The 72,089-nt window shown below is 46.3% G+C and overlaps 1 protein-coding gene and 2 pseudogenes across 3 annotated transcripts; 1 reads left to right on the forward strand and 2 right to left on the reverse strand.

Annotated features, from left to right (window-relative positions):
- Nucleotides 1-3,598: 3,598 nt before the first annotated feature.
- Nucleotides 3,599-38,143, reverse strand: PSMD8 (proteasome 26S subunit, non-ATPase 8). 3 transcript variants are annotated; one of them, XM_063937888.1, is made up of 8 exons: nucleotides 38,085-38,143; nucleotides 37,456-37,605; nucleotides 10,553-10,625; nucleotides 9,804-9,906; nucleotides 8,205-8,370; nucleotides 8,001-8,101; nucleotides 5,746-5,857; nucleotides 3,599-4,854 (listed from the first exon to the last, which is right to left on the reverse strand). In XM_063937888.1, the coding sequence occupies exons 2-8, from the start codon at nucleotides 37,603-37,605 to the stop codon at nucleotides 4,717-4,719; spliced, it is 843 nt and encodes a 280-aa protein (XP_063793958.1). In that variant the 5' UTR covers nucleotides 38,085-38,143; the 3' UTR covers nucleotides 3,599-4,716. The 3 variants fall into 3 exon arrangements, with proteins under 3 accessions (XP_063793958.1, XP_063793956.1, XP_063793957.1); XM_063937886.1 differs by having other exon boundaries at nucleotides 37,456-37,706; nucleotides 38,085-38,109; XM_063937887.1 differs by lacking the exon at nucleotides 38,085-38,143 and adding an exon at nucleotides 37,740-37,766.
- On the reverse strand, nucleotides 16,239-16,357 carry LOC134952899 (5S ribosomal RNA; annotated as a pseudogene).
- Nucleotides 17,235-17,353, forward strand: LOC134951804 (5S ribosomal RNA; annotated as a pseudogene).
- Nucleotides 38,144-72,089: the final 33,946 nt, after the last annotated feature.

Genomic DNA, 72,089 nt, shown 5'->3' on the forward strand with positions numbered 1-72,089 from the left:
CTTGCACTGACCGCTCTTAGCGATTCCATCTTGAACTTGAACCTTCTCAGGTATATGTTCAGGGATTTTTAATTCAATATGGGTCTGACCGAACCGTCTGGTTTCGAGATTACAACATGGTCTAATAATAACACCGTCTTGTTGAAGGAGGGGACCCTTGACCACCACCTGTTAAAGATACAATTTGTGAATTGCAGATAACACTGGCTCCCTCACTTGGGGGGAAGCCCGCAGGGCCGTCGGTGAGGGGGCATCTTCTCACAGTCCAGCTTGTATCCCTGAGACACAATATCTATTGCCCAGGGAGTGAACCCACTTGTGGCTGAACTTACGAAGGCGTGTCCCCACCGGGCCTAGCTCCGCCTGTGGAGCCCCAGCGACATTGGTGGATTTTTGTAGGGGCCGGGGAGGACTTCTTTTCCTGGGAACTAGCTGCCCGCCTCTGACAAGAAAGGACGCCCCTCAGACTTTCTTGTTTCTTTATACGAAAGGCTGCATTTAATAATGTCGTGCTTTCTTAGGCTGTGCAGGAATATAAGGCAAACTAGCAGAATTACCAGCTATAGCTGTGGAGACCAGGCCCGAGAACCCTTCTCCACACAATCCTCAGCCTTCCATATGCCTCTTAAGTCAGCATCATCTGTCCAATGCATATTCTACAGGACATGTCAAGCAGAGATCGACATAGCTTTGACTCTAGGACCCAGTATACTCATGTCTCTTTGGGCATGCTTTATAACTATATATCTATCACTTAAGACAGCATCTTTAATATATTTATATTGCATACTAGGGTCTCATCTCTGCTGATAAGGTACCTGTCCACGCTGCCACAGCGCTATAAACCCATGCCGACACAATCGCCGGTCTGGGTAGTATACTAGAATGTGCACGCTATCTGCAGGATCCCTGAGAATAGCAAGTGCTACCATCTGTGCAAACAGGACACCCCAGGGGAAGATTCTCAACATATCCTGGTCCTAGTGGGGAAAGGATACAGCCTGAGAATTCTCTTGTGGGAAGCTGCAGTCTCTTGTCTGGAGATTCCCGCTCTTTTTCCTCATGAGAGGAGGGAAATTTACCTCAGCATTCTTCCCCTTAAACATGTGTACTCTCGTGTCAGGGACAGATGAGTCATCAGTGATATGCAAATCATCTATTATTTCAATAATCATATATTGAATACCTTATAGCCATCTTGGCTGTAACTTTGCATTATCGTAGTCGACAGTGGAGTTAAACTCCATGTCGAGACCAGTGTTTGTTATTATGGATAGTGAGCATTGAGAGACTCTGAAGGTCTCTGTGACATAGGGACAGACATGGGTAGATTTCCTGTCTGTTCTCTAATCTTTTGTGCAATAAATTCACCTTAGCACTTACACATATCCAAACAGGTGTTGGCGATAGAGACACCCTCTCACGCACATATCCGCTCTATCACCTCCTTAGAGGAGCCTTTTACCTCAGACATGTCGACACACGCGTACCGACACACCACACACACAGGGGATGCTCTATTTGAGGACAGTTCCCCCACAAGGCCCTTTGGAGAGACAGAGAGAGAGTATGCCAGCACACACCCCAGCGCTATATAACCCAGGGATTACACTACAACTCAGTGTTTACCCAGTAGCTGCTGTATATACAAATTTTTGCGCCTAAATTTATGTGCCCCCCCCCCCCCCCCCCCACCCTCTCTTTTCACTTCACCCTTTGTGTACCAGGATACTGCCGGGGAGAGCCTGGGGAGCTTCCTTCCAGCGGAGTGTATATATTGCCAAAAGGTATACTTATTGCTGCCCAGGCCCCCCCCCCCCCCCCCCCCCAGCACCCTACAGTGACCGGAGTGTGTGGTGTGCTGTGGGAGCAATGGCGCACAGCTGCAGTGCGCTACCTTAATGAAGACCGGAGTCTTCTGCCGCCGATTTTACCTCCTTCTGTCTTCTGGCTCTGCAAGTGGGACGGCGGCGCGGCTCCGGGAACGGACAATCGAGGTCAGGCCCCGTGTTCGAACCCTCTGGAGCTAATGGTGTCCAGTAGCCTAAGAAGCACAAGCTAGCTGCACGCAGGTAGGTTTGCTTCTCTCCCCTCAGTCCCACGTAGCAGTGAGTCTGTTGCCAGCAGATCTCACTGAAAATAAAAAACCTAACAAATACTTTCTTTCTAGCAAGCTCAGGAGAGCCCACTAGGTGCATCCAGCTCTGGCCGGGCACAGATTCTAACTTAGGTCTGGAGGAGGGGCATAGAGGAAGGAGCCAGTGCACACCAGATAGTACCTAATCTTTCTTTTGGAGTGCCCAGTCTCCTGCGGAGCCCGTCTGTTCCCCATGGTCCTTACGGAGTTCCCAGCATCCACTAGGACGTCAGAGAAAATATATTTCACAGACTTCCATTGCTCTCTCTTGGCTGCCCAGGAGAACAGAAACTTCTAAGAATCCTGCTCGAATCCAAGAGTTAGGGCCCTAGTATAGCGATTGGTGCCGGCCTGAATCAAGTTTTTATTTCTTGGACTTACAGGTACAGTAGATGGAGGATTTCTGTTTAGCACTTGCCACCAATATTGACTAGAAAGCTTTTACGTAATCCACATACAATAAGTGTACACCTGAGGGAATGGGGCTGCACTACAGTGGTTAGAAAGCGAGGCCGCAATAAGGTGCCATTGTGGTTAACGATGGGGAACGCTGTGGCCATTTACATAGAGCTCATGGGACTTCCCTGTGTCCCCCATGGGTTTCCTCCAGGTGTCCCATATTCCTCCCTTGTTCAAAAACTTGTGGTAGGTGTTGAGGAAATTAGATTGTAAGCTACTTGGGAGAGTCATCAAATGTTGACCGAAATTTTCTGTTACAATTTGTAAATGGTTGTGCAAAGGATGATTGTGAAGTCAGGAGGATACAAATTGCCATTGTGATGTGAAGGAAGGGTCACATTACCAACAGTATTCACGTTCACTGTGTCTGCTTCACACACAGGTTGTCCTAGGACAGGCATGGATAACCCCACTAGAACAGACCAGCGTTCTGTGGTCACAGGAAGCACTCCTACTCTATCACAGCGCTCTCAACATCCCCAAAGACAGCAGCAAGCAACAGTGCGTGTCCAATATCTGAGCTAGCAAACATTACATTACCCTCCATACCCACCTGTCTCTCCTGCAAAGCTTACAATCTGCCAGTGATCCCGTAATACTTGTTTGTTGCAAACTAAACAGGCCAAGTGTACGCAGATAATAAAGTAGTAGGATTATTAAGTATCCCTGTGGATGACTATTGGGGGGGGGGCTTGGGAGTTTAGGGTTAGGCACCTCCGGGGGGTGGTTAGGCACAAAGGGTGGAGGTTAGGGCTAGGCAGCGGGCAGGGAGAGGGTAGAACACCCTTAACTCTCCCCGGTCGGTGTTTCTATGTTCGGTATCCCAGCATTGGTATTTGGAGCGCTGGGATATCATACTGATCCCTCTCCCAATATTACTATAATGTAACCTTCCCACCCAACAACTCCTGTAGCTTCCCTGCTGGGGGCAAGCTGCTTCCATAGTATACAACTCATATACGCCCTACTAATAAAGTACACATTACAGTAATACATCAGATCTTCACAAAAGATCAAGTTTTATTGTCTTGTTATGTTTTAAATACAATGTTTAAACTCAGTCTTTGATTAGGTTCCGCAAAGGACACATGGGGCAGATTTATTAAGCATGGAGAAGTGATAGAGCAGTGATAAGTGCAAAGTGATAACGCACCAGCCAATCAGCTAACAGTAAATTTACATATTGGCTGGTGCGTTATCACCTTACACTTATCACTTCTCCAGGCGTAATACATCTGCCCTATGGTAACAAGGCTGTATACTTTGTGCTACGCAGAGCCATCACAGGTAACCGCTCCCCAGTTTGGTAAATTGAGCACCCCACACGGCTCCTGTATGATTTAGGCCAGACCACTAGTAAAATAAAGAAAGTGAATGGAAACGTCAGTCGCCTGGCATCTGAACCGCCGCGCTGTCCCAGAATAGGTGGCCCCTGGTTACACCAAGAATAAAGGCCAGGCAGATCACACCTGTGAATGTCATGTCCAGCGCTCAGCCACATGAAATACACACACAACTGAGCGCAATGTCAGAGAGTCACTTTGTGCTTCTGTTAGGCCGATATACATATATGGCATATACTACCGTCATTTACCAACCAATAAATCTGTCATCCAAGCAGTAAGACACTGCAGCAACACACCGGCAGTGGACTTGCGCAATGTATTATGCCCGACAGACGTTAAATTGATTGTGGGCTAGTAGGTGGAAGGATTAAAAGCCGTATCACAATTCTTAATCCAAGCGTACAAAGTATCTGCGTGACACTATCCTAATCTGCACGAGCAACGCTCCGCCAGTGGGAGAGAAAAACAAAAAGGATTTATTGCAACATTATCAGTGTGTGTGGTGCAACACAATGTATGCATCTCATTATAATGACTGAATAATTCCTCCTCTGTGCAGAATAAGGCTTCTTCTGTATTATGGAAGGAGGGGAGGGAATAACGGGTCTCCATCCAACTGGCCTGAGGAGAGGACACCAAGCCATTAATGTATAGTCTTACAAAAAGATCCCTTGCCCTGATCTATGGTGTATAAAAAGAAGAGTGAGACCGGCGAGTGAGCAGGCCAGAACAGAGAACACAAGCGGAGAGGGGGCCAGGGTGACCTCCCGTGGTTTATACAATCATCTCCAGCTGGCGGGCATATTCGATCACTTGTTTGGCTAGTTCTGTGGAAGGAATTGTGGCCTCCTCCGGATTCTGCTGTTGGCTGCTGAAACTGTAGTAGCTATTTGGGCCCAGCACCCAACCGCGCTGCAGAGACAACAAAGAGGGAGACACTTTTTAGCAAACTGTTCATGGCTATCTTCCCAAGCCTGCGGCCCAGAACACGTAGGTTACACTGTACCCATTACATACACACAGTGGGGGCAACCTATAGGCGGCTAATTATCACTGATGGTAATGTAGGCTATTAATTCACTAAGAGGTAATGACAGTCTCAGGACACAAGCCACAAAACCACCATCTCCTGTTTGTATGTGACCTCATACAAATGGCCTTTTCTTATTTACTGTGGTCGTCCAATGCCCGTGACTACGTTGGAAAACCCATTAACAGACACTGGAAGGAACCCAATTTACCTCCTGTCTACAGAACTACAATACCCATTGTCTTACATCGTGCCACATCAGCAGATACACTTCATGTCAATACATCTAGAGCACAGGTTCTCAAACTCGGTCCTCAGGACCCCACATGGTTCACGTTTTGCAGGTCACCTGTAGATTTTTAAAATGTGACAGTTGGTGATACACAGAGCAGCTGCCGGGTGACATGGAAAACGTGAACCGTGTGGGGTCCTGAGGACTGAGTTTGAGAACCACTGATCTAGAGTCATCTGGAGTCCAGAATGCCGTAAAATGACATTAAGATCAAGGCTTAAAACAATCATACACATTCTGCTTAAACGTTTTGAAGGGAAAGGAAGGAAATTGGACTTGCATTCTTACATTCTGCTTAAAGTAATATTAATAAGCTACTTTTAAAGATTATGGTTGCAGATGACGACGTCCGGGTCCAGTGAGCTGGGACAGCAACCTATGGATTTGGTTCCCCGATCGGAACTCACAGACCTTTCTCCAGACTCTGAAATTAATACAGTTTGAATTTTACCGCCAAGCGAGTTAGAAGAGACATACGCACCTTCTTTGCATAATCAGTCATTTTTTTCGGAGTATTAAAGAATAATATCCTTGTGGCCTCGTTGAATAAGATCTTTTCATAGGCCTTCTCAATGCAGCCTGCAATCTCATCCCTGTAACAAGAACACAGTTATTTCAGTTAGCGCCACCGGTCCGCATATAAATGTGCCTGTGCAAACACATAGGGGGCAGTACCGTTCTGAGTAATGTGGGCGATGTGCCATGGGAACACTTGTAACAGTAAAAGCACATTATGACTGCAACACAGATCATTTTACCTCACACCCCTGCAGTAAGAGAAGCCATGTTACCAGAATGCTCTGGTTGCCCAGAGAATGTTACCAGAATTCTATGAATTGCCCCATTATAGCGTCCAACAAAAATAAAGAAGAAGCCATTTTCTGATAAATACTCTCTCATGCACAAAATGGCACCTACTCAGAAGACAATGCTTACCCTGCTCTGCCCACAATGAAAGAAAGCGGTAGATGGGGGAGCAGAGCGAGATTGTCAGCGATTTGCTACCTGTGAGCTTCTGAAGACTGACCGTAAACAGTGGTAGGGACAGCGACACATGTAATACCACAGTATTAATAGGTAACATGAAGAATATATAACTTTTTATGACAGTATTGCAACATTTTTGAAAGCACAGCATTACAAGTCACATGGATTCGGATTAAAGTAACATTTTGAAGATCCTACGTATTGGCCAGGCTAGAATGACCCTCTAACATTTCAGGGTGGGTGCAGACATGTTAGAAGTCATTTGGTAAAAGCCATTTGATAATTGGGAGTGTAGTTATCCATCTAATTCTCATCCCCTGACTCCAGTACCGCTATCTGACAGTATCAGGATTTCCCTGTATGAGAACATGTAGAATAATTACTGAACAACTGGGATTATATTTATTGATGTGTATTTTTAAAGGAAAAATAAAAAAGGTCTGCATATAATGGTTATACTATGCTTGGCCGGCTTTCGGGATCCCGTCCGCCAGAATGCCGGCAGCAGGGCGAGCGCAAAAGAGCCCCTTGCGGACTCGCCACGCTCCAGGCACGGTGGCGTGCTACGCTATTTATTCTCCCTCCAGGGGTGTCGTGGAAACCCCAAGAGGAAAAATAGTTGTCGGTAAATTTGATTTTGTGCACCAGCTACATTACTGCAGCAATCCCATAAAAAATAGGAAGTAGAACCCCCCCCCCCCCCCCCCCCCAAAAAAAAAAAAACCTTGAAATTAAAAATTTCTCCTTACTTTGTTACGTCAGGCTGCTGTAAATTAATTATAATTCTGCAGTTTATGTAGTGTCATGCGACTACCATAGCAACCACAGTCACATAGCCGTGATGTATAGTGCCGAGAGGCTATGGACTACTTCCTCTGAGCTCTGTCTATTGTAAAATCAGACATCATCTCCGTTCACAAGGAATGCTTAGAGCCTATTAATTTATTTTAATGACTGGCAGCTGTACTCGTCTTCCCTCCAGAGAGATTTTGGAAAGGAGATACATTTGATCAAGGACAGCTAAGAAACCAGATCATACTACCAACAGTTTAAATCTGTAAACATCTACAAAATAATATAGGAAAGGGATTATATGGGTGTGGAGTCTACATGTTTATCATTTGTACTGTTCTAGATGTGTACACATATTAGAGTGGCTGAGGCAAGTCCCTATTATAGACATGAGTGTTCTTCACTGCTTGCAATGTTTTCCTCCATACCCAGCCTACAAAACGTATTCAGGTGTAATGTTAAAAACCCATCTTTGTTAAAAGCTAGCTTCCTACTCTGAAACTGGATGTCAATCATTTCACTGCTGTTTAGACATTATAAAGAGAGCGCACTGCAAGCGCATCAGATAATAAATTCATACATTGGTTACACAATGCTTCATCTCCCAGCGTCAGTCTCCATACTACTCTTCTCATAGACAAAGAAACTTTCTGTGCTTAACGTCTGGGTAAGACCAACGTGTATAGGAGTAGTTACTGAGCATGTCTGTCAGCCAGCTGCCACCAACCACCCATTACCACCTTAGCCCAGCAGGTGGCAATGTTCGCTACTGCTACCCACTCTATCGCAGAGAGTATGCTCCCTTGGCTTATCCCTATACAGTAACGATGCTTGGGGGAAGCTCTCCTACCCAGCATACCAGAAACATCTGTAAAAAGCAGGGTTCATTTTGGCAGGTTCTACAAGTCCCACAGGACAGGGAGATGAACCACAGAAAGAACCGAATAGCTGACTGACCTTATTGTGTCCAGCAGGATGTCGATGAAGAATGTGTAACTCTCCGCTGGTATATTCCCTTTGGCCAGAAATACTTTGTTATAACTTCCCTCCATCAAGTACTAAAGGACAGAAACAAGCAGGTTATCAGCGTGATGTTGGTGTATAGACTTATTCAGTCTTCTAGTCAGGACTGCTCCTGCCCAGTGCCTGGAGGATAGATACCTGTTCTAGAGAAACCGGGTGTTTTATGTATACATTTGCCTGGATCTCTTTGGCCGGCAGCCGTTCCAGCTCCGTGTGAAACTCGGCCACTCTGTTCTGTGACAAGAGGAAGAGGAGGTTGAGGCCGAGCAGCTGGTGCTTGTAAGCAGATTCCGGGAGCTCTTCCCTGAAATGACAGCGAGAACAGTCACTACTTAAAATCTGGTCATTATGCCCAAGGCACGGCCATGACAGACTGCGCCTCGCCCAAGGCACGGCCATGACAGACTGCGCCTCGCCCAAGGCACGGCCATGACAGACTGCGCCTCGCCCAAGGCACGGCCATGACAGACTGCGCCTCGCCCAAGGCACGGCCATGACAGACAAGTGTGACCACAGTGGGGACCCTTAGCAATTTGGCCAATGTAGCAGGGTCTCACTCCTCTTTGATGGTTACAGTCCATTTATACAACTTTTTTTTTTTCCAACGCAAGAGTGATGTTAGATTGGAAGTACGGACGGTGTAGTAGTTGACATTACTGCCTCACAGCACTAAGGTCATGGGTTCAATTCCCACCATGTGGAGTTTGTATATTCTCCCCGTACTTGCGTGGGTTTCCTCCGGGTACTCTGATTTCCTCCCACAATCCAAAAATATACTGGTAAGTTAATTAGCCCCCCAACAAAATTAACCCTAGTGAATGTGTCTGTGTGTACATGTGATAGGGAATATATATTGTAAGCTCCACTGGGGCAATGACTGATGTGAATTGCCAAATATTCTCTGTAAAGCGCTGCGGAATATGTGCGCTATATAAATAACTAATAAAAAAAAATTCATTTTAGCATCATCTCATTTCTTTTCTGTGTGTATAGGTTGGTTTTCTTTTCACTGATTTTCTATCGTAGTTACATTTACAATCTGCACAGACCTGCGTTTGTGGGTCTCCGATGGTCAGACTAGTCTATTGGTTGCAGCATACACAGCAGAATAGACCACTTTCCAAAGGTACAAAGTTCTGGCAATACAATCATAGAAATTCAAGTGTGCTGAGGCCGCTGCATCACTGCTGGGGGGATCCATGGAGTTCACAACAGATCTCTTCTTCTAAAGCCAGGGGAACACAGTGGGGTACCAAGCCTGCCAACTGTAGAACTTCTGGCTGCGGTTGCATCACATGCAACGTCACCAGTTAAGTGATTAAGGTATAGCAATCTCATTTGTGTTTGCTCCCACCTTTTCGGCTACAGATATGTGGATACTGCGTGGTGAATTAGTCCGTGAGGTTCCAAGAGAACCTCGCAACATATAGATTTGCTGCTTAGTCATATTCTACTAGTGTTCATTCTAGCACCCTGCACCTTTCAAATCCTGAGCAGTTACTCTTTCCTGCCTGGGGTGTCGCTCTCTGCTCTGGTGCTTCTCAGCGCACACAGGTCTGTATCACAGCACTGAGTAACAGATCAGAGTATGCTGAGAAGCATCACAGCAAAGAGCAACACCCCAGGCAAGAAAGAGGTACTGCACGGATTTTGAAAGGTGCAGGGTGCTAGAATGAACACTAGAGTCTACCCTCCCACCCAAACTTGTTCTTACTGCAAAACTAAATGTAAACTTACTTATAGTCAAAATAGTAGCACTTTAGCTGGGCCATATATCTTTCAAATGACGGGATGTCTTTCTTCAGAATGCTCCATTGTGCGCCAATTTCTAAGATATCCCCTGAAAACAAAATAAAGAATGATCAATACAATAACACATTATAATGCCGAGTATGCATTGGCTGATATATTGCGTGCCTGCCGGCGTGTGTGTACCCCTAGTATATCTGAACGGCGTTGGCTGTGTAGCACAGCCAATGGATGATACTTCTGCAGATATATCAGGCCATGTGTCTGTGTACGGGCGGTCGGCCGACTTGCTCGTACACTTGCTGCGGGGGCTGACGTCATAACTGCCCACCCAGCTGCATGACAGGGACAGACATATTGAGTGACAAATCGGCAAGTGTGTATACTTACCTGGATTGGCCCCTCGGTCTGCACGACAGCGGGGTGGGGAAATTTAAATGCACGCCCAGCTGCATGACAGCAACTAAGATATCGAGCGGCCGATCAGTAAGTGTCCATACTAAGCTGGACTGGCCTCTCTGTCAGCACGGCAGTGGGTCCCCCGACATATTTGTCAGGTGTATACCCAGCCTTAAATGCATACACTAGCGGATACATCGCAGGTGTCAGGGAGCTACAGCACCTTCTGAGTTACTATGGACTACTCTTTTCCAGATAATGCAGAGCTAAATATCTTTATTTCCTAGTCACTCTTCTCTTGGAAACTCAGGCTTACAATCGGTAGAAGTTCTACTTACTAGCCAGGATGAGCTGTTGCTTGGTCAGTTTGACGCTGGAGGTGGGTAAAAAGTTCTGCTCCAGAAGAGCCAGCTGTAAAAGAAACAAAAATTAATCAGACATTTGATGTTTAGTAAAATGTGCCCAACTATAGACCGCAATAGCCGCTCAATATCTGCCTTGGCTGCCATTTGTGCCTAGTTGCAGCCTAGAATGCTTACACACAAGTATTACTATTCATCAGATTTGTAGATGTGGCCTCATGGGATTCTCATTATAGCATACACAGTATAAATCAGTTGAATAGACAGAAACTTAGACTATGGGGCGGATGTAATGTCGCCCGAGTTCAGCAACCGTGCGGGATACTGGAAGAACTGACGTTTTTTTTAAAGGGGCAATCACTTGCCCCAATGCTGCTAATGTGCCTATCTGAATAATTATTACATTGAAAATAGATTAGAATTTATTTATATAGTGCCACTTATACCCCTTTTCCACCTGAGTACCGGGACCGATCCGGTATGTTTAACCCGGCTACAACCTGTGTCGGCCCCGCCGTTTCCACTGCACTTCGACACGAGTTATTCCCAAGTCGAATTGGTTTCCACTTAACCCGGGTAAGCTTTGTAAAAGCTATTGATGTCACTTGTTACTCGGTTCTGAAACACGGGTTATGACCGTTTCCACTGCACAGTTACCAGGGTCACTCAACCAGTGTTGAGCCGTTTCCACTTACTAAAAACCCGCATTGATGCGCGCCCCCATGCAAAAACACGGGTCAATTTAGCTAGTGGAAAAGGGGTATAATTTACCCAGTACTATACAGAGGGGTGGTCTTCAGGTTGCTGGCGGCCGGGCTCCCGACTACCACCATACCGGCGCCGGAATCCCGACCACCGGCATACAGACAGCTTTTCTCCATCTTGGGGGTCCACGACCCCCCTGGAGGGAGAATAGATAGCGTGGCGCACGTAGCGCGCCACCGTGCTCGCAGCGTGGCGAGCCCGCAAGGGGCTCATTTGCGGTCGGGATTCTGGTGCCGGTATGCTGGCTGCCAGAAGCCCGGCATCACATACTACACCTGTACAGAGAATATAGGGCATTCATTTAGTCCCTGCCCCATTGGAACTTACAGTCTAAAGTCACACACATACCCACTAGTGTTAATTGGATCAGAAGACAAATAACTGATCAGTATGTTTTTGGAGTGTGGGAGGGGTTTAATTGCTGCACCATGGGGGTCATTCAGGTGCGGCTGCTCCTGCAACCATCGAAGCAAAGTACCAATTTTCATAGAGTGACGGCAGATAAGAACCACTTGGCCCATCTAGTCTGCCCCTTTTCGGTACTTTGCGCATGTGCAGGACCTGTTCTCCACGAATGGGTCCTGCTGCATAGAACGCAGACCGGCATCAGACTGTCTTTGATTGACAGTGATGTCGTTTTTCCGGGGGCAGGGAGTGGACGGAGTTTCTGAAAATGGAGGCGTGTCGCTGCCTCTTCGCGGGTGGGATGAGGCCAGGGATCTCCGTCTGAGAATTCCTGGTCTCTGTGATGGGCGGATTGGTGCCGTAAGCCACCCGATGGTGGGTGGTTTGATCCGATGCCACTTCCTCTCGGATCACTAGTGTAGCAGGAGGAGTCTGCATGTATTAGACGCCTCCTGCTGCATCTAGATACAGCGCTATCACTGCTGCCTCCTTAGAGCTAAACCAACCGCACCTGAATGACCCCCTATGTGTCACCATGAATTGCAACGTGGCCACATAACATTAAACTGCACTTATGGCCTAACACTGGAGGCAGATATTATGTTGGCCAATTGTTACTGAACTGAGGGCCTTATTCAAGTTTGTTGACAAACCAAAAAAGTTAACAAATGGGCAAAGCCATGTGCACTGCAGGTGGGGCAGATGTAACATGTGCAGAGAAAGTTAGATTTGGGTGGGGTGTGTTCAAACTGAAATCTAAATTGCAGTGTAGAAATTAAGCAGCCAGTATTTACCATGTAAATAGTATCCATATAGTTTTTATGGATACAGAGAGGAAGGAGATACAATATGCTTCCCTGAAGCCTTCTCTGCTTGACTTATCACATAGCTTGGCTACATTGACACAGAGTTCCTGCTGTGAAGGGGGGCTGTTGGAATTACCTTTTCACACAGGATTTATACATAACCACACCAAGGGCATTTGCAGAGATTGGGCCTAATTCAGAGTTGATCGCAGCAGCTTCTACACTTTCATCCTGGCTCCTAGATTTTTTAAACATTTGTCAAGCCCTGCCCTAGTCTGGCATTCAAGTGTGTTTCAAGTGCTGAAATCTCTTTATATGTGAATAGCAAGCAATGCTAACATCTGAGCTATCATTCATCTCCCCAATGCACATTGAGTGCCATGGGGATCATATGGAATATGTTTTATATTTTCCAAATGTTTACAGTGAGATTTATAAAGGGCAGAAATTGGTACTGGAACAGTAAAATGTTAAAAAGCAACCACACAGTCTATAGTGTTCATTGTAGCACCCTACACCTTTCAAAACCCGTGCAAGTTCCTCCTTGCTGTGTAGGGAGTCGCTCACTGCTGTGGTGCTTCTAGCAGAGTCTGGTCTGCTTCTCAGGGCTGATATGCAGACTGTGCCAGAAGCACCAAAGCAGAGAGCAACACCCCATACAGGAAAGGGGAACTGCACGGTTTTGAAAGGTGCAGGGTGCTAGAAAGACCACTACTCTAGCCTTTTTAAGGGTAATACGAGCACATTCGCCGAAACCACGATTGCAGAGCGCCAAAACAAGTTACTTTAATAGACCAGTAAGAGAGACTTACAGCCTACATGATAACAGTAACGCAGAAATCTCAGTTACATACATCTGCAAACGACAAGAGCTCTCTGCTCTGGTGGGCCTACGCTACACAATAATCAATAAACTGATTGAGCAGCTACCATTTTGTGCACTGTATAATGCCATATAGATAACGGAAAGTTTTCCATCCTCATTTTACATAATGTATTTCCCTATAAAAGGCAGCTTGCGAGCAGCGCCCTCTTACCTCTTTGTTGGGCTGTAATCGTTTTATTTATTTTTTTTGCTCCAAATTGTAAAAGCGCACTGGAATATGGTGGCGATACGAAATATCTTGGTACAGTTTATCTGAGCTGCAGACCAGGTGGAAGAGTGTAAGCTCTGAAGACCAGCAAACTTAAGTGCACCCACTAAGCCAACTAATGGTTCCATTACTACAGATGTGATTTGCACAGACTTCTGCACAAACTGATTTATGATGACATGTGCTGACAGAGATGAAGACAAAAGAGAACATAATTACATGGGTTTTTATCTTTCCAGCACAGATTACCTGGCACCGGTTATCCTCACCTGTGGTATAACTGCATATACTGCCTGCTGCTCCTGCACTATATCTGTTCTCTGATCATACCTGCATGGGCACCTGTTTGCTGCCTGACAACCAATATCCTGGCATGAAACCGACCAATCTACACCCAGTTGGAGTGTCTTATAGGGTAATGCCAGGTGAGAGGATTGGTGCAACACAAAGAATACAATATACAGCTATTTTATATACAAGGGATGAAATTCTCATAATATCGTACGAGGACTTAAGGAACAAATAAGTAATGTCTACAATAAAACAAACAATGTAAAAGGTGGCTAAAATCTTATGTATGTTCACAAGTGCATATAAGAAAACTTGTAAAATTGATTGTGCACCTGATTACCACAATATACTGTGCTCTCAAATACTCAGTACTGGCATTAACAAAACACACCAATAACAAAAATAATATGCTGAAAATAGCATACCCTATTTTGAGCATCTTAGTCTTGGTGTTTTTTATACTTTTGTATTTATATGAAATGTTATTTTGGAGTACTTGAGACTACAACATGTGGTAATGTTAAGGTGCATACACCGATGCAGGCTAACAGCCGATACTGACTACATTGTGCCCGGATGCATGTACTCCGTACAGGCCCCGCCTGCACACACTATTTTCTTGCAATGCTGATCCCGCAGGACCGGGCACCGGCATCGCAAGTGCATACACACGGTGCAATATGCACTATGTTTCCATGCGATATGGAATATATAGTCCATATTGCACCGGGTGTATGCAGCTTTACAGTGAAGTTACAATTTTTCTTATGTTATATATACACTGCTCAAAAAAATAAAGGGACCACTAAAATAACACATCCTAGATCTGAATGAATGAAATATTCTAATTAAATACTTTGTTCTTTACATAGTTGAATGTGCGGACAACAAAATCACACAAAAATCATCAATGGAAATCAAATTTATTAACCCATGGAGGTCTGGATTTGGAGTCACACTCAAAATTAAAGTGGAAAAAAACATTACAGGCTGATGCAACTTTGATGTAATGTCCTTAAAACAAGTCAAAATGAGGCTCAGTAGTGTGTGTGGTCTCCATGTGCCTGTATGACCTCCCTACAACGCCTGGGCATGCTCCTGATGAGGTGGCGGATGGTGTCCTGAGGGATCTCCTCCCAGACCAGGACTAAAGCATCCGCCAACTCCTGGACAGTCTGTGGTGCAACGTGGCGTTGGTGGATGGAGCGAGACATGATGTCCCAGATGTGCTCAATTGGATTCAGGTCTGGGGAACGGGTGGGCCAGTCCATAGCATCAATGCCTTCGCCTTGCAGGAACTGCCGACACATTAAAGCCACATGAGGTCTAGCATTGTCTTGCATTAGGAGGAACCCAGGGCCAACCGCACCAGCATATGGTCTCACAAGGGGTCTGAGGATCTCATCTCGGTACCTAATGGCAGTCAGGCTACCTCTGGCGAGCACATGGAGGGCTGTGCGGCCCCCCAAAGAAATGCCACCCCACACCATTACTGACCCACTGCCAAACCGGTCATGCTGGAGGATGTTGCAGGCAGCAGAACGTTCTCCTTGGCGTCTCCATACTCGGTCACGTCTGTCACATGTGCTCAGTGAGAACCTGCTTTCATCTGTGAAGAGTGTTTTACACGCAAAGGGTTTGTCCTGCACCGACCTGTTTGGATATGTACGAGATAGTGATACTTATACCAGAAACCGGACAATAATATTAAATATATTAATTATTCCATCTGTCCATGTGGCGGTGCGCCCAGAGTCAAAGAGAGAGCAAATGTAACAAAAGAAAAAAGCATGACTCTTGTTGGGGCGCACTCTTGTAGTATCTTAGTGTCTAATGATTAGTGATGTGTCTAAAAGATAATCTATTCTTTATTTCAAACTCTAAAGATAAATGAAAACTCAGCACAAAACAAAAAAAAGGTCAATAGTGAAATTAAATATAAATAACTGCTGACATTTCAACAGAAAAAAAAAAAAAAAAAAGACATTCCCTGAAAAAATGGAATGTTCAGATCTTAATTTATGCTTGGATAATTGCATATTGGAAGATAGCTACATACCATGCTGCTTCAGTCTGCCCAAAGATCTGTACAAACTGTGTTTGTATTAATAGGACCCTAAATAGGGTTGACTTCAAGACAGGGAACCACCCCAGACTGAAATCCACCCTTTTAGTTGGAGTTTGTCTTGAAGAGATTGTGTTGGATGGTCAGGTATGAAATCTAGAGACTAAAAAAGAAGAAGTGAGAATAAGTGGAAGTGGTGATCCTGCGGTTAGTGTTGTTCCACAGGGAATGCGGTCTTCCTACTGCACTGGATATTCCCTAGCGGTCGCCCGTCTAGGTACTGACCTAGCCCACCTCCGTTTAGCTTCCAAGATCGGACGAGATTGGGAGTGAGCGTAGGGGTATGGTCGTAGGAGGACTTGTCCTGTGTCACTAATGAGAGTGCACCGAAACAGAAGAGGAATTTTCTTCTGAGAGGAGGGTGGGGGGGAGAAGGATGGGATAGAACTTGGGAGCGTGAATCTGCTGTCCTCGTTAGACGGGAGAACCGTGTCTCCTAGGAGACACGTACCCCAGAATCGTGGATGAGAGTTCACGGAAGAAAGAAAAGAAAAAAAGCAAAGAGGAGAGGGAAAATAAAGAGAATAAGATCGGATGTGAGGCTCACTGCAGTGAATGTAGGAATGATTATACAAGGCCCAATGTTGCCGTGCTGTGGAAATGGCAAGAATGATCTAGCAGGGGAAATTAAATATTAGGAAACCCCTGGAGCCTTTTTGTTTGGTGTGCCTGCAGTGGACCTGATGCAGGGCCACACACCTCAGATGGTCCTGGCTGTGGGCTATATTAATTATACAGCGGGATGCCAATGGTAATAGTAGATATAGTATTCAATTTTAAATATAATAAATCATGAACTGAAGCATCTAACGAACCTAATTGGCTATGCTGATTTCAGTCTCTAGAAGCACATAATTGAAATAAACTGTATAGCATACACAAAAGTCAACAAGATTGAAGTAGGATGAACACATAAGAAAAAAACATCACATCGATCTTATGCTCTTTATTTTCCCTCTCCTCTTTGCTTTTTTTCTTTTCTTTGTTCCGTGAACTCTCATCCACGATTCTGGGGTACGTGTCTCCTAGGAGACACGGTTCTCCCGTCTAACGAGGACAGCAGATTCATGCTCCCAAGTTCTATCCCATCCTTCTCCCCCCCCCACCCTCCTCTCAGAAGAAAATTCCTCTTCTGTTTCGGTGCACTCTCATTAGTGACACAGGGCAAGTCCTCCTACGACCATACCCCTACGCTCACGCCCAATCTCGTCCGATCTTGGAAGCTAAACGGAGGTGGGCTAGGTCAGTACCTAGACGGGCGACCGCTAGGGAATACCCAGTGCAGTAGGAAGACCGCATTCCCTGTGGAACAACACTAACAGCAGGATCACCACTTCCACTTATTCTCACTTCTTCTTTTAGTCTCTAGATTTCATACCTGACCATCCAACACAATCTCTTCAAGACAAACTCCAACTAAAAGGGTGGATATCAGTCTGGGGTGGTTCCCTCTCTTGAAGTCAACCCTATTTAGGGTCCTATTAATACAAACACAGTTTGTACAGATCTTTGGGCAGACGGAAGCAGCATGGTATGTAGCTATCTTCCAATATGCAATTATCCAAGCATAAATTAAGATCTGAACATTCCATTTTTTCAGGGAATGTCTCTTTTCTGTTGAAATGTCAGCAGTTATTTATATTTAATTTCACTGTTGACCTTTTTTTTTTGTTTTGTGCTGAGTTTTCATTTATCTTAAGAGTTGAAATAAAGAATAGATTATCTTTTAGACACATCACTAATCATTATACACTAAGATACTACAAGAGTGCGCCCCAACAAGAGTCATGCTTTTTTCTTTTGGGTTACATTTCATCTGTGAAGGGCACAGGGCGCCAGTGGCGAATTTGCCAATCTTGGTCTTCTCTGGCAAATGCCAAACGTCCTGCATGGTGTTGGGCTGTAAGCACAACCCCCACCTGTGGACGTCGGGCCCTCATACCACCCTCATGGAGTCTGTTTCTGATCGTTTGAGTAGACACATGCAGTTTTGTGGCTTGCTGGAGGTCATTTTGCAGGGCTCTGGCAGTGCTCCTCCTGTTCCTCCTTGCACAAAGGCGGGGGTAGCGGTCCTGCTGCTGGGTTGTTGCCCTCCTACGGCCTCCTCCACGTCTCCTGATGTACTGGCCTGTCTCCTGGTAGCGCCTCCATGCTCTGGACACTACGCTGACAGACACAGCAAACCTTCTTGCCACAGCTCGCATTGATGTGCCATCCTGGATGAGCTGCACTACCTGAGCCACTTGTGTGGGTTGTAGACTCCGTCTCATGCTACCACTAGAGTGAAAGCACTGCCAGCTTTCAAAAGTGACCAAAACATCAGCCAGAAAGCATAGGAGCTGAGAAGTGGTCTGTGGTCACCACCTGCAGAACAACTCCTTTATTGGGGGTGTCTTGCTAATTGCCTATAATTCCCACCTGTTGTCTACTCCATTTGCACAACAGCATGTGAAATTGATTGTCAGTGTTGCTTCCTAAGTGGACAATTTGATTTCACAGAAGTGTGATTGACTTGGAATTACATTGTAACATAGTATCTAAGGTTGAAAAAAGACAATTGTCCATCGAGTTCAACCTATTTGTGGTCTCCTATGCACGATTATTTTGTATAAAATTTTGACTGAAGTTGATGACTGCCGTTACATTTTACCCCTCTTTTTTATAAAAACCATAGTGCGTGACTATGCCCCGTAACCCTGGATATCATTATCCATTAGGAATTTATCATCTAACCCATTCTTAAAGGTGTTGACTGAGTCGGCCATTACAACTCCCTCAGGCAGGGAATTCCAAACACGTATCGTCCTTACCGTAAAAAAGCCTTTACGCCGTATTGTGCGGAATCTCCTCTCCTCTAACCTGAGCGAGTGTCCACGAGTTCTCTGTGTTGATCTAACCAAAACCGGTCCTGCGCAAGATCTGTATATTGTCCCCTTATATATTTGTAAATGTTGATCATGTCCCCTCTTAATCTCCTCTTTTCCAGTGTAAACATGCCTAGTCTTGCAAGCCTTTCCTCGTATTCCTGCGTCTCCATACCCTTAATTAGTTTGGTCGCCCGCCTCTGAACTGTTTCTAGCTCCAGGGTATCCCTTTTGTAGTAAGGTGCCCAGAATTGTACACAGTATTCAAGGTGTGGCCTCACAAGTGATTTATATAACGGGAGTATAATACTCTCGTCCCTAGCATCAATTCCCTGTTTTATGCATGCTAATATCTTATTAGCCTTCTTTGCTGCAGTCCTACTTTGGGTACTACTGCTTAGTTTGCCATCTATGAGGACACCTAAGTCCTTTTCCAGTACAAAATCCCCTAATTTTACCCCATTTACTAGGTAGGTGTTATTTTTGTTCTTGTTACCACAGTGCATTACCTTACACTTGTCTGTATTGAAGCGCATTCTCTATTTCGCTGCCCAAGCTTCTAATTTAACTAAGTCGTTCTGAAGAGACTCCGCATCCCCCTCTGCATTTATAACTTTACACAATTTGGTATCATCTGCAAAAATTGACACCATGCTCTCTAGACCTTCTGTTAGGTCGTTAATGAAAATATTGAACAATAGCGGTCCTAATACTGAGCCTCGCGGCACACCACTTAGCACTTCAGTCCAATTTGAAAAAGATCCATTAACCACAATGCGCTGCTCCCTATTATCAAACCAGTTTTTGACCCAAGTGCATATTGTGCTTCCTAGCCCTGTTTCTTGTAGCTTGTAGATAAGTCTCATGTGTGGTACAGTGTTGAATCTTCAAGGGGAACAAGAATACTAACTGAACAATTTGGATGCTTCATCAAGAACTATTTAAACTAACAAAGGGGGGCAGTGAACCAAACAGGAATAAAGAAATCTGCTCCCCCAACACAGAGGTATTGTTTCTGCAGGCAAAGGGAATAGGAAGCATATCCACAGCAACAGAAGATAATTCAGATCAAAACCAAATAAAAATAGGCAGAGAGAAGAACATAGCTAGGAACAGAAAAAGCACAAACAAAACTCTAAAAGCTATGTGTGCAAATGCTAGGAGCTTAGGAAATAAAATCCCAGAACTAACTGCAATAATGACAAGGGATGATCTAGACATTGTGGCAATTACAGAGTTATGGTACAATGAAAATCATGACTGGGACATAGCTATACCGGGATATACTTTATTTAGGAAGGACAGAATTGGAAAAATCGGAGGAGGGGTAGCAATGTATGTAAAAAATGCCATAAATACTACATTAATACAAAGTATTGAAGAAAAAACTGAGGCCCTTTTAGGTGACCATAGAAACAGGGGAAAAGTTGATTATTCGTATTGGCGTGATATACAGGCCACCAGGTCAGGAAGAGGAACTTGACAAGAACCTATTGCAGGACATAACTAAAATGGCATTAAAAGGAGAGGTAATAATCATGGGAGACTTTAATCTTCCTGATGTAAACTGGGACGTGTCTGTTGCTAGTTCCACTAGAAGTAGGAACATTTTAAATTCCCTTCAGGGAGCATCCCTCCACCAATTGGTGAGGGAGCCCACTCGGATAGACGCAATATTAGACTTAATACTTACAAATGGAGACAGATTATCGGACGTAAAAGTGGGTGAAAACCTGGGATCCAGTGATCATCAAGCAGTATGGTTCAGCATTAAGACAGAGACTGACTCGTCCAATACAAAAACAAAAAGGTGTTGGATTTTAGGAAGGCTGATTTTGTAGGGATGGGAAAATGTGTAAGCGATTCTTTGGCAGAGTGGAGGAACTTGGAAACAGTGCAGGAGAGGTGGGAAACATTAAAATGTGCAATATTGAAGGCAACAGACCTTTGTATCAAAACGGTTAGGAAAAACACAAGGAAAAGGAAGCCAGTGTGGTTTGCAAAAGAAGTAGCAAATACTGTGAGAGCAAAAAAGATGGCTTTTAGGAAATATAAGCAGACACAAAATAATGAAGACAAAAAGATATATCTTGTTAGACAGAAGGAGACAAAGAAGGTAATCAGATGTGCAAAGGCACAAGCTGAGGAGAAAATGGCCCAATCAGTGGGTAAAGGAGGCAAAACTTTTTTTTAGGTATATAAGCGAAAGGAGAAAAACAAAAGGCGGAATTATAAAACTAAAGACGGACACTGGGAGTCTTGTTGAAGCAGACAATTTAATAGCAGATCATCTTAATGATTATTTTTGCTCAGTATTTACTACTGAAAGAGAGGGGAAGGGGCCACAGTTAAGTTGCAGGGATATTCAGGAAAATGAAACAAGTACATTTACAGAGGAGAAGGTCCTAACAGAACTCTCAAAGCTGAAAGTGGACAAATCTATTGGGCCAGATGGGATACATCCAAGGATACTAAAAGAACTTAAAGAGGTGCTGGTAGCACCATTGACAGAATTATTCAACCAGTCATTAGCTACAGGAGTAATTCCAGGGGACTGGAAAAGAGCAAACGTAGTCCCACTGCACAAAAGTGGAAGCAAGGAAGAGGCAAACAACTACAGACCAGTGAGTCTTACATCAGTAGTAGGGAAATTGATGGAAACACTCTTAAAAGAAAGAGTTGTAGATTATCTCAAATCCGGCAATTTACTGGATCCCAAACAGCATGGATTCACTGGGGGGAGATCATGTCAAACAAATCTTATTCATTTTTTTGATTGTGTGACTAAAGTGATGGATAAAAGGTGGAGCCATGGATATAGCTTATCTAGACTTTAGTAAGGCTTTTGACACAGTTCCACATCGCAGACTGCTAAATAAACTTGAAAGTTTGGGATTGGATATTAGGATTATTGAATGGATAAGATCTTGGTTGAAGGATAGAAAACAGAGAGTTGTGGTAAATGGAGTGCATTCACAGGAGGGAAATGTTACCAGTGGAGTACCCCAGGGATCTGTACTTGGACCAGTGCTTTTCAATATCTTTATTGGTGACATTGCAAATGGCATTAAAGGGAAAGTATGCCTTTTTGCAGATGACACAAATGTATGCAACAGGGTAGACACACCAGGTGGGGTAAAACAAATGATTGAGGATCTAGGTAGACTAGAGGAATGGTCAAGAGTCTGGCAATTACAGTTTAATGCCAAAAAATGCAAAATCATGCACTTGGGTCTCAAAAATCCTAAAGCTAAATACAGTATTAAATGGCACTATACTGGAAACTACTGAGGAGGAAAGGGATCTAGGAGTCACTATTTCAGACGACTTAAAGGCAGGTAAGCAATGTAACAAGGCAATGAGGAAGGCTAGTCAGATGCTTGGCTGCATTGGGAGAGGAATCAGCAGCAGAAAGAAAGAAGTAATAATGCCACTGTATAGGTCATTGGTACGGCCTCATCTAGAATACTGTATTCAGTTCTGGAGGCCATATCTTCAAAAGGATATTAATACATTAGAAACTGTACAAAGGAGGGCAACTAAAATGGTGCATGGCCTACATCACAAAACATACCCAGAAAGACTGAGAAATCTCAATATGTATAGTTTGGAGCAGAGAAGGGAAAGAGGGGACATGATAAAACCCTTGATATATTTGAAAGTTTCTAACAAAGTCCAGGAGGGAAACATTCTCCAAATGAAGAGAAGCAATAGGACACGAGGACATGCACTGAGACTGGAGGGGGGGAGGTTCAGGGGAAATTTGCGGAAAAATTATTTCACAGAAAGGGTAGTGGACAAGTGGAATAGCCTCCCATCAGAGGTGGTAAAGGCTAAGACAGTAGAGCAATTTAAACATGCATGGGATAGACATAAGGATATCCTTACAAAGAAATAAGGATCAAATAGGGTTAGAGATAAAAATAATATTTAAAAAAAAAAAAAAAAAAAAAAAGGGGCAGACTAGATGGGCCAAGTGGTTCTTATCTGCCGACAAATTCTATGTTTCTATGATTGCTTTGGCAAAATCTAAAAAGATTACATCCACCTCTTTACCCTGATCTAGGTTTGCGCTTACTGTTTCATATAAGCCAAGTAAGTTTGTTTGACAGGATCTGTCCTTCATAAACCCATGTTGATTCCTTTTAATGACCTTATTGACTTCAAGGAACTTCTGAATATTATCTCTTAGAATACTTTCCCCACTATAGATGTAAGACTAACTGGTCTATAATTACCTGGTTCAGCTTTACTTCCCTTTTTGAATATAGGCACTACTTCCGCTATACGCCAGTCCTTGGGAACCATACCCGATATTACTGAATCCTTAAAGATCAAAAATAGCAGTTTTGCAAGTTCAGAGTGAAGCTCCATTAGAACCCTTGGGTGAATACCATCGGGACCTGGTGACTTATTAATCTTTAAATGTTTTAATCGGTCACAGACTACTTCCTCGCTTAAATAAGTACCTATACGTGGGATATTCTCATTATTGAGATTGTGTTAGTCCCTGAATTGGGTCCTCTCCAGTAAATACTGTTGAAAAAAAAACTAAATTTAGTGTGTCCGCTATGTCATTATCATTTTTGCTTAAGACTCCCAACTTGTCTTTTTTTTTCAAAATATTTTATTGTACATTCACGAAAAATATAAGCATACATTACAGTATACAACAACTGAAGGTGATAACAGCGGATCAACATGGCATGACAGAAAAATAGGCATCAATGGTCAGGCAAAGGAAGAGACGAGTTAAACTATGTCAGTTTCACAATTCCTAAAAAGGGGGGGGGGGGGGGCCTAGGATAAGCAATTCAAGATTGTACCAAGTGGTATGTTTTACAGCCTGTCGAAGGGGGATTTTGATAGTTTCATCGAGCATCTGTACATAAGGGAGCCATATATCAAAGAATTTTTCAATTTTACATTCTTTATCAATAGACCTTTCAAGCCACTCCATATGGAATAGATATGATAACCTTGGTAATAACAAAGCTAGGGACAATTAATCAGTAGCTATCTATTGAGACAGGATAGCCTTTTTGCTTGCAGCTGCTATTTTGGTCAACAGCCTGCGCTGGCCAAAGGGCAGCCCAGGCGTTGAAGATTGACAGTGGACGTCCCAAATAGCCCATTCAGCGGTGGCCACCACATCGACATGCAGTGTATTTTTAACATAGTTTTGTACTAAGTCCCAGAACTTGAGGACAGCTCCATAAACAGCGATATATATCTGCCTCAGGCGCTCCGCATTTAAAACATTTGGAGTCAGGAGCCGTACCCATTTGAAAACATAATTTCGGTGTGATATAGGAGCGATGTAATATTTGATAGTTCATTTCAGCATATGATGCCGACGAGAGAGTTTTGTTGATTTTGTTAAATGCTGTGAGCATGTCAGATGTGGTGATAGTTGGGAAGTCCACTGCCCATTTAGTCAGTCCTGATTGTGTAGTTTCCCAGTCTATGATTCTTTTGAGAAATGTGTAAAGAAAGGCCGTAGAATAGTGAACCCTAGGTGTGGCTTGTAGGACGACATCTAAAATTGTTAGTTTTGTCTTGCACTGTCATTGTGGCTAATGATATGTGAAGATAGCTACGGATCTGAAAATATACAAATAGTGGGATTGGAAGTTGTGGAAACCTCTCGCAAAGAGTAGAACATGGTGCACATCTGGTAGTTGTTTCGGTCAATCAACTGGTACAATAATCTAATGTCTTGGTTTGCCAGAGCACCCAACGTGTTATGTATAGTCGTCCTGCGAAAATCTGGGTTGTGTGATAAGGGGAGAAAGGTGGTGTTATGGCTGGAGACGCCCATCCTAGAACTTGCTCGTCTCCAAGCCGTGCATGTTGACATTAATAGGATGTTACTTTGTATCTGAGGGGGAAAGAGGACGGACGTGTGTGTAGCAAGCTAACGAGTGGGGTGTCAGGACAAAAGGCCTGTTCTAAGCTGGTGTTAGCGAAAACCTCTGTCCCATATATCCAGTCGACTGCGTAACGATAATTTGCAGCCAGCGTATAACTTCTGATGCAGGGTAAGTTGACACCGCCCAACTTTTGCGATTGGCACAACTTAAATAGCGAGATTCTAGGTTTTTTATGTGCCCAGATAAATTCACTAAAGGCCCTGTTAAGAGTTTTCAGGTCTGCCTCAGATATCAGTAAAGGTAACATTTGAATGGGGTATAGTAGTCTCGGGAAGGTGATCATTTTAATCAATTGACATCTGCCTAGATAAGAGAGGGGTAAGTGCTTCCACTTCTGAAAGTCATCTAGGGTACGTGCAATGACTCGTGGGAAGTTGTATCTATATAAGTCAGCTGGGTTAATAGGTACTTTAAGGCCTAGGTATGTGATCGTCTGTTTTGCCCATTGAAAAGGGAATTGGTCATCCCAGTCGTAAGTTGCACCGGGATGGAGAGCTAGAGCTTCAGTTTTTAAATTAATTGATCTTGAACCCAGAAATTGATTCAAAAACCGCCAGCAGAGACAATAGGCTAGGAAACGCATCTTTGGGATTCGAGAAGTATAGCAGTAAGTCATCGGCATAGGCCGTGACTAAGGTCCTGATTACCAATTTTAATCCCGCGCCAGGTGGTATTTAGGCGACAGTGTCTAATGAGCAGATCCAGTGCAAGGTCAAATAAAAGTGGGGATAATGGACATCCCTGTCTCGTGCCTCTATGCAACATAAAGTTATCAGTGTTCAGTCCATTCACTGTGAGGAACGCGGCCGGAGAGGCATAGATGGTGCGGAAAAATTTAACAAAATCAGCCCCAAATCCCTGACAGTGAAGGACTCTTAGCAGATGTGACCACGACACACGGTCAAATGCCTTATCAGCATCGCAACACACCAGCAGGGACATTCCCCCCGGTGACTGGGTCGACGTGGTCAATGCCGCTAACAATTGTCTAATGTTATGTACTGAAGTTCTTCCCTTCACAAAGCCGGTCTGGGACGGGTGTAATATCGTGGGTAGTATGAGTTGTAGCCTATGCGCCGTAAAAGCAGTTAGAATCTTAAAGTCCTGATTTAGGAGGGAAATTGGGCGATATGACAGAACCTGGGTGGGGTCTTTCCCCGGTTTTGGTAGTACTATCACATGGGCCTGATTAAAAGTAGGAGGAGCAACATTTCCCGATAAAATGGAATTAATTAGTGATAGGAGATGAGGTGTAAATTTATAGTACTCTGCACTCAAACCGTCTGGGCCAGGAGATTTGCCGTTAGAATTATTGACGGCGGTTAAGCAATTAGCTAAGTCGGTGACCGGTGCCATGAGGGAAGTTCTGTCGTCTTCAGTCACTGTAGGGGATCTGGCAGAGCGGAGGAAGGCCATGCAACCAATAGGGTCATCCGGTGGGGCAGTGTAAAGTTCCTTATAATAGGTCAAGAAGGAGTCAGCGATGACTGTTGGGTCAAAGGACAGTTGAGGGCCTGCATGCAGGGATAGAATAGTTGGGGTGGGGCGCTGACTACGCTAGAAGCTTGCCTGCTTTATTACCCCACTTATAATATCTATGTTTTTGAAAATCCAGGGCGTATTGTGCCCTTTCCGTGCAGAGAGTATCATAGAGGTGTTTTGTTTCGGTATAAGTTCTACGGTTATCATCTGTTGGGGAAGATAGCAATTGTGCATATGAATTAGTGAGTGCCAGACCCAGGTCCCGATATCGCTGATTAAGGTTCCTACGCTTATTTGCAACATATGCAATTATGTAACCCCTCATCACCGGCTTGGAGGCAGACCAGAAGAGATTTATATCTCCTTCGTGCTGTGCATTGTCTTTAGCATAATGTATGAAATTAGTCTCTAAGTAAGACTTAAATTCAGGAGATGTGTATAGGTAAGAGGGAAATCTCCAATTAAAAGAGGTGGTTTTGGGAGACTGCAGGTCTAATGTGAACCATGTGGGTGCATGGTACTTTGGAGTCGCCTACCCTGGAGAGCAGTGTATCAGAGAGCATCCAGTAGTCAATTCGGCTGGAAGTAGCATGTGGATGTGAGAAGAACGTATATTCTCGGCCGACAGGATGCTGATGTCGCCAGGGGTCAACCAAATTAAGTGAGGTCGATAGAAATTGTAATGCGGCTGGTGTGGAATGTATGCGGCCACTAGATGTATCTGATCTATCCAAAGTCGGGTGAAGTGTAGAATTAAAATCTCCCCCAATTATTAGCCTGCCCTCGGCCCATTCCTGAAGTCGGACATAGATATTCGTGAAGAAAGCGTTATGTTCTGAATTGAATGCATATAAAGTCACAAGGGTATAAAGTTCCCCTTCCAGTTGTAATTTTATAAACAAAAACCGGCCTTCGTCATCAATACGGGTGTCTAATATAGTATATCTAAGGGATTTGCGAAATATAATTATCACACCCCCTTTTTTTTTTTTTTTTAAGTAAACGAGGCCGATTTGTAGTCTTGGAATCAATTGTCCCTCAGGACATTAGGGTCTCCTAATTTGCAGTGCGTCTCCTGTAACATCGCAACATCTGGCCGTAGACGCTTAAGGTACTGCAATATCTTCCTACGCTTAAACGGGGTATTTAAGCCTTCAACGTTCCAAGTAAGGAACTTGGGGCTTGTCTTAGTCTCCGAAGAAACCGCCATTTCAAACAAAGATCAACCGATGCCTGTCCTGTCGGACGTGCAAAACATTAATATAATAAACCATGTGGCTCCCCCCATCCCAGCGAGTAGGGAGGTCCAACTATTGTAAATACTGAGAAATCTATACCATGTGATCAGTAGGAAAGAAGGTTGTATGCAATATATAGTGGTGTGTCCATTTTCTAATGTTATTTTTTTAACCCAAAACAGTGGTCCAAAGGACACTTTGTAAACCATAAACATAATTCTATCTAAATAAACATAAAAGGGAGGGGGAAGAAAGGGGATCAGGATTAAGAAGAGAGGGAGAAGGGGGAGGAGGGGGGGGGGGGGGGGGTTGGGATATCCAGGAACAGTCAGTTCCACAAATATACTGTGCAGCAATAATCATAACAATAAGGCAGTTTGTAATCAGCCTTACATTACCAAACATGAAGCAGTAAGAAGGATGAATAATATTCTGAGTCCATGGGAAAAACATGTTATAAGTCTTTGTCTCTGGAGGCCGGCGAGGACGGACCTCGTAACGATTCCGCAAACGTCTTGGCTGCTGAAGAGGTGTCGAACAAGTACGTTTTCCCATTATATGGAGCACGAAGCTTTGCTGGATAAAGCAGGGCGAAGCGGATTCCCTCTTCAAATAAGATTTTGCAAGCTGGGGAGAATTCCCGCCTTCTCATGGCTACATTATACGAAAAGTCTTGGAACAGAAGCAACTTATCGCCGTGATAGGCGAGGCCTTGAGCTTTGCGGTATGCTTCCATCACCATGACCTTGTCCCGTGCAGTTAAGAAATTTAAATATAACTGGCCGGGGTCTGCGGCAATCTGCCTGTAAGTCAGTGAGCTCGCTCAATCAACATGGATTCGCCTTCCGTCAAACAGAGTTCCGTCGGCAGCCAGGCAGAAACCAAGGACATCAACTCACGAGGTTTAACGGATTCCGCCAAGCCAATCAGCCGAAGGTTATTTCGAGGATTACGATTTTCTAAATCTTCGAGCTTTTCTTGTAATGCAGAGATAATGGATGTTTGACTATCGACGACAAAACGTGTCGCAGTCAGATCATCTTCCAGGTTCGAGACACGTTGTTCGGCCTCGTCCATCCGGGAGCTGTGCTCTTTTAGCTGCATCATGGTGGAATCAATGGCGTCTTTCAGACCAGCGAGTTTCTTATCCAACAGCGGTGAGAGAATGTCAGAGATTTCCTGCGCCCTGGTCACTGCGTCTGCCGTGTATCTAGAGGGGTCCGGCACACTATCCAAGACATTGGCGTTGGGTGAAGGAGGTGGAGAACATGCGTGCGTGGAGGCCGAGGCCCTAGTCTCCTTAGTTTTCGCCGGTGCGGATCCGCGACCCCCTCGCTGAGATTTCGCCACATATTTATCCATGACAATAAAAAGAGGATGCGTCGTGTCACGATGAGAAAGTAGGTGAAATCAGTTATCCTGCCCTGCAGGGAGTATTGTGTCTGTTGAGTTACAAGTGCGTGGGCACAGCTGACGACAAAACGGCACGTCAAGCGCTTATGGGATAATATATATTCTGTGCGCAGCAACTCCAGAAGCTATGCGAGGATCAATAATCTCTCCTCTCTCTCTCCGCAGATAAAAGTGTCGGCACAAATGGGAGGCAGGCAGGGTTGTAGGGGGTGCAGGTAGTCCCTCTTCTCCCGAGGGGAGCAGAGTAAGAGGGCTGCTCTTATGGTTTTTGTGGAGCTTGTGGTCTGTGGGAGGCACCAGGCAGGGACTCAGGCAGCAGGGGATCATGCAGGGTGCAGCCAGGAACGTTAAAGAGCACACCGTAGATAAGTATTGTGTGGTGTGTTTTATGTTGCGCAGCTGAGGGGTCCGGCGCGGACAGAAGCTGTACTTATAGTGCGGGGGGGCCTACAAAGCATTCTCCCCGGACATCCAGCAGCGTCCTCTCTCCGGAGGCTTAGCTCCGTTCCGTTGCCTAGCAGCGTCCGCTGCTACGAGCCGGAGCACAGGGGACGCTGGGAGCCGTCTGCAGTCACCCGCTTCACTTGTCCCGGGCGGCAGGTAGGGTTGGGAAGAAGGGGAGCAGGGCGCCTGGCCACTCTCAAAATGGCGGCTGCGGCAGTAGACGCCACAGCTGGCGTCCGAAACACGGGGTTGGAGGCGGTGAGGAGCCGGGGTGATGGTACCCTCTTGCCCACCTCTATCTCCGCCAGGCCCTGTGATATTTTGAGGGTCTGGAGTGTGGTGTAAATCCCCTTGTTAAGTAACAAGTAAGCAAGGGGACAGAGAGCTCTAGTAAAATGCGGCCAGTCGTAGGTCCGCCCACCGGAAGTCCCCCAACTTGTCTTTTAAAGGGCCTATACTCTCCTTCTTTAATCTCTTGCTATTAATGTATTTAAATAATTTTTTTGGGATTCGCTTTGCTTTCCTTTGCTACTAGTTTTTCAGTTTCTACTTTAGCCGCTCTTATTTCCTTTTTGCATATTTTGTTACATTCCTTATAGTGCTTAAATGACTGCTTCCCCGTCAGATTTGTATTCTTTAAATTCTCGCCTTTTCTTGCCCACAAGTTCCTTTATCTTTTTGTTAAGCCACATCGGTTTATGATTTTATTCCTTTTTTTGTTGATTGTAGGAATAATAAGATTTTACTTACCGGTAAATCTATTTCTCGTAGTCCGTAGAGGATGCTGGGACTCCGTAAGGACCATGGGGAATAGACGGGCTCCGCAAGAGATAGGGCACTTTAAGAAAGCTTTGGACTCTGGGTGTGCACTGGCTCCTCCCTCTATGCCCCTCCTCCAGACCTCAGTTAGGGAAACTGTGCCCAGAGGAGATGGACAGTACGAGGAAGGATTTTTGTAAATCTAAGGGCGAGATCCATACCAGCCACACCAATCACACCGTATAACTTGTGATAAACTTACCCAGTTAACAGTATGAACAACAACATAGCCACGGTTCCACCGAAAAACTATAACATAACCCTTATGTAAGCAATAACTATATACAAGTCTTGCAGAAGAAGAAGACCGCACTTGGGACGGGCGCCCAGCATCCTCTACGAACTACGAGAAATAGATTTACCGGTAAGTAAAATCTTATTTTCTCTAACGTCCTTCAGGATGCTGGGACTCCGTAAGGACCATGGGGATTATATCAAAGCTCCCAAACGGGCGGGAGAGTGCGGATGACTCTGCAGCACCCATTGAGCAAACAGGAGGTCCTCCTCAGCCAGGGTATCAAACTTATAGAACTTTGCAAAGGTATTTGTCCCCGACCAAGTAGCTGCTCGGCACAACTGTAATGCCGAGACCCCTCGGGCAGCCGCCCAAGAAGAGCCCACTTTCCTAGTGGAGTGGGCCTTAACCGATTTCGGTAACAGCAATCCTGCCGTAGAATGCCCCTTCTGAATCGTGTTACAGATCCAGCGAGCAATAGTCTGCTTTGAAGCAGGAGCGCCAACCTTGTTGGCCGCATACAGAACGAACAAAGCTTAAGTCTTCCTGATTCTAGCCGTTCTGGTCACAAATCTTCAAAGCCCTGACTACATCCAGGGACTCGGAATCCTCCAAGTCCCGTGTAGCCACAGGCCTGACAATAGGTTGGTTCACATGAAAAGAGGAGACCACTTTTGGCAGAAAGTGAGGGCGAGTCCTCAACTCTGCCCTATCCACGTGAAAAACCAAGTATGGGCTTTTATGTGATAAAGCCGCCAATTCGGAAACACGTCTTGCCGAAGCTAACGCCAACAACATGACCACTTTCCACGTGAGGTATTTCAACTCCACAGTTTTGAGTGGTTCAAACCAAGGTGACTTGAGGAAACGTAACACCACGTTAAGATCCTAAGGCGCCACCGGAGGCACAAAGGGGAGGCTGAATATGCAGCACTCCCTTCACAAAGGTCTGTACTTCAGGAATAGAGGCCAATTCTCTTTGAAAGAAAATGGATAAGGCCCAAATCTGGACCTTTATGGACCCTAATTTTAGGCCCAAAGTCACTCCTGTTTGAAGGAAGTGAAGTAGACGGCCCAAATGGAACTCCTCCGTAGGAGCAGCTCTGGCCTCACACCAAGAAACATATTTCCGCCATATACGGTGATAATGTTTTAACGTCACGTCTTTCCTAGCCTTGATCAGGGTAGGAATGACTTCCTCCGGAATCCCTTTTTCCGCTAGGATCCGGCGTTCAACCGCCATGCCGTCAAACGCAGCCACGGTAAGTCTTGGAACAGACAGGGCCCCTGCCGCAGCAGGTCCTGCCTTAGAGGAAGAGGCCACGGATCCCCTGCGAGCAACTCTTGCAGCTCCGGATACCAAGTCCTCCGTGGCCAATCCGGAACAATGAGTATTGTTCTGACCCTGCTTCTTCGTATTATTCTCAACACCTTGGGTATGAGAGGAAGAGGAGGAAAGACATAGACCGATCTGAACACCCAAGGTGTCACCAGAGCGTCTACCGCTACCGCCTGAGGGTCCCTTGACCTGGCGCAATACCGCTTTAGCTTTTTGTTGAGACGGGATGCCATCATGTCGATTTGAGGCAGTCCCCAACGATCTGTGATCTGTGCGAAGACTTCTTGATGAAGTCCCCACTCTCCCGGATGCAGGTCGTGCCTGCTGAGGAAGTCCGCCTCCCAGTTGTCCACCCCCAAGATGAACACTGCTGACAGCGCGCTTACATGGCCTTCCGCCCAGTGTAGAATCCTGGTCGCTTCTGCCATGGCCATTCTGCTCCTTGTTCTGCCTTGGCGGTTTATATGAGCCACTGCCGTGACATTGTCTGACTGAATCAGAACCGGTTTTCTCCGAAGCAATTCCTCCGCTTGACGCAGGGCGTTGTATATGGCCCTCAACTCCAGGACGTTGATGGAGACAAGACTCTAGGCTTGACCAGAGACCTTAGAAATTTCTTCCCAGTGTCACTGCTCCCCAGCCTCGGAGGCTTGCGTCCGTGGTCACCAGGACCCAGTCCTGAATACCGAACCTGCGACCTTCTAGTAGGTGAGCACTGTTAAGCCACCACAGGAGAGATACCTTGGTCGTGGGAGACAGGGTGATCCTTTGATGCATTTGTCAATGGGACCCGGACCACTTGTCCAAGAGGTCCCATTGATAAGTCCTCGCATGGAACCTGAAGAAAGGGATGGCCTCGTATGAAGCCACCATCTTCCCCAGGACCCGAGTGCAATGATGCACTGAAACCTTTTTTGGTTTTAATAGGTTCCTGACCATGGCTATGAGTTCCTGAACCTTTTCGATCGGAAGAAAAACCTTTTTCTGGTCTGTGTCTAGAATCAGCCCCAAAAAAGTCAGACGCGTTGTAGGGACTAGCTGGGACTTCGGTATATTGAGTATCCAGCCGTGTATCTGCAACGTCTTCATGGACAGAGACACGCTGTCCAGCAACCTCTCCCGAGATCTCGCCTTTATGAGGAGATCGTCCAAGTATGGGATAATTGTGACCCCCTGCCTGCGCAGGAGCACCATCATTTCCGCCATTACCTTGGTGAAAATTCTCGAGGCCATGGAAAGCCCAAACAGCAACGTCTGAAATTGGTAGTGACAGTCCTGCACTGCAAATCTCAGGAATGCCTGATGCGGGGGGAATATCGGAACATGAAGGTAAGCATCCTTTATGTCCAGGGACACCATCCAATCCCCCCCCCCCTCCAGGCTGGCGATGACCGCCCTGAGTGATTCCATTTTGAACTTGAACCTCTTCAAGTACAGGTTCAGAGATTTTAGGTTTACAATGGGTCTGACCGAACGGTCCGGTTTCGGGACCACAAACAGGGTTGAGTAATATCCCTCTCCTTGCTGGAGATGAGGAACTGTGACAATCACCTGTTGAATATACAATTTTTGGATTGCTGCCAACACTAGCTCCCTCTCTGACGGGGAAGCCGGCAGAGCCGATTTGAAAAATCGGCGAGGAGGCAAGTCTTCGAATTCCAGCCTGTATCCCTGAGAAACAATCTCTAATGCCCAGGGGATCCACCTGCGAGTGAACCCAGACGTGGCTGAAAAACCGAAGACGAGCCCCCACCAGATCTGCCTCCCCTCGGAGAGCCCCAGCGTCATGCGGTGGACTTTGCAGACGCAGGGGAGGACTTCTGCTCTTGGGAAGTAGCCGTGTGCAGCTTTTTTCCCCTGCCTTTCCCTCTGGCAACAAAGGATGATCCACGTACCTTCTTGTTTTTATTGGAACGAAAAGACCGCATTTGATAATGAGGTGCCTTTTTTGTATGCTGCGGGGGGGACATAAGGTAAGAAATTTGGACTTACCAGCCGTAGCGACAAGATCCGAGAGGCCGTCTCCAAACAACTCCACCCCTTTGTAAGGCACGGACTCCATATGCCGCTTTGAATCGGCATCTCCCGTCCACTGTCGGGTCCACAAGAGCCGCCTAGCAGAAATAGACATCGCATTTATTCTGGAGCTTAATAAACAAAATGTCTCTCTGAGCATCCCTCATATACAAGGCAGCATCTCTGATATGCTCTATGGTCATTTGAATGGCGTCCCTATCTAAGGTGTCAATTTCCGTAGATAAGGAATCTGCTCATGCCACAACCGCACTACAAACCCAGGCAGACGCCATAGCCGGTCGAGCAATAGTACCGGAATGATTGTAAATGTGCTTCAAGGTAATTTCCTGCCTGCGATCAGCAGGTTCCTTGAGGGAAGCCGTATCCTGAGAAGGCAGTGCCACCTTTTTGGACAAACGTGTCAGCGCCTTGTCAACTTTTGGCGAAGATTCCCAGCGTATCCTATCAGTTTGTGGAAAAGGATACGCAATGAGAATCCTTTTGGGAACTTGTGGTCTCCTATCCGGAGATTCCCAAGCCTTTTCGCACAAGTCACTTAATTCAAATGAGGATGGAAAAGTGACTTCAGGCTTTTTCCCTTTATACATGTGTACCCTCGTGTCAGGGACAGGGGGTTCCTCAGTAATATGCAAAACCTCTTTAATGGCAATAATCATGTACCGTATACCCTTAGCCACCTTCGGCTGTAATTTTGCATCTTCATAGTCGACACTAGAGTCAGTATCTGTGTCGGTATCGGCCATCGACCTGGGATATGGTGCGCTTCTGAGACCCTAAAGGACCTGGCGCCCCAGGGACAGGCATGGACTGGCTACCTGACTGATCCCTAGCTTCTGCCTTGTCTAATCTTTTATGCAATAGATTGACATTTGCATTCAAGACATTCAGCATATCCACCCATTCCGGTGTCGGCGTTGCAGATGGCGACCTGACATTCAAGCACTCCCCCTCCACATTAAGCGAGCCTTCCTCGTCAAACATGTCGACACACGCGTACCGACACTTCACACACACACACAGGGAACCCCTTTCCTGAAGACAGTATCCCTGTCAAGGCCCTTTGGAGAGACAGAGAGAGTATGCTAGCACACACCCCAGCGCAATAACCCTGGAGACCAACACAAAATGTTTTTCCCCAGCAGCGCTGTATAATATGTAAACCGCCAATTATGTGCCCCCCTCTCTTTTAAGCACCCTTTCACCGTGTGTAAGCAGGGGAGAGTCCGGGGAGCTTCCTCTCAGTAGTGCTGTGGAGAGAAAATGGCGCTGGTGAGTGCTGAGGGAGAAGCCCCGCCCCCTCGGCGGCGGGCTTCTGTCCAGCTCAAACTTAGTAAAATAAGGCGGGAGCTCTTTTATATACACACATGTACAGAGCCCACCCGCACATGTATATAGTCTTTTTGCCATGCAGAGGTTTATATTGCTGCCCAGGGCGCCCACCCCTGCGCCCTTACAGTGACCGAAGTATGTGAGGTGTATGGGAGCAATGACGCACAGCTGCAGTGCGTTACCTCAGTGAAGCTGAAGGCTTCTGCCGCCTTCTGTCTTCTGTACTTCTAGCTCTGTGAGGAGAACGACGGCGCGGCTCCGGGGGTGGACGCCCAGTAAGAACCTGCGTTCACCCCCTCTGGAGCTAATGGTGTCCAGTAGCCGAGGAAGCAGAGCCTATCTTTGACAAGAAGGTCTGCTCCTCTCTCCTCAGTCCCTCGATGCAGGGAGCCTGTTGCCAGCAGTGCTCCCTGTGAAAAAGTAGTAAAAAGGTAGAAAAAAGAAAAAAATCCAAACAAAAATGCTTCTAGGCAGAGAACTCTGGAGAGCTCTCTGCAGTGCACCCATCTTGCTCTGGGCACAGTGTAAAACTGAGGTCTGGAGGAGGGGCATAGAGGGAGGAGCCAGTGCACACCCAGAGTCCAAAGCTTTCTTAAAGTGCCCTATCTCCTGCGGAGCCCGTCTATTCCCCATGGTCTTTACGGAGTCCCAGCATCCTCAAGGATGTTAGAGAAAAAATTTAGTGTATTTTTAACTAGCAGGAATTTTAGAAAACAAACCTTCCCATTCAATATCCCTGTGTTTAAGTGTTACCTTTATTTTTTTGAGCAGTTTATTTGTGTGGGATACTGCACATCCCTCTTTATTAGAGACATCTGCATTGGTTTACCCTTAGACCCTTGATTAAGCGCCCAAGCTGACATTTCCAATATTCCAAATATATGTTTAAAAGCCCTGGCAGCCCCTACGCTGTGCGGTTCACTAGCCCTAGCAGCCCCACTGATAATAAATCCAGCTGTTCAAAAGCCCTAGCAGCCCTAAAGACTCATGGTTCACAGGCCCTGCCAGTCCCTAAGCCCCGCTGATCACCAGCCCTGCCAGTCCCTGAGCCCCGCTGATCACCAGCCAGGCCAGTCCCAAAGCCCCGCTGATCACCAGCCAGGCCAGTCCCAAAGCCCCGCTGATCACCAGCCAGGCCAGTCCCAAAGCCCCGCTGATCACCAGCCAGGCCAGTCCCAAAGCCCCGCTGATCACCAGCCAGGCCAGTCCCAAAGCCCCGCTGATCACCAGCCAGGCCAGTCCCAAAGCCCCGCTGATCACCAGCCAGGCCAGTCCCAAAGCCCCGCTGATCACCAGCCAGGCCCAAAGCCCCGCTGATCACCAGCCAGGCCCAAAGCCCCGCTGATCACCAGCCAGGCCCAAAGCCCCGCTGATCACCAGCCAGGCCCAAAGCCCCGCTGATCACCAGCCAGGCCCAAAGCCCCGCTGATCACCAGCCAGGCCCAAAGCCCCGCTGATCACCAGCCAGGCCCAAAGCCCCGCTGATCACCAGCCATGCCAGTCCCAAAGCCCCGCTGATCACCAGCCATGCCAGTCCCAAAGCCCCGCTGATCACCAGCCATGCCAGTCCCAAAGCCCCGCTAATCACCAGCCATGCCAGTCCCAAAGCCCCGCTGATCACCAGCCATGCCAGTCCCAAAGCCCCGCTGATCACCAGCCATGCCAGTCCCAAAGCCCCGCTGATCACCAGCCATGCCAGTCCCAAAGCCCCGCTGATCACCAGCCATGCCAGTCCCAAAGCCCCGCTGATCACCAGCCATGCCAGTCCCAAAGCCCCGCTGATCACCAGCCCTGCCAGTCCCAAAGCCCCGCTGATCACCAACCCTGCCAGTCCCAAAGCCCCGCTGATCACCAACCCTGCCGGTCCCAAAGCCCCACTGATCACCAACCCTGCCGGTCCCAAAGCCCCACTGATCACCAGCCCTGCCGGTCCCTAACACCAGATCACCAATCTCCCTACGCCCCGCTGATCACCAACCCTGCCAGTTCCTAACACCAGGTCACCAGCCATGTCAGTCCCTAAGCCCCGCTGACCAGTCATGCCAGTCTCTAAAACCTGATCACCAGTCATGCCAGTCCCTAAGGCCCTCTGATCACTTCACCAGCCCTACTAGTCCCTAAGCCTCGCTGATTATCAGCCATACCAGTCCATAAAACCTGATCACCAGCCCTTCCAGTAAGTAAGCCCTGCTGATCACCAGACATGGCATCCCCGGACATGATTTGCGGAGCCCCCTTTGCCCGGATCCCCGCCGCGTACCTTCAGCTTCACCAGCACATCCCCGCACTTGCTCAGGTTCGGGCTCTTCTTGTTCCACTCGGCTTTCAGCAGCTCATACATGGCGGCCACTTGTCTCAGCCCAGCAGCATCCGCCCCGTTCACCGCCATCTCTCCACAATGAATCGGCATCTGCAAGACAACACATGCCGCAAATTGCGTCACCGCGTACAGCTCGTAGGTCTCACGCAACGTCCTGGTGGGGTTACTGACGCCATCTTGGAGAAGGTCACCTGAGGAAAGTTAGCTGTCGTTGATTGTTTTACCTGCCTGAACATAGGGCAATAACAGGGAGTGGAGTGTTGGACACAGTAGCAGCTCTTTGTTTTAGGCCGATCCTGTCGTTATTAGTTCACCAAAACATTTACACCGGCGCTCCTTGCCCTCATTAAACATGGCGGCCATAGCACACATATACATTTCCGACCATAGAAATTATAGGGCAGCTGTCACTCTTCCGGGCCGGTGACCCGCAGCTTCTGTACTGTATATTACTTTGTATTTATTCATTTTAATAGCAGTTTCTTATATAGTGAAGCATATTCCGTTGCTTTTTACAGTTAGAACAACAGTTATGGAACAAAACCAGGCAAATGCAGATAGACACATACCTCCCAACATGACTCTCTCCAGGAGGGACAGAATGCTCTGCTCCTGGACTTTTCTCTTAATTTATTATTGCTGTCACCTGTGCTGAAACACCTTTCTTATCCATTAACCTGATCAGCACAGGTGATGGCAATCATAAATTAAGAGCAGAGCATCCTGTCCCTCCTGGAGAGGGTCATGTTGGGAGGGATGTAGACATAGAGGTAGTAGGGCCCTGCTCGCAAGCTTACAATCTATAGGGAAATAGACAATGGGCATTAATAGTAATACACAAGGATAGATGCTACCTATTGCATAATGGTCCTCCAGATTGCAAGGTTCTTAATGGGTTGTATGATATGATCACCCCGCAATGTTGGAAGACAAAATATGTGATGTTATTATCATACCTCCCAAAATGACCCTCCCCAGGAGGGACAAAATGCTCTGCTCCGTGATTTTCACTTAATGTATGAATGCTGGCACCTGTTTTAAACATTTTAATGGATAAGAAAAGTGTTTCAGCACAGGTGATGGCAATCATAAATTAAGAGGGAAGTCCATCGAGCAGACCATTCTGTCTCTCCTGGAGAGGGTCATGTTGGGAGGTATGTGTTATGTGTACTGTACAGAGAGGATGTAATTAGATAGAAGGTTATGTGGTTGGGTCTGGAATTTGATAGGCTTGTCTGAAGAGGTGAGTTTTCAGGGAACGTTTAAAGGTTTGGAGACCTTTAAACGTGAGTCTTATTGTGCGTGGGAGGGCATTCCACAGAGTGGGGGAAGACCGCATAAAGGGCCTAATTCAGACCTGATCGCTATCAAGCAATTTTTGCACTACTGCGATCAGATAGTCGCCACCTACAGGAGGAGTGTATTTTAGCTGTGCAAGTGTGCGAACGCATGTGTAGCAGAGCTGTATAAACGGATCTTGTGCAGTCTCTGCGCACAGTGTCGGACTGGGGCATGAAGGGCCCACCGGGGGAATGCTGCTGTAGGGGTCCATGCTTAAAGGTGTAGCCAGGTTCCAGTGGGGGTGTGGCCAGCCACCACAGAGGTTTGACTAACCATTACATGTTCTTTGCTCCTTGGTAAATATATAATAAACCAAAGTATTGTGAAGTATAATGTAACCTATGTATAATGCATAAATCCAGTGCACTAGGATAGTCTGGAACTTGATCCCTAGAGTAGGAGGAGGGCCCACAGGCAGTAGGGTGGTTTCCCCTGTGGGCCAGTCCGACCCTGTCTGCGCAGCCCAGGGCTTACTCAGTCTCTGCGATCACTTCAGCCTGTCCGAGACCAGAATTGAATTCAGGAACCCTCCCTGCAAACGCTTGGACACGCCTACGTTTTTCCAACCACTCCCTGAAAATGGTCAGTTGCCACCCACAAATGCCTTCTTCCTATCAATCTCCTTGCGAACGCTGTGCGAATGGATTCTTCGCACAAACCCATCGCTGAGCGGCGATCTGCTTTGTACCCATGTGAGACACCTGCGCAGTTTAGACCTGATCGCTCGCTGTGCGAAAACGCAGCCTAGCGATCAGGTCTGAATTACCCCCCCAAGTCCTATAATTTTGAGTGGGAACAAGTAATACATGTGGATGAGAGCCACAGATCTTGTGCAGAGGTGAGAGGTCGGGTAGGGAGATATTTTGAGATGAGTGAGGAGATGTATGATGGTGCAGTTTGGTTAATACCTCATGCCCTCCAACATGACCCGCCCCACTAGGTACAAAATGCTCTATTTCTGGACTTCCCTCTTAATTTATTATTGCCATCACCTGTGAGGAAACAGCTTTCTTATAATTTAACTAGTTCAACACAGGTGATGGAAATCATAAATTAAGAGGGAAGTCCAGGAATAGAGCATTTTGTACCTAGTGGGGCGGGTCATGTTGGAGGGTCTGATACCTTTGTATGTAATTTAAAGTATTTTATATTTAACACAGTATGCCTGTACATATTCCGTACCTAGAGCCTGACTCCACAGATCCTACATGTAATAGTAATTACATGCATTTCTATGTTATGTACCCAGGTGCCTTCAACCTATTATCACACCAGGCTTATACATACTGTATATATCCCTCACTGCCTCATATAGTCCTGTATACCGCCGGGTACAATGCTTTCTCTTTATACTATGGGCCCGATTCAGACCTGATCGCTGCTGTGCGTTTTTGCACAGCATGCGATTATCGAACTACTGTGCATGCACCGCAAAGCGCACGCGCGTCTGCACCGCAAAGCGCACGCGCGGCACCAAACTACTACAGGATGGTGTGAAAATTTCCATCGCATGGGCGTTCGCAAGGTGATTGACAGGAAGAGGAGGTTTGTGGGTAGTAACTGACCATTTTCTGGGAGTGTCTGGAAAAACACAGGTGTTCCAAAGCGTTTTCAGGGAGGGTGTGTGACGTCAGCTCTGGACCCAAACAGCCTGTTTGTATCACACTGGAGGAGTAAGTACTGAGCTACGCACACACTGCACAGAATGGGAAAAACATTCGATGGTGAGTGTGATGTGAACGGTTTTGCAGCTGTCCGCTGACTGAGGGGAATTTTCGCACAGTGTACACATGTAATCGCACACTTGCTTGGGGCGAATTTTCACTCTCCCTGGGCGGCGACTATCTGATCGCAGGACAGTGTAATTTGCAGCACAGTGATCAGGTCGGAATTAGGCCCATGCCCATTATACTTTCTTATTTTCATTTGTTTTCTCATTCTACATGCGACATAGAGATCCTCCTCCTACAGATCATGTGTCCTCATACACCTGTCCTTTCTGTGCCATGTGGTACTAGCGGCTAGACGTCCTGACACGACTTGGATGCTATGCCACGTGTAGCGAGTCCCATACATCAAGTACTTTTTCCCGAATTCTGCATCTTTTTTGCATCGTAGCTGCATACTCATTTGCTTATAGTGTATTAGGTGTTTCGGACTAGTATTTTTGTTGCCAGGAATTTATACATGGATTATAGATTAGGCATAACGATGCGTGGGATGAGGCATGAAGAGGACCACCCGTAATGGACCTCTGTCTTTTGTCTTTTAACCCAGATTAGCAACTAAATTGCACATAGGAGCTACATGCAATTCCGGTGTCAGTATTCAGGGTACCTGTACTTACCTGTACATTGTACTTTTGTTGCATTAGTGATGTGAATAAGACGCATACTTTGTGAAAAAGTGGCTGTCAGGATGCTTGGCATGGCTAAGTGGCACGCCAGTTGGGTCTACTTGGCGCGGTGTCTGAAAGCGTAATCGTCCTGGTAGTGTGCTTTTGCAGCACCTTATTCCATAGTTACCTACTTTTGAAAAATCATGTGTGTCCTGCTGCACCAAGGGGGTAGCAAGTGAGGAACAGGAAGAGGAGGGACGAATCAGGCTGATTTACACATGCGCAGACCGGCAAAGTGATGGGGCATTTGCAGTTACCAGATCTATACCTTGGGCAGTGGGAGATTTCCCATTGTTTTGGGAGTCTCCCAGACAATCAAGTGTGTAGGCAACTATACCCCTCATCTATGTTTTCCTAATAAAAGTGTTTTTTTAAGGTGTTACAGTAATACCACTTTCATGCCGAAAACCCGGCTCCAACCTGGGACACTGAATACCTGGTTGGAGACGGATTTTAGGTTACTTAACCCTTTCACATCAGGGTCTTTCATTGATCTAGGTCTTCTGTCTAAGGGATCAATCCAATTATATGCAATGAACTCGTACTCACAAGTCATCGCGGCAGCAGCCACACTTTACGGCTGACTGAACTTGCACAAAAGTGCTTGCTGTCCCATAGGGTCACAAGCAATTTTGTGCGGATTCAGGTAGAATTCAGCCAGCGAGAGGTGCGAGTTCGGATGCAACGCACGGCCTTTGCAAACAATAGGATTGACCCCTAACAGTGGATGCTCGGTGATTATGTATCTCCAAGCGCTACTGAGCCCGCCAGTCAGCTTCCTGGTTCATCATTAAAGGCATGTAAAAGGTTTATGCCTTTTGCATTGTGACCTGGGTCATGCCTTCTACCCATACTTGCCTACCCACCCGGAATGGCCGGGAGGCTCCCGAAAAACGGGTGACCCTCCCGGCCCCCCGGAAGAGCAGGCAAGTCTCCCGATATCCGCGGGTCACCCCCTGCCCGCCGCCCACTTAACGAGTAAAGTGGGCGGTCCGGGCAGGCGATGACGCGATTCTTGTTGAATCGCGTCATCGTAACCACGCCCCCTGCTGTATAATGCCGGTAATCGCGGCATTACACAGCGGGGGCGTGGCTTAAATGACGCGTTCCAGAAGCCACGCCCCGTTCCGCCTCTGGCCCACCCCCCTGTCACGTCACCTCACTGCCCGCCCCCCCTGCTGAGCCGACGGGCTGTTCTCTCCCGGAGAGAGCAGCCCAGAAGTCGGCAACTATGCTTCTACCCAATAGTTAGCATACAAGTCTGATGGTGGAAATACTGTGCGTGTGCTGGACCTGTTCTGCGCATGTGCATACGGGTTCTGTATCCTCGCACTCAGTACCTCCTAAGCCTCAGCCTGACTGACAGGCTGGGGATGTTTGGGGGCTTGAAAGAGGCGGTGACCGAGTCCGTTCCACCAAAGCACAAAGCAGCTGGGATATCTGGAGGGCCGTCAGGGAAGAAGTCAGAAGCAAAATGGCAGTGTCCGGCGTCTCATACCTACAAGCGCTGGGACACACGATCGGGCACTTGGGGAGAGACACACAGCGGGAGCTGGACGGAGGATCCCCAGAAACTCAGCTGAAGAATGGAACACAGCAGCAGGTAAGCACCACACACAGCACCACAATTGCTGGAACCTGAGGCAGAGGCACCAGGACTCTATGCAGAGGCAGGGATGACCGGCAGATCTCTAGGACGCACGCAGAATATACAGCACTCCAAGGAGCCCCATAGCAGCAGGAGAGGATTCTGCAGAAATAACAAGCAGTTGGGGGGGGGGGAAACAACCACTTACAGGATATTTCTCTAACGTCCTAGTGGATGCTGGGGACTCCGTAAGGACCATGGGGAATAGCGGGCTCCGCAGGAGACTGGGCACTCTAAAGAAAGATTTAGTACTATCTGGTGTGCACTGGCTCCTCCCTCTATGCCCCTCCTCCAGACCTCAGTTAGAATCTGTGCCCGGCCAGAGCTGGGTGCTCCTAGTGGGCTCTCCTGAGCTTGCTAGAAAAGAAAGTATTTTGTCAGGTTTTTTATTTTCAGAGAGCTTCTGCTGGCAACAGACTCTCTGCTACGAGGGACTGAGGGGAGAGAAGCAAACCTACTCACGGCAGCTAGGTAGCACTTCTTAGGCTACTGGACACCATTAGCTCCAGAGGGATCGAACACAGGTACCTAACCTTGATCGTCCGTTCCCGGAGCCGCGCCGCCGCCCCCCTCGCAGAGCCAGAAGTACAGAAGCAGCAGAAGCAAGAAGACATCGAAATCGGCGGCTGAAGACTCCTGTCTTCACTTAAGGTAGCGCACAGCACTGCAGCTGTGCGCCATTGCTCCCACAGCACACCACACACTCCGGTCACTGTAGGGTGCAGGGCGCAGGGGGGGGGCGCCCTGGGCAGCAATTAAGTACCTTTTTGGCAAAAAGAGGCATATATACAGTCTGGGACTGTATATATGCCCGAGCCCCCGCCATTTTTTACACATTAAAGCGGGACAGAAGCCCGCCGCTGAGGGGGCGGGGCCTTCTTCCTCAGCACACCAGCGCCATTTTCTCTATACAGCTCCGCTGGAAGGACGCTCCCCAGGCTCTCCCCTGCAGTATACAGGTGCATTAAAGGGTAAAAAAGAGAGGGGGGGCACATAAATTTAGGCGCAGTATATATATATTAACAGCAGCTACAGGGTAAACACTAAGGTACAGTGTAATCCCTGGGTTATATAGCACTGGGGTGTGTGCTGGCATACTCTCTCTCTGTCTCCCCAAAAGCCTTTGTGGGGTCCTGTCCTCAGTCAGAGCATTCCCTGTGTGTGTGCGGTGTGTCGGTACGAAACCTGTGTCGACATGTTTGATGAGGAAGGATACGTGGAGGTAGAACAAGTGCAGCTGAGTGTGGTGTCGCCGCCGACGGTGCCGACACCTGATTGGATGGATATGTGGAAGGTGTTAAATGATAATGTAAACTCCTTGCATAACAGATTGGATAAAACTGTAACCGGGGGACAGTCAGGGTCTCAACCCATGCCTGATCCTACAGCGCAGAGGCCGTCAGGGTCTCAAAAGCGCACACTATCCCAGATAGTTGACAGATGTCGACACGGAATCTGACTCCAGTGTCGATGACGATGAGGCAAAGTTGCAGCCTAAAATGACTAAAGCCATCCGCTACATGATTGTAGCAATGAAGGATGTATTACACATTTCTGAGGAAAATCCTGTCCCTGACAAGAGGATTTATATGTATGGGGAGAAAAAGCATGAAGTGACTTTTCCCCCTTCACATGAATTAAATGAATTATGTGAAAAAGCGTGGGATTCCCCTGACAGGAAGGTGATAGTTTCCAAAAGATTACTTATGGCGTATCCTTTCCCGCCAACGGACAGGTTACGCTGGGAATCCTCCCCTAGGGTAGACAAGGCGTTGACACGCTTGTCCAAGAAGGTGGCCCTGCCGTCTCCGGATACGGCCGCCCTAAAGGATCCTGCGAATAGAAAGCAGGAAGCTATCCTGAAGTCGGTTTATACACATTCTGGCACACTGCTGAGGCCAGCAATTGCTTCGGCCTGGATGTGTAGTGCGGTAGCTGCATGGACGGATTCTCTGTCTGAGGAGTTAGATACCCTGGACAGGGACACTGTTCTACTGACCCTGGCACATATCAAGGACGCGGTCCTATATATGCGGGATGCCCAGAGGGACATTTGCCTGCTGGGCTCTAGAGTTAACGCAATGTCCATTTCTGCCAGAAGGGTCTTATGGACTCGGCAATGGACAGGGGATACCGACTCTAAAAAACACATGGAGGTTTTACCTTATAAGGGTGAGGAATTGTTTGGGGATGGTCTCTCGGACCTAGTTTCCACAGCTACGGCTGGGAAGTCAAATTTCTTGCCTTATGTCCCTCCAAAACCTAAGAAAGCACCGTATTACCAAATGCAGTCCTTTCGTTCTCAGAGGAGCAAGAAGGTCAGAGGTGCTTCCTTTCTTGCCAGAGGCAGGGGTAGAGGAAAAAAGCTGCACCATGCAGTTAGTTCCCAGGAACAAAAGTCTTCCCCGGCTTCCACTAAATCCACCGCATGACGCTGGGGCTCCACAGGCGGAGCCAGGAGCCGTGGGGGCGCGTCTCCGACTTTTCAGCCACCAGTGGGTTCGCTCACAGGTGGATCCTTGGGCTATACAAATTGTGTCTCAGGGATACAGGCTGGAATTCGAGGTGATGCCCCCTCACCGTTACCTAAAATCGGCCTTACCAACTTCCCCCATGGAAAGGGAGATAGTGTTGGAGGCAATTCACAAACTTTTTCTCCAGCAGGTGGTGGTAGAGGTCCCCCCCCTTCAAAGGGGAAGGGGGCTACTATTCCACTATGTTTGTGGTACCGGACGGTTCGGTCAGACCCATTTTAAATTTAAAATCCCTGAACATTTATCTGAAGAAATTCAAGTTCAAAATGGAATCGCTCAGAGCGGTCATTGCAAGCCTGGAGGAAGGGGATTTTATGGTGTCTCTGGACATCAAGGATGCTTACTTGCACGTCCCCATTTATCCGCCTCATCAGGAGTACCTTAGGTTTGTGGTACGGGACTGTCATTACCAATTCCAGACGTTGCCGTTTGGCCTGTCCACGGCACAGAGAGTTTTTACCAAAGTGATGGCGGAAATGATGGTGCTCCTTCGGAAGCAAGGGGTTACAATTATCCCATACTTGGACGATCTCCTCATAAAGGCGAGGTCCAGGGAGCAGTTGCTGATCAGCGTAACACACTCTCTGGAAGTGTTGCGTCAGCACGGCTGGATTCTGAACATTCCAAAGTCGCAGCTGATTCCTGCGACGCGTCTGCCCTTCCTGGGCATGATTCTGGACACAGACCAGAAGAAGGTGTTTCTCCCGGAGGAGAAGGCTCAGGAGCTCGTGACTCTGGTCAGAGACCTCCTAAAGCCAAAACAGGTGTCGGTGCATCGCTGCACGCGAGTCCTGGGAAAGATGGTGGCGTCATACGACGCCATTCCCTTCGGCAGGTTCCATGTGAGGATCCTTCAGTGGGATCTGCTGGACAAGTGGTCCGAATCGCATCTTCAGATGCATCGGATGATCACCCTGTCCCCCAAGGCCAGGGTGTCTCTTCTGTGGTGGCTACAAGGTGCTCGCCTCCTCGTGGGCCGCAGATTCGGCATACAGGACTGGGTCCTGGTGACCACGGATGCAAGCCTCCGAGGGTGGGTGGCAGTCACTCAAGGAAGAAACTTCCAAGGGTTGTGGTCAAGTCAGGAGACTTGTCTGCACATCAATATCCTGGAACTAAGGGCCATATACAACGCCCTGAGTCAAGCGGAGCCTCTGCTTCGAAACCAACCAGTGCTGATTCAGTCAGACAACATCACGGCAGTGGCCCATGTAAACCGCCAGGGCGGCACAAGAAGCAGGGTGGCAATGGCACTGCCACAGGTGGACATGATGGCGTCCCGTCTCAACTAAAAGCTAAAAAGATATTGCGCCAGGTCAAGGGACCCTCAGGCGATAGCTGTGGACGCACTAGTAACACCGTGGGTATTCCAGTCGGTCTACGTGTTTCCTCCTCTTCCTCTCATACCAAAGGTGCTGAGAATTGTAAGAAAAAGAGGAGTGAGAACAATACTCATTGTTCCGGATTGGCCAAGAAGGACTTGGTACCCGGAATTGCAAGAAATGCTCACAGAGGACCCATGGCCTCTGCCTCTCAGACAGGACCTGTTACAACAAGGGCCCTGTCTGTTCCAAGACTTACCGCGGCTGCGTTTGACGGCATGGCGGTTGAACACCGGATCCTAGCAGAAAAGGGCATTCCGGAAGCAGTTATTCCTACGCTGATAAAGGCTAGGAAGGACGTTACAGCAAAACATTATCACCGTATATGGCGAAAATATGTTGCTTGGTGTGAGGCCAGGAAGGCCCCTACAGAGGAATTCCAGCTGGGTCGATTCCTGCACTTCCTACAGTCAGGTGTGACTATGGGCCTAAAATTAGGGTCCATAAAGGTCCAGATTTCGGCCCTATCCATTTTCTTTCAAAAAGAACTGGCTTCACTGCCTGAGGTTCAGACGTTTGTTAAGGGAGTGCTGCATATTCAGCCTCCTTTTGTGCCACCAGTGGCACCTTGGGATCTTAACGTGATCTTGGCTTTCCTGAAATCCCACTGGTTTGAGCCACTTAAGACGGTGGAGCTAAAGTATCTCACGTGGAAAGTGGTCATGCTGTTGGCCCTAGCCTCAGCTAGGCGTGTGTCAGAATTGGCGGCTTTGTCATGTAAAAGCCCCTATCTGGTTTTCCATATGGACAGGGCAGAATTGCGAACTCGTCCGCAGTTTCTGCCAAAGGTGGTGTCCTCTTTTCATCTGAACCAACCCATTGTGGTGCCTGCGGCTACTCGTGACTTGGAGGATTCCAAGTTGCTTGATGTAGTCAGGGCTTTGAAGATCTATGTTGCCAGGACGGCTGTTTATCCTGTATGCATCCAACAAGCTGGGTGCTCCTGCTTCAAAGCAAACCATTGCTTGCTGGATCTGTAACACGATTCAGCAGGCTCATTCTGCGGCTGGATTGCCGCATCCCAAATCAGTAAAAGCCCATTCCACAAGGAAGGGGGGCTCTTCTTGGGCGACTGCCCGAGGGGTCTCGGCATTACAGCTTTGCCGAGCTGCTACTTGGTCGGGTTCAAACACATTTGCAAAGTTCTACAAGTTTGATATCCTGGCTGAGGAGGACTTGGTGTTTGCCCATTCGGTGCTGCAGAGTCATCCGCACTCTCCCGCCCGTTTGGGAGCTTTGGTATAATCCTTATGGTCCTTACGGAGTCCCCAGTATCCACTAGGACGTTAGAGAAAATAAGAATTTACTTACCGGTAATTCTATTTCTCGTAGTCCGTAGTGGATGCTGGGCGCCCGTCCCAAGTGCGGACTTTCTGCAATACGTGTATATAGTTATTGCTTAATAAAGGGTTATGTTATGTTGGCATCCATTGGTTGATGCTCTGTTGGTTATTCATACTGTTAACTGGGTAAGTTAATCACAAGTTATACGGTGTGATTGGTGTGGCTGGTATGAGTCTTACCCGGGATTCCAAAATCCTTTCCTTGTAATGTCAGCTCTTCCGGGCACAGTTTCCTTAACTGAGGTCTGGAGGAGGGGCATAGAGGGAGGAGCCAGTGCACACCAGATAGTACTAAATCTTTCTTTAGAGTGCCCAGTCTCCTGCGGAGCCCGCTATTCCCCATGGTCCTTACGGAGTCCCCAGCATCCACTACGGACTACGAGAAATAGAATTACCGGTAAGTAAATTCTTATTTTTCCAGGATATCAGTGGGAGAACCAGATAAATGCTGCCTGTCCCCTGTCAAAGTCAGAAAAATGTCTCAATGCACGTTGCCATATTTGCACCGCACACTGGTCCGCGCTGCGCGTGCATGCGCTCTCCCGTGGATTCGCATACCCGCAATAACGTGCACTCGCAGGCGCGGTATGCGTATTTACGGTAGAGTTTATGTAGTCGTAGCGTGCGACTCATTCGTTACAAATGTTCACAATTAATGTAGTTTATAGATCATGGTCCCTTTGATAGATTCTGAAAGTTTGGTTAAAATACAATGTCCCAGAGCTGAGGAATCCCTCTTTATATCGTACGAAGGGTCTAACAGGAATCATACAGCAGTGTTTGGTACCCATCGGAAGAGTATTTAATTAGCAATATTCCGGTGTTGGTTTGGAGCGTATTAATCGCTCGTGCGAATAGTTATGGACATAAGAAGTTTATGTCCATTTCTATTATTTACACATACTCAGGTATGCGGCGGGAAACCCAGTTTCCCACCCACCTGAGCTGTTGGAAATCGTCACAGCCCACCTGTATGAATCACCCTATGACCTTTTGTTATGATACGGGGCCGAATTCCTTCGGCCAATGGACAATGGGATTGTAGGACCAGGAGATTGCATTGTGTGTGGGGCATAAATAGGCAGGCCGACCACATCCAGCTCTCACTCTCTCATCAACGGTTATCTGCTGATAGCCGGGAGCTGGATATCGAGGCGCAGGCGATCATACCCTTTGTGCGTAAGTTTCTCTCCGTAATCATTGTCTTTCTGTGAGCCAATTTCTCTCATCTCTCTCTCTCTCTCTCTCTCTCTCTCTCTATCTCTCTCTGTTCTGTTCTCTCATATCTCCCCTAGACTAGGCTAGTATTGTATTGTATTAGATAGTATTGTATTGTATTGCATTTAGGTCAGTGTAGTATTGTCTTTTTGTATTTATTGTTTAGTTCTGTGGTTAGGAAGTCTCTGTTATATTGTAGTGTATCATTTGTACTGTTATCCCCTTTTACAAGTATATTAGATATAATACAGTTAATAGGCCTTGGAACCTAAACCAGCATCTGTGTATTTTCTATAGTGATAAGTGTTCACTTGAGCGTCGGTGACGCTCAAGCAGCTTTGTAGATAGTCAGGTTACACAAGGTTGCACTTACACCCTGTACTCACATTAAGGTATTCAGTGTATTTCATTGGTATAAGGTTTTATCATAAAGGTATAGTGTTGTGAGCGTCTGCATCGCTGGTGACCTCCTCGTGGTCTCGAGCGTAAGCTACGCCATAGCGAATCATTACCCTAGACATAACCAATAACGTGTCCTGTGATCACTGGGCCGTGAGCGAACGTGACGCTTGAGCGTCTCGCCTACGGCTGAGCGATCGTTACGCAACTAGCGTACCATTACGGTACTTCTTAAGTAAACAGCGTACAGTGTTCTTAGCTTCATAAAGGGTTGTTTATACGACAAAGGAATTTAGCATCGTCAATTGCGGGCTCGTCCTATACTTCTCACATCTGCACTAGGTAGATCAGCAGACATTATCCCTCCAGCAAAGGGTGGGAGGTTGTCTCACAAGTGCTGACGGGATAAGCGTCTGCTTCGCTTAGATAAAGAGTGCTGAAGGAATCCGGGAACCGGAAGTAAGAACAAAACGCTTGTGTCTTTTTAAAACTGTTTATTTTTCTTTTGTCTTGCGTACGCATACATACCTGCATTTCTTTTCACTTGTGTATTTCATTTTTCGTATATCACTATTCCTGTTTGCCAAATTTTATAGTTGATAGAAAGTGCTAAAAAGAGATTTGCTGTTATTTAATAGTAGAGGTGATAGTTAAAGTATAGAACAAACACACGGTTTGTCTGAGATACAAGGCAGTCAGTGTGGATTGCGGTAGATGATCAGGGATCATTTACATTGATAAAAATATATTGTGTTACGGTGGATCCTTTGCATTGCGTACACGTGTCGCTAACAAAGACTAGCGTACGCAATCCAAAAGGCAGACGCACGCAGCGTTCATTACGCAACGTAGCGTCCGGTTACGCCCACGTAGCTCAAGTTGTGATAAAGTGAAGTAACGCAAAGGCGATAATTAACGCACAGCGGTAGATAACGCAAAGCGGTAAATAACGCAAATCTATTTTTGGAAAATCTGAAATTTAGTTTAACAGATCCTGCTCCTAATTGGTAACACTTTTGGCCTAAAGACAATTTCTGCGCAGAAATAGATATAGAAACAAAAGTGTACATGTGTTGAGTGAGTGTGTTTTGTATACAAAAGTTTATATAACTTTAAGGTGGAACCAAAAGGAAAGCCGGGTACTTGTCAAGGGACATACGTGTAAGTGACATATACGGTGGCTAGGGAGGCATCCCTGGTTAAATAATATTTGAGCATGAGAGTATAGCGGATCATAAGGTAACAAGACCAGGAGGTCATAAGGTAACAAGACCAGGAGGTCATAAGGTAACAAGACCAGGAGGTCATAAGGTAACAAGACCAGGAGGTCATAAGGTAAAGGTAACAGACCAGGAGGTCATAAGGTAAAGGTAACAGACCAGGAGGTCATAAGGTAACAAAGAGGTCCGCTATAAAAGTCCAGTGGCACAACGCCTGGGGTGTTGGTGCAGAACCCATATAGGCCATACAAGCTCTGGCTGAAGGAATCGCAGCCGGAAACATAGATTCCATTGATCTTTCAGTACATGACAAGTAGTGCTCGTATACTGAACGATTGGACCGCACGTTATTGTGTGCAGTAGTTAGTAATCTGACCTAATACCATTAGAGTAAAGTGGTCACAAACGCTATCTGTACATTCTGACGTGATTTGTGTAATTTTTTATTTTTGGAAGGGAAGTTCGCTGGTCACTCAGGAACTATCTAACAACCCCAACTTTACTGGAAAGAGTAAGTGTCCTGCGGGTAACCCTCATATGTTCCAGTAAACTAAAGGTTCACAGGGGCCCTAGGTTGGGTACAGCAGCTCTGGCTACAGTGATTGCAGCACAGGCCAACGTGGGCGAGAAGTAAGTGGGGTACTTGATAAACCACCACCGCCGGCCTGCCCAAGGACATCTTGGTTTGTTTGTAAGGGTTCGCTGAAAGCCTTGATATTCAAGGAGGAATAAGCAACGCCTGCAGATTATGGGGGCCATTTGTTCAGGTAGGGGGCGATCAACCCTGGTTCAGGTTGATTCTGTGAACCGACCAGTTGGGTCGGCACGATATGTAATGTGTGAAAAATATGGAATTCACACCGAATCTTTATGTGATGAATGGGAGAGAATGACTGTACAAGACAGGGACAAATTCCCAAGAATAGGTAGCTTTAGTCCAGAAGTGTTACAAAATTTAAGGAGGAGGATATGTCTCGTAAAATCAACAAAGAGACGAATTCAACATCATGATTGTTTACAGTTATGGCACCAGGAAGGTGAGATACAGAGAGGTTTGGCTCTGGCGGCAGGATCTGGGGCAGTCAGGAAGTTGATTGCCACAGCTCCTCCTCCACCATACATTGCAGGAGAGAAGTTGATTGCGGAGAGAAACGCACTGGGTTGTAAAACACAAACTCTTAGTAACCCTGTAAATGTTAATGATGTTAACCAAATAACTCATGCAAGTATTAACCCGTGCAAGATGTACCCTGTTTTGAACCTTCCTCAGGAGTGTGATCAAGAAGACGATTCAGCAACAATTTCAGCTCTCTCTCTTGCAGCCACCATAGCAGAGACCACAGTAGGCACAGCGACACCCACGAGATTAGTGAAAGCCCCTAGCGGAGGGATAGGTGAGGTCGTGTCAACGGGTAAGTACGGCACCATGCACTACACTGAAACAATTGTACCACAACAAGCAGTAGAATCTACACAGGAAGAGGCTGTTAGAATTGCTCCTGTAAGGGTAATAGCAGTTCCCAATGGAAAAACAGATGTGTCTGGAGCCACTCCCATAAGGAACATTGCCATGTACACTCCATTTTCCAGAATGGAATTAAGAACAATAGTGTCCGAATTTCCTGACCCCAGGAAGGATTTAGTTGCTAGCCAAAAATACATCAGGGATCTAGGTAACACTGTAGAACCCAACAACAAGGATTGGCAGATACTGCTAAGAGCTTGTTTACCTTCCAATGTTGATGCAACTCAGTTTTTAGCTGATTGTGCATTGGATAAAGATGTACCGCTTACAGACGTATACAACAAGGATAATGTAAAAAGGATAAATTTACAGCTAAAAGAGTATTTCCCAGCCGTTGTTAAATGGAATAAAATATTTTCCATTAAGCAAAAGGAGTCCGAAACGGCAACAGAATATTTTCACCGGGCACTATTAGAAATGGCAAAGTACACTGGTATAGAAGACATTAAGACCAACCCAAACCATCGGGAAGTAGCAGTATCTGTACTGATGGATGGTTTAAAGGAAACATTAAAGACTAGGGTTCAGACCACGCAACCATGCTGGCGAGGTCTGTCAGTGTCCGGCTTGAGAGAGGCTGCTATTGATCACGACAGAAACATCACTAGGCACAGAGAGTCGCAAAGTGATAAGTTGATGTCCGTAAGTATACAGGCGCTGACCACAAGGCAGCCTGCGTATGTACCACCGAATCCTGTGGGTAAGGCAAGTGTAATAACATGTTTTTCTTGTAACAGACCGGGACACTTTGCACGAGAATGTAGAACAAAGAATGTACAAAGATCTTTTCAACCCCCTAGACAACAACACAACACACGACATTGGGAGCAGGGTCCACAGAGGCGGAGTTTTGAGCCACATACAGGGGAAACAAAAAGATATCCCCCGAACAGAGATTGGCATGCCTCTGGTAGTTCCCAGCTAACTCCCTCACAAGTAGTTGCTGCCAGCGGGATTCAGGGAGGTCAGCATACCCAATAGGGGTGTGGCCATACCTGTAATCTGCAGCCAGTTAAGTTGATTGCTAGTCTTGGAAACGAACCAGAAATTGCAATCAATGTAGCTGGTAAAACTTTAAACTTTCTTGTAGACACAGGGGCGGCCAAGTCAGTGATAAATTCGACAGTGGGCATGAGAACCACTGGTAGGACAATTCCAGCCATGGGAGTAACAGGAGTAGTCCAGCACTACCCTGTTAGCAAACCAGCCGAGATTACAATAGGGCCTTTGCATACCAAGCATTCCTTTTTGCTGGCTGCATCGGCACCAACTAATCTCCTGGGGAGAGACTTACTATGTAAAATGGGTTGCGTCATTTATTGTACTCCTGAAGGTGTATTCTTGGACATCCCTGAGAATCACGCTCAGGAAGTACGAGACATGTTAGACTCCCCATCAAAATTAATGTCACATTCCATTATGACAAATTGGAATCCATCCCAAGTAGAAGAGATGATATCTCAGATACCAGAGTCACTTTGGACAAAAGATGGACAGGACACTGGATTAATGGCAAACGTAGCTCCAGTAGTTGTGCAAGTAAAAGATGGTAGGATAGCTCCAAAAATCCCACAGTATCCTCTGAAGCCAGAGGTGGAGCTAGGAGTTTTCCCAGTAATAGAGCGCTTGCTACAACAGGGCATTCTAGTAAGAACGTCCAGCACCGCAAATAGTCCCATCTTCCCTGTTAAAAAGAGTGGGGGGAGGGGTTACAGGCTAGTGCAGGATCTAAGGGGGATTAACAAAATAGTTGAGAGTCAGTTCCCCGTAGTGCCTAATCCAGCTGTCATCCTAATGCAAATTCCTCCCACTGCCAAATTTTTCACTGTTATTGACCTCTGCTCCGCTTTCTTTTCGGTACCTCTGCACCCTGACAGCCAATATTTGTTTGCATTTACATACAGAGGAGTCCAATACACGTGGACTCGGTTACCCCAAGGTTTCATAGATAGTCCAAGTATATTTTCTCAGGCTTTGCATGATTGTTTACAGTCTTTCCAACCAGACAGTGGATCAGTATTGATACAGTATGTGGACGATTTATTACTGTGTTCAGATTCACTGGAAGCATCTCTGAAGGATACGAAACAGCTCCTGTTTCATCTTTCAGACACAGGTCACAAGGTTTCCAAAGACAAGTTACAATTATGCCAAACTAAGGTAAAATATTTGGGACACTGTCTAACACAAGGACTGAGACACCTGACCGCTGATAGAATCCAAGCCATTAGAGACATGACACTGCCACAAACCCAGCAACAGATCAGGACGTTTTTAGGAATGTGTGGGTATTGCCGTAATTGGATCCCAGGGTTTTCCATATTGGCGCTACCTTTGCAGGAAATGGTCTCTTCAAACAAACCTGATCGGATTTCGCATACAGACGAATCTGAAACAGCATTTGAGAGACTCAAACAGTGCCTAACGCAGGCACCAGCACTAGGTATGCCAGACTATGGGAAACCCTTTGAACTATACGGAACAGAAAGTGCTGGGTGCGCAGCAGGTGTACTAACACAAAAACACGGTGATGCCAGCAGGCCAATTGCATACTACAGCGCCCAGCTAGATACGGTAGCGCGATCCCTCCCCACATGCTTGCGTAGCGTTGCGGCGATAGCATTGCTAGTGACAAAAAGCGAAGATGTCGTGCTAGGCCACAACCTCACAATCCATACACCGCATGCGGTATCTGCCTTATTGAATTCTGCCCAAACCAGACACGTCTCATCAGCAAGGTTTACAAGATGGGAATTGGCATTAATGGCCCCCGTAAACATCACCATAAGGAGATGCAGCGCATTAAATCCTGCAACATTTCTCCCAGGTGTGCCTGGTCAGACACAAAGGGTGGAAGGTGAGAGTGATGGGGAAGGAGGATTTAATGCAAAGGAAGATACACATGATTGTATGGAATATTTGACCCAAAATTTTACCGCAAGGCCTGACATCAGTGACAATCCACTGGAAGATGCAGAACTCACGTTCTACACGGATGGTAGTTGTCACAGACAGTCAGACTCGGGAGACTTGTGTACTGGATACGCAGTCGTAGATGACCAAGACACCATAGAAGCGGAACCGCTAGGCCCACCTCACTCAGCCCAGGTTGCTGAACTGGTCGCCCTAACCAGAGCATGTGAATTGGCTAAGGGTAAGTCAGCCAATATCTACACCGATTCCAGATACGCGTTCGGGGTAGTCCATGATTTCGGAGCCCTATGGCGGCTCAGAAATTTCATGACGGCAGCTGGTACACCGATAGCGCATGCAGCTCACATAAAAAGGCTTCTAACAGCGATACAGGAACCCGACAGAGTGGCTGTTATCAAATGTAAAGCACATACATATAGCCAAGACCCAGTATCCCTTGGTAACAGCCGAGCAGACGAAGCTGCAAAGCTTGCAGCTGCTACCCCCACACGGACAGACACCACACAGTTGATGGTATTTAATACCATCAACACACAGAAGTTGTGTGAGATGCAGAATCTGTGTTCCACACAGGAAAGAGCAGTCTGGAAGGCAAAGGGATATGGCCAGGAGTCCTCAGGGCTCTGGACGGATGGACATGGTAAACCAGTGGCCCCCAGGGCATACCTTCCATGTCTGGCTGAAGCAGCTCACGGGCTGACTCATCTAGGCAAGGAGGGGATGTGCAAATTGGTAAGAGCATACTGGTGCGCCCCAGGATTCTCCTCTCATGCGAGTAAAAGAGCAATGTCATGCCTTACCTGTCTGAGAAAGAATATTGGAAAAGCAATACCTACAGAACCATCCCATATCCCACCTGCCGGCGGCCCTTTCCAGGTAATACAAATTGACTTCATTCAATTACCCCCATGTCGAAATTTGAAATATGTACTTGTCTGTATAGATGTTTTCTCGAATTGGGTCGAGGCTTTTCCAGCAGCTACAAATACCGCTATGTTTACAGCTAAGAAAATTGTGCAGGAATTTGTATGTAGATATGGTATCCCTAGAATCATTGAAAGTGATAGGGGTACCCATTTTACAGGTGATGTCTTTCAAGGAATGTGTAAGTTGATGGGAATTGATAGTAAGCTGCACACTCCGTACCGTCCACAGGCGAGTGCGAAGGTCGAAAGAGTGAACAGCACTATTAAAAATAAATTGAGTAAAGTAATGGCAGAGACAGGATTGACGTGGCCAGAAGCTTTACCCATTGTTTTGTATAGCATCAGAACCACTCCCAGGTCCCCTCTTAATCTGTCTCCTTTTGAAATCTTGTTTGGTCGACAACCGCATGTCATGATTAACCCTCAGGATGATTTGAAATGTAACAATGAAGTAACTGTAAAGTACTTGATTAACGTGAGTAAACAGTTGAGGAATCAAAATGATAATCTGAAGTTGGTGATTCCTGATTTACCAGATAGTAATTGTCATGACATTGAACCTGGGGATTATGTAATGATACGAAATTTTCTACGCTCAGGTTGTCTTATTGATAGATGGGAAGGACCATACCAGGTCTTATTGACTAGCACCACAGCATTGAAGGTTGCTGAGAGAGAGACTTGGGTCCATTCATCCCACTGCAAAAAGGTTGCTGATCCAGAGAAGTCCCGCGATAAGGAACAGACGGTAGAGGTTGTATCACTGGAGTGTCTGTTCCAGGAGGATTGAGGCGGCACCTGAGCCTTGAAAATCGAAAGCAGCTGTCGACTCCCCTCTCCCTTTTATTGTTTTTCTCCACTACCCAGCCCCTCTCCCTTAAAATTTCTTTTTCCCCCTCCTCATTCTTCTCTATTTCCTCCTCAAAGATGGACTTGCCCCAAGAGACTGTGATCCGGATTTTGATGTTAACCATGATGTTGACCAGAGCAGTCTGTTCCGGCGAGAGTACCATAGAGGTCGAAAGAGGTTCTGGAATGGGTTCCGATTATGATGATGGAGGCGTAGTTTTCCAAGATCAACCAAACCAACAAGCAAAGGCGAGTATCAGAAAACGATCCGATAGAAGAAATTGTGATGGATTGTTAGCTGAAGAAAATTGTATCTGTAGGCTCTGTGATAATCTGGTTGAAGATGGATGCATAAAGAAATGCCAATCTAGTTTTAATATCCATATAGACCGGCATCCATTGAGTGACTATCACTCCTTAGTGGGTAACGTGTTAAACCAAACAGATTGTTGGGTATGCTCTCAAGTACCTCAGGGTCACAGCAAATCAGGGCTAGTACCATTTCCTTTAACGTTAGGGGAGGTACTTGAGCTAAGTGGTGGGAGACCGGTGGACCGGAGGTTTAACATCTCCAGCCCTCCTAGTTTGAAGCTCCACCAATACCATGTGGATAGGTCCCTCATATGTTTTAATATCTCCAATCCCCGTAAGCCGGGAAATTGGGAAGTGTCATGGAGTAACCACACCATGACCTTTTCACACAGAGCAGATAGAATGCCTACAGATACAGAGCTGGTACGCCACATAGCCAGTAGAGGAAAATCTTTTCGGTATCGATATACCTTAGGAAATAGGATTACTAGAGTTGGAGAGGTATCACCAGGATACTGTGCACATGTCATACAAACTGATACGTGCATTAAGCAGTTGGAAGAATTAGGGTCAGGAGATTTCACCTGGAAGGTTTGTAACATGGTCATGTCCTTCTCCGTCCCTTATGTTCTCCCCGATGATGCATATTTCATATGCGGGAGAAAGGCGTACAAATGGCTTGCCCCAAACTCTGAAGGATTGTGTTATATTGGAAAAGTATTGCCTGAAGTGATGACTGTTACACATGACAAAATGAAGGACATACACCGTGGTGCCCAAGCTCCTTATACTCACACTCACTACGAGCACCGGGTTAAAAGACAACTGTCAGAAAGGTTAGAGCATCCGGCCTCTGATCTTATCCATGAATCCACCGGGATTCAGGTTCTGGTAGCGTTAGATTTCACTCGTACCGCTCGGGGAGTGATGAATTATAGATACATTTCCGCACTCGCCAATTTGTTAGATAATATCACTGAAATGTATGATGACACATTTAGATACACTGGAAGAGAACTTCAAGCTTACAAAACAGAACTAGTTCAGCATAGGATGGTTCTTAATTATCTTACAGCAGTAACAGGCGGATATTGTGTTACATTGGCAACACAGTACGGCATAAAGTGTTGCACGTATATCACAAATAGCACCGAGGATCCGGTAGAGGTCATAGACCAAAAGATGGACGATATTCTCCAATTGAAGTGGGAATTTCGTCAAAAACACAATCTCACCCTTGCTGCTGTAGGTAATGAGCTGACTGGTTGGGTGTCATGGTTGAACCCGCGAAATTGGTTCTCCGGTTTAGGAGATTGGGCTCAAGGAGTCATAATGGATGTTGGAAAGTTTCTACTATGTATCTTGGGTGTCGTTATATCGATTGGATTGATATTTAGATGCGGGCAGGCTTTAATGAGGTGCAAACAAAGTACAAAAGTGATGAGCTTGAGGAGTGAGGAAACTGTAATTAACCTGGATTTGATTTATGACCCAATGATAGAAACCAGAATGTGATGAAAATGCGATTATACGGTCCGTTTCTTTCACCTGTTTTTCTGCTTTTCTCCCAGATACAAAGACCCCCTTGGACGAGGAAGCTGACGAGACGAGATGTATACAGACAACGGACAAGCACCAAAGAAGAAGATTTGACAACTTTAAATATGGACACTTGATGAACTTTGCCATGGATCCCCAGTTTCCCTAGTATTTTTAAACTCACGCTAGCCCAACATTTTTGTAAATCTGATGGCACTGACAAAGCTTGTTGCTCATGCCTAAGGAGCAAAACAGCGCAAAGAAGACGACTCTCAACAGATACCGAACACAACTTCGACGACAGATGTACATTTCCCTGACATAGAATATCATTGCATTTTTCGTAAGTGTTCTTTATCTTCATCTCTACAACCCTCAGGTAACGACACACATAGACGATAGGGAATACAGGCACAGATATCAGCAACCACATACCTCCCCCATTCATGTATCATCAACTAAAATGTGCATCCCCATTTTGTTACAACCACAGCCGAAATGAGCTCGGTAAAGTTTGACAGCCCATCCACAGACCTGTACCACAGGATAAGAAGGAATTCAAATGTATACTTCGCAATACCTCGAAGCTTGATTTACAACACGTACGGCACGATGATACATGACCCCCCAAACATGGATTCATACACACATGCTTCTGCTATCTCACTAGGTCATACCCTCTTCACACCTTCTCCTCTCTCCTCCCCTACCCAACCATGGAAATCAATTAACCCCTGACTTACATTTTTCTCCTTAAATGTTTTATGGCAGTTATTATTGACTGCCAAAGGGTGGACTGTCAAAGTCAGAAAAATGTCTCAATGCACGTTGCCATATTTGCACCGCACACTGGTCCGCGCTGCGCGTGCATGCGCTCTCCCGTGGATTCGCATACCCGCAATAACGTGCACTCGCAGGCGCGGTATGCGTATTTACGGTAGAGTTTATGTAGTCGTAGCGTGCGACTCATTCGTTACAAATGTTCACAATTAATGTAGTTTATAGATCATGGTCCCTTTGATAGATTCTGAAAGTTTGGTTAAAATACAATGTCCCAGAGCTGAGGAATCCCTCTTTATATCGTACGAAGGGTCTAACAGGAATCATACAGCAGTGTTTGGTACCCATCGGAAGAGTATTTAATTAGCAATATTCCGGTGTTGGTTTGGAGCGTATTAATCGCTCGTGCGAATAGTTATGGACATAAGAAGTTTATGTCCATTTCTATTATTTACACATACTCAGGTATGCGGCGGGAAACCCAGTTTCCCACCCACCTGAGCTGTTGGAAATCGTCACAGCCCACCTGTATGAATCACCCTATGACCTTTTGTTATGATACGGGGCCGAATTCCTTCGGCCAATGGACAATGGGATTGTAGGACCAGGAGATTGCATTGTGTGTGGGGCATAAATAGGCAGGCCGACCACATCCAGCTCTCACTCTCTCATCAACGGTTATCTGCTGATAGCCGGGAGCTGGATATCGAGGCGCAGGCGATCATACCCTTTGTGCGTAAGTTTCTCTCCGTAATCATTGTCTTTCTGTGAGCCAATTTCTCTCATCTCTCTCTCTCTCTCTCTCTCTCTCTCTCTCTCTCTATCTCTCTCTGTTCTGTTCTCTCATATCTCCCCTAGACTAGGCTAGTATTGTATTGTATTAGATAGTATTGTATTGTATTGCATTTAGGTCAGTGTAGTATTGTCTTTTTGTATTTATTGTTTAGTTCTGTGGTTAGGAAGTCTCTGTTATATTGTAGTGTATCATTTGTACTGTTATCCCCTTTTACAAGTATATTAGATATAATACAGTTAATAGGCCTTGGAACCTAAACCAGCATCTGTGTATTTTCTATAGTGATAAGTGTTCACTTGAGCGTCGGTGACGCTCAAGCAGCTTTGTAGATAGTCAGGTTACACAAGGTTGCACTTACACCCTGTACTCACATTAAGGTATTCAGTGTATTTCATTGGTATAAGGTTTTATCATAAAGGTATAGTGTTGTGAGCGTCTGCATCGCTGGTGACCTCCTCGTGGTCTCGAGCGTAAGCTACGCCATAGCGAATCATTACCCTAGACATAACCAATAACGTGTCCTGTGATCACTGGGCCGTGAGCGAACGTGACGCTTGAGCGTCTCGCCTACGGCTGAGCGATCGTTACGCAACTAGCGTACCATTACGGTACTTCTTAAGTAAACAGCGTACAGTGTTCTTAGCTTCATAAAGGGTTGTTTATACGACAAAGGAATTTAGCATCGTCACCCCAGCTACTCCAGGCCACGCCCACATTTTCTCAACATTTGCTTGATTTACTATCCATGTGGACACCTATTGGGAACAGTAACATTGCCCTAAGCGTGGCAAGCTTGTGAGGGTACACGTATGTATTGATGGTGGTCACATAACATGAAATATACAAGATTTGGCCCAAAAAGCATATTGACCGTTTGTGTTTCGACCATTGTCTTGTCGACCTTTTGAACCTATTGACCTTAAGCACTGCTAACATTTTGTACCTGTCGACCATTTGGTTTCAACCTAATGACTGTCGACTATAACATTGTCAATCCATTGATCCGCACCTATCTTACTATTCCCAGTAAGGGGCCACTCCATTGTCACAGAGGATGCAGCTTTTCCTGAATGTGCTGCACCCACATGCCACCTTTTCTCATCCTCGCCCAGTGCTGTGTTCCTGAGCACCTCTGCTCCTCACCACCATCAATGTATTGGTGAGTGTCTGCATTTAGTAACATACACATTAAGGAACATGAAAGAAACAATGGTTCAAAAATATATGAACCCTACTTATTAGGTAACAGTATATGGTTCCGGTATGAATGGTCGACAGTATTTAGGTCGACCACTATTGGTCGACATGGACACATGGTTGACACATGAAAATGGTCGACACATGAAAGGTCGACACATGAAAAGGTCGACATGAATTTTTTAACTTTTTTGTGTAGTTTTTTGCGTAAAGTGACTGGGAACCCCAATTAGTGCACCGCGTCCCCTCGCATGGCTCGCTTCACTCGCCATGCTTCGGGCATGGTACCTTCGCTTCGCTCGGCACAGATTACCGTTCCAATCGTAGTCCACGTGGATCGTAAAGTATGGAAAAGTTCCCCGATAGTGGTCGACCTAATGACTGTCTACCATAACATGGTCGACCATGTGAACGGATACCACAGTATATGTTAATCTCAAAAGGAGAAAAGAGGGAAACAGACTGTTGGACGAGTGTGGTATGGAAGGTCGACCAGTATTGGTCGACAGGGATTCTAGGTCGACAGGGCTTCTATGTTGACATGTTCTAGATCAAAGGGTTGACATGAGATTTAAAAAAAAAAATTGGTGTCGTTTTCTCTGTACAGTGACCAGGAACCCCAATTAGTGCACCGTGTCCCCTCGCATGGCTCGCGGCTTCGGGCAAAGTGAAAAACTCATGTCGACCGTTTAACCTGTCGAACTAGAAACTGTCGACCTAGAGACCCTGTCTACCTATTCATTGTCGACCTAAGTGTGGTCGACCTAGAGACCGGATACCCTGTTAAACTCATGGGAGAAGCAGTAGTAGAAGGCAAATGGCATTCAGGTAACCTTAGGCTCTTCAACAATGGCTTCAGAGCATAAGCTTCCTCTGGATTTGCTGACCTGACCAATCTCTGGGGTAGTAGGACATCTGATATCATAGCAGGATTTAAGAGTGAAGATCAACCCCAAATCAAATGCTGTATAGAAGTCTTCCAGCTCTTCATATTTTCTAAGGATGAGTTGCATTATGTGAACTATCGATGCTTAAGAGGAAGTCCCAACAAAATCCAATGTTTCAACTTTTAAGTTCACCTGTAAGTGGACGTAGAATCGATAGCTGTTGCAGCGAGCTCCAGGATAGACCCTGGTAGATATGCATTCTATCACCATATCAGTATCTCTATCTCAAATTAATACTATTTCCTCCAAGCTACTAGCTCTTTTAAGAATCCCTTCTTGTACTGTATACTATTATGTACTATACACTCCCTACAACCGCACCTGCCCCTTGGTTTCTGACACCCTGTTGCTTATTTGAGTGTTATGACCACTGATGCAGAAATGTTTTTATACTGATAATGTCGATATTATCTTAAACCATAAAGCTATACCTCTAGATACACTTTTACCGTGGAGCCGCTATGGCCGCTAGACTGAATACACGTGCTACGCACTTTGTACGCTATCTGCGTACAGAGTCCCGTACGTGGTACGTACTTGGCGTACACACGCCGCGCTGAGTGTACAGAGTACGCACAGCGCGCGCACACACAATTGATAACCTTTAAACCTTGTTAGTGATACAATGCAATGATATGACTACACTTTAAACCCTTAGCAGCAAAGTACTGCAACGATGTTATACCTTAAACCTTAAGTAGCGCTGACGGTATAAAGTACCCACAGTGCGTACACCTTATCAATACTTATAAACCTTATACAGTTAAATATGCTTTTAAACCCTTGCAAGAAAGTGAGGACACAACACCGATTTGTAGTTGAAACCACAGGGTTCTAAGGCCACGGTGGATTATTTCAAAAGGTAAAACAGTACAAATCATACACTACAGGCTAACAAGATAAATCTAAAAAAAACAGAATAATGGCTACAGAGAATGTACATACGTGAGAATGTTCGCAAGCGCAACCCGGCCGGTCCTCCACTTGTCAGGTAGAAAGCGTTCAGAGTCTTCTGACCGGCCAGGCAACAATGGGCTTTTTATACACAACTTACATACACAATACAATGGTCACTGTAATCTCATTGTCCATTGGACACAGAGATGTGTCTTTACATTACAGGAGAGGTCATAGGTTGATTTGAAAATGTGGGCGATGTCTTTCTCAACTGCTCTTGTGGGTGGTATCCTCTGGATTCCCGCCGCATACATAATATACAGTAAATACAGTTAATATCTATATTCTACTTTTGCACATAACTATACGCTGGAACATGCGATCTTTCTCTAACCAACACCGGAATGTTACCCTTAAAATACCCTACAGCTGGATACTAGACATCACCTTCCAACCTTTATCTGACCCTTCCTATCATGCAAAGGCGAATCCCTTATTCCTGGAACTGTTTAAACTGTTGATACTCGCTGATGTGGTGTAGGGGAACTATGTGTACAAAATGCACTATTTGGGTTAAATATGTAATGTTCTAATAACCCTCTACGCGCTCACAAACTCCGCCGTAAATACCCATACCACGCGCATGATCGCAGTAGCGATCCTACGCAAATTGCGGATATGTGCACGCATGGCGGACTGAGTGCACGCGCAGCGGGCATGTGCATGGGGTTAGTACAGGGTATATGCATTACAATATTTTTCGACTTTGACAGTCCACCCTTTGGCAGTCAACAACAACTGCCACTATTTAAACATTAAACGGAAAAATATACAATACAATATCTACAGATGATTGGATAAAAATATACAATACATTATCCACAGATGATTGGATGGTAGGAGGAGAGGTGTAGGCGGGAAATGTATGACCTAGTGGGATAGTAAAAGCATGTATGTATGAAATCCATGTCTGAGGGGCATGTATCATCGTGCCGTATATGTTCTAGATAAGCTTTGAGGTATTGCGAAGTATACATTAAATCCTTCTCATCCCGTATTAAGGGTCTGTAAGTGGGCCAACAAACACTACCGAGCTCTTTTCGGCTTCTTGTTCCAACAAATGGGGTGCACATTTAGTTGATGATACATGGAGGGGGAACACATGTGAATGCTAATATGTGGATATCACCTGTCGACTATGTGTGTCACTACCTGAAGGTTGTAGAGATGAAGATAAGAAACATATCAAAAATACATTCACATAACATTTGCGTAATCATTCTTGGGTGTTGATTGAAGTCTTCTCCGGATGGGTGTATTTTTGCTGAGGGAAAACAAAGGAGAAACGGGTGAAAGAAACTGACCGTGGAATCACGTCTTATCACAACATTGTCTCTATTGATGGGTCATAAATTAAATCAGTTGCTGTAACAATGCCCCTGCTCCTTAAACTCATCACTTTGGTACCGTGCTTGCGTCGCGTTAAAATTCGAACACACCTAAATATCAAACCAATCATTATGACAACTCCCAGGATACAAAGGAGAAACTTTCCTACACTCACAATAACATTTTGAGCCCATTCTCCTAAACCTGAGAACCAATTGCGTGGGTTCAACCATGAGACCCAGCCGGTCAGTTCATTACTCACAGCAGTAAGGGTAAGGTTGTGTCTCCTTCGGAACTCCCACTTCAACTGCAAGATATCGTCCATCTTTTGATCTATGACCTCGGTTGGGTCATCAGTGCTGTTTGTAATATACGTGCAGCATTTTACACCATACTGAGTTGCCAAAGTGACACAGTACCCGCCTGTCACCGCTGTGATATAATTGAGGACCATCCTGTGCTGGATCAGTTCCATTTTGTAAGCTTGCAACTCCCTCCCTGTATACCTGAAGGTGTCATCATACATCTCGGTGATATTATCTATTAGGTTCGCTAGCGCGTGGATATACATATCATTTATAATTCCTCTGGCAGTACGGGTGATGTCTAACGCGAGTAGGAATTGAATCCCGGTGGATTCGTGGATCAAATCAGAGGCTGCGTGCTCTGTCCTATCTATAAGGTGTCTCTTAACGATGTGTTCATAGTGAGTATGAGTGTAAGGAGCTTGAGCATTGCGGTGAACGTCTTTCATCTAATTATGGGTTATGGTCATAACTTCTGGCAACACTCTTCCAATGTAACACAATCCCTCTGAGTTTGGGGCAAGCCACTTATACGCCTTCCTCCCACATATGAAATAAGCATCATCGGGGAGAACATATGGGACAGAATATGACATTACCATATTGCAAACCTTCCAAGTGAAAAATCCTATCCCTAACTCTCTCATCTGTTCAGTACACGTATCAGGCTGTATGATATGCACACAGTACCCTCGTGATACTTCTCCAACCCACATGGTCCTACTTCCTAGAGTATACCTATGCCGAAAATACCTTCCACCGTCGGCTATTTGGCGTATAAGTTCAGAGTCTACGGGTATTCTGTCAGCTCTGTGTGAAAATGCCATGGTTTGGTTATTCCATGACACTTCCCAATTTCCCGGCTTTCGGGAATTGGAAATGTTGAAACATACTAAGGATCTATCCACATGGTACTGGTGGAGCTTCAAACTAGGGGGCCTAGAAATATAAAATTTCTTGTCCACCGGTCTCCCACCCCGTAATTCAAGTACCTCATCTATTGTTAAAGGATACGGCACTAGTCCTGACTTGCTCTGACCTTGAGGTACTTGTGAGCACACCCAGCATTCTGTTTGGTTTAAAACCTTACCCACTAATGAGTGGTAGTCACTCAATGGATGACTGTCCATGTTGATATTAAGGCTGGACTGACATCTCTGGATGCACCCGTCCTCCACTATGTTTTCACAATTTCTACAAATACAATTTTCCTCAGCCAATAACCCTTCACAGTGCCTCCTAGTTTCTTGACTACCAGATCGTTTTCTGATACTCGCCTTTGCTCGGTGGATGTGTTGCTCTTGGAATTCTACAAATCCGTCCTTGTCATCAGAACCCATTCCCGATCCTTTCTCGACCTCTCTGGTACTCTCACCGAAACAGACTGCTCTAGTCAACAACAGGGTCAACAGGAAAACCCGGAATGCAGTCTCTTGGGGTAAGTCCATCTTGTTAAGGGGAGAGAAAAGGGAGCAAGAAGGGGGGGGGGGGGTGAAGGAGGGTAATGGGATGGAGAAAATAAATAAAAGGAAAAAAGAAATTTGGTGCGACAACCGCCTCTGGTCTTGTAGTTCTCCGTGCTCAGGTGCCGTGACAACAGTCCTGCCTCTCAACCTTCCCGGAACAGACACTCCAGTGATACGATTTCCTCTACACTCTGCTCTTTGTCACGGGTTCTCTCTGGGTCAGCGACATTCTTACAGTGGGACGAGTGGATCCAAGTCTCTCTTTCGGCAACCTTTAATGCTGTTGTGCTGGTTAGTAAGACTTGGTACGGTCCTTCCCACCTGTCAGTGAGGCAACCTGAGCGTAGAATATTTCGAATCATTACATAATCCCCAGGTTCAATGTCATGACAATTACTGTTTGGTAGGTCAGGAATCACCAGCTTTAGATTTCTGTTTTGATTCCTCAACTGTTTGCTCATCTTAACCAAATATTTTACAGTCACCTCATTATTGCATTTCAAATCATCCTGGGGGTCAATCATTACATGGGGTTGTCGACCAAAAAGAATCTCAAAGGGTGATAGGTTAAGGGGGGACCTGGGAGTGGTGCTGTACAATACAAGTGGCAAAGCTTCTGGCCATAACAATCCAGTTTCAGCCATCACTTTGCTCAGCTTGTTCTTAATAGTGCTGTTTACTCTTTCCACTTTCGCACTCGCCTGTGGGCGGTACGGAGTATGCAGCTTGCTATTAATCCCCATCAGTTTGCACATAACTTGAAAGACTTCACCTGTAAAATGGGTACCCCTATCGCTTTCAATTATCCTAGGGATACCATATCTGCACACAAATTCCTGCACAATTTTCTTTGCAGTAAACATAGCAGTATTTGTGGCAGCGGGGAACGCTTCTACCCAATTTGAAAACACATCAATACAAACTAACACATATTTTAAATTTCTGCAGGGTGGCAACTGTATGAAATCAATCTGTATTACCTGAAAAGGGCCGTCTGTTGGTGGGATATGGGATGGTTCTGTTGGTATTGACTTTCCAATATTCTTCCTCAAGCAGATAAGACATGTCATTCCTCTCTTACCCGCATGAGAAGAGAATCCTGGCGCACACCAGTAGGCTCTCACCAGCTTACACATACCCTCTTTGCCCAGATGAGTCAGACCGTGTGCCGCCTCAGCTAAGCTTGGAAGATATGCTCTGGGGGCTACTGGCTTACCTTGTCCATCTGTCCAGAGTCCTGAGGACTCCTGGCCATATCCCTTTGACCTCCAGACTGCCTTTTCCTGTGGAGAACACAAATTTTGCATTTCACTTAATTTTTGTGTGTTGACGGTATTGAATACCATCAGTTGTGTGATATCTGTCTGTATGGGGGTGCTGGCTGCTGATTTAGCAGCTTCATCTGCCCGGCTGTTACCAAGTGACACTGGGTCTTGACTGTAAGTGTGGGCTTTGCACTTGATAACAGCCACTCTGTCAGGTCCCTGTATCGCTGTTAGAAGCCTTTTTATATGGGATGCATGCGCTACAGGTGTGCCAGCTGCCGTCATGAAATTTCTGAGGCGCCATAGGGCCCCGAAATCATGCACTACTCCAAAGGCATACCTAGAATCTGTATATATATTGGCTGACTTACCCTTAGCCAATTCACACGCTCTGGTTAGGGCGACCAGCTCAGCAACTTGTGCTGAGTGCGGTGGGCCCAGGGGTTCAGCTTCTATGATACCTCTGTCATCTACGGCTGCGTATCCAGTACACAAGTCTCCCGAGTCCGTCTGTCTGTGGCAACTACCGTCAGTGTAAAAAGTAAAATCTACGCCTTCCAGTGGGTTGTCACTAATGTCGGGTCTTGCAGTGAAAGTTTGGTTCAGATATTCCATACAATCATGTGTGTCAGTGTCTATACTAAATCCTCCTTCACCATCATTCTCATCCTCCACCCTTTGTGCCTGTCCAGGCACACCTGGGAGATAAGTTGCAGGATTTAGTGCGCTGCATCTCTTTATGGTGATGTTAACAGGGGCCATTAGTGCTAATTCCCACCTTATAAACCGTGCTGATGAGACATGTCTGGTTAGGGCAGAGTTCAGTAAGGCTGACACTGCATGAGGTGTATGGATGGTCAGGTTGTGTCCCAACACTACGTCTTCGCTTTTACTCACTAGCAAAGCTATCGCTGCAACACTTCGCAAGCATGTGGGGAGAGACCGTGCTACGGTGTCCAACTGTGCACTGTAGTAAGCTACCGGCCTGCTGGCATCACCATGTTTCTGAGTTAGGACACCTGCCGCACACCCAGCACTTTCCGTACCGTACAATTCAAAGGGTTTCCCATAATCTGGCATGCCTAGTGCAGGTGCCTGTGATAAGCACTGTTTAAGTCTCTCAAATGCCAGTTCGGACTCATCTGTGTGAGAGATCCGATCTGGTTTGTTCGAGGAGACCATTTCCTGTAAAGGTAAAGCCAGTATGGAGAACCCTGGGATCCAGTTTCGGCAGTACCCACACATTCCAAGGAAAGTGCGGATCTGCTGCTGGGTTTGTGGCAGAGTCATGTCGCGAATTGCCTGTATTCTATCAGCGGTGAGGTGTCTCAGTCCTTGTGTCAAGCAATGTCCCAAATATTTTACCTTGGTCTGGCACAACTGTAACTTATCCTTTGAAACCTTGTGTCCCGTATTAGAAAGGTGAAACAGAAGCTGTTTCGTGTCTCTCAAGGACGACTCGAGTGAATCTGAACACAGCAGTAAGTCATCTACATACTGTATTAATACTGATCCGCTCTCAGGTTGAAAGGATTGTAAACAGTCATGCAAAGCCTGGGAGAAAATACTTGGGCTGTCAATGAAACCTTGGGGTAGGCGAGTCCAGGTGTACTGTACTCCCCTGTATGTAAATGCAAAAAAATATTGGCTGTCAGGGTGCAGAGGGACCGAAAAGAAAGCAGAACAGAGGTCAATGACAGTGAAAAATTTCGCAGTAGGGGGAATTTGCATGAGGATGACAGTTGGATTTGGCACTACGGGGAATTGGCTCTCAACTATCTTGTTTATCCCCCTTAGATCTTGCACTAGCCTGTAACCCCTCCCCCCACTCTTTTTCACAGGGAAGATGGGACTATTGGCAGTGCTGGACGTCCTAACTAGTATGCCCTGTTGTAGCAAGCGCTCTATGACTGGGTACACTCCTAATTCCACCTCTGGCTTCAGAGGATACTGTGGGATTTTTGGTGCTATCCTACCATCTTTTACTTGCACAACTACAGGAGCTACATTTGCCATCAATCCAGTGTCTTGTCCATCTTTGGTCCAGAGGGATTCCGGTATCTGGGAGATCATTTCCTCTACCTTGGATGGACACCTGTCTATAACAGCAGAGTGTGACATTAACCTTTGTGGGGTGTCTAACATATCCTGCACTTCCTGAACGTGATTCTCGGGTATATCCAAGAAGACACCCTCAGGAGTACAATATATGACACACCTCATCTTACACAATAAATCTCTCCCAAGTAGATTAGTCGGAGCCGATGCAGCTAGCAAAAAGGAGTGCTTGGTCTGCAAAGGCCCTATCGTAATCTCCGCTGGTCTACTTAAAGGGTAGTGTTGCACTATTTCTGTTACCCCCATTGCTGAAATTGTTTTACCCGTGGTTTTCATACCTACCGTTGAATTTAACACTGACCTGGCCGCCTCTGTATCTACAAGGAAAGGTAGTGATCTACCAGCTACATCAACTGTAACCTCGGGTTCATTTCCAAGGCTAGCAATCAACTTCACTGGCTGCAGTCTACAGGTGTGGCCTAACCCCTATTGTATGTTGTGACCCTCCCGCAGCGCGCTGGCAGCTACAATATGTGAGGGAGGTAGCTGAGAATTTCCAGAGTTCTGCCAGTCCCTCCTAGGTGGGTACCTTCTTGTTTCCCCTGCATGTGGCTCATAACTCCTCCTATGCGATCCCTGATCCCAATTACGTGTGTTATGCTGTGAGTCATGTTCTGGTCTAGTGGGTTGATATACCTTATGTGTGCCTTTATAATTACAGTTCCGTGCATAATGTCCTTCCTTCTGGCAGTTATAACATTTTACTACATACGACTTACCATCAGGGGTCTGGGGTTTTGGCTGATGTGGCTTCGTTGTCAGGGCTTTTATACTTACTGTCATCAGCTTATCCCCCTGTGACTCCCTGTGCTTAATGATGTTCCGATCGTGCTCGATAGCGGACTCTCTTAATGCAGCCACCGAAATACCTCTCCAGTTAGGTTGAGTGGTTTGTACCCTTGTTCTCAACGTTTCTTTCAAGCCGTCCATTAATACGGACACAGCTACCTCTCTATGATGTACATTTTCCTTAATGTCCTCGACCCCAGTGTATCTAGCCATTTCCTGCAGTGCTCGATGGAAATATTCAGAAGCAGTTTCACCTTCTTTTTGTCTTATGGAAAAGATTTTGTTCCATTTGACAACAGTAGGGAAATATACTCCTAATTGTAGATTGATTTGTCGTACATTCTCCTGGGTGTTTTCATCAGTGAGAGGTACTTCTACGTCTAATTTACAATCCGCAATGAATTTCACAGGGTCAATATTGGAGGGTAAGCATGCCCGTAGCACTGTTCGCCAATCTTTGTGGGTTCGGTGGCGTTACCTAATTCTCTAATAAACCTCTGACATGCGGCTAGATCCTTTCTGGGATCGGGAAATTCAGACATAATTGTCCTCAATTCTGTCCGGGACCAAGGACAATGCATAGCAATGTTCCTGACGGGAGTGACTCCCTGAGCGTCAGTCTTCCCATTGGGGACTGCGATCACCCTGACAGGATTTAGTTCAATTACATCATTCTGAGTTGCTTCTACAATGTGAGGTGCTATTGTCTCTGCATAATGTACTGTACCGTACTTACCTGTGGACACGACCTCACCTGTCCCTCCGCTCTGGGCCTTTGCTTCTGCTCTTACTGGTTGGGCCGTGCCCACTTGTGTGTCTTGTATGGTGGCTGCTAGAGAGAGTGCCGATATTCGTGCTGGGCTCGTCTTCTTGGTCGCAGTCCTGAGGGAAGTTTAAGATGGGATACAACTAGCACGGGTTAGCATTAATACATTTATCAAGTTCACTCTTATCATATATTAGTATGCCATTGTCTGTAGCCACTTTCTCCCCTGTAATATACGGTGGTGGTGGTGCAGTTGCCATCAGTTTCCTGCCAGGGTTGGAACCGGGTGCG

The sequence above is a fragment of the Pseudophryne corroboree genome, chromosome 8, assembly GCF_028390025.1.
Source record: "Pseudophryne corroboree isolate aPseCor3 chromosome 8, aPseCor3.hap2, whole genome shotgun sequence".
Lineage (NCBI taxonomy): Eukaryota > Metazoa > Chordata > Amphibia > Anura > Myobatrachidae > Pseudophryne > Pseudophryne corroboree.

Coding starts and splice junctions, on each gene's coding strand:
- PSMD8 (XM_063937886.1), bottom strand. Junction 5,858..8,000: donor ATCCTGCTGGACACAATAAG/GTCAGTCAGCTA, acceptor TTCTTGTTACAG/GGATGAGATTGCAGGCTGCA. Junction 4,855..5,745: donor TGACTGATTATGCAAAGAAG/GTGCGTATGTCT, acceptor TTGTCTCTGCAG/CGCGGTTGGGTGCTGGGCCC.